The 71799-nt window shown below is 43.0% G+C and overlaps 1 protein-coding gene and 1 pseudogene across 5 annotated transcripts; one reads left to right on the top strand and one right to left on the bottom strand.

Annotated features, from left to right (window-relative positions):
- The first annotated feature begins 1615 nt into the window (after positions 1 to 1615).
- Positions 1616 to 41843, top strand: PDGFRA (platelet derived growth factor receptor alpha). Of its 5 annotated transcripts, XM_033105550.1 has the most exons (24): positions 1616 to 1797; positions 2711 to 2971; positions 11248 to 11308; positions 12732 to 13046; positions 14315 to 14575; positions 15633 to 15763; positions 17527 to 17698; positions 17791 to 17980; positions 20566 to 20681; positions 21637 to 21763; positions 22829 to 23022; positions 23746 to 23840; positions 24059 to 24191; positions 26029 to 26133; positions 26528 to 26638; positions 26894 to 27047; positions 27915 to 28081; positions 30220 to 30335; positions 30697 to 30819; positions 32148 to 32259; positions 33541 to 33640; positions 33753 to 33858; positions 35081 to 35322; positions 38752 to 41843. In XM_033105550.1, the coding sequence occupies exons 2-24, from the start codon at positions 2942 to 2944 to the stop codon at positions 38897 to 38899; spliced, it is 3309 nt and encodes a 1102-aa protein (XP_032961441.1). In that variant the 5' UTR covers positions 1616 to 1797; positions 2711 to 2941; the 3' UTR covers positions 38900 to 41843. The 5 variants fall into 5 exon arrangements, with proteins under 5 accessions (XP_032961441.1, XP_032961442.1, XP_032961444.1 ...); XM_033105551.1 differs by lacking the exon at positions 2711 to 2971; XM_033105552.1 differs by lacking the exons at positions 1616 to 1797; positions 2711 to 2971 and adding an exon at positions 4454 to 4639.
- Positions 41844 to 42275: 432 nt separating this feature from the next.
- LOC117022478 (fatty acid-binding protein, brain-like) lies at positions 42276 to 42667 on the bottom strand (annotated as a pseudogene).
- Between the last annotated feature and the right edge of the window lie 29132 nt (positions 42668 to 71799).

Consider the following 71799-nt stretch of genomic DNA (forward strand, 5'->3'; position numbering starts at 1 on the left):
CTTGTCTTTATCAATCGCATGAAAGCCAGTACCCGCTTTTTCCTATTTTTCCGCACTCTGATATTTTTGGGGTCGTTGGTTCTCGTTCGTTATCTACAAACATTACGGTATCCTGTTAGCATTCCGAACAAGGGACTGTTCATATATTTGCCTTCAATGATTTCCTGAAAGAACATGTGGAAGTAATAGTGAGCAGTGCAGTCACCCAAACTGAAGATGCACGAGAGGCCGGCGCTCAGAGGGGCTGGGAAATAAGGCCCCTAGCTCAGCCGCAGGCGTCTTCCCGATCCTGACACCCCAGGAGCCCGTCCCAGTTAAGCACAGCAACCCTTGCAGTACTTCTCGGTGACCCTCCCCTGCCAGCTGTCCCGTGTCCACCCTCCTGATGAAGGAGAAAGGTGATGGCAGTCCGACGTTTCTGTCTCAACCTGGCCGCCCAGGCCATTCTGAAGAATGTGTGTGGTGGGTGGGTGCAAAGGATGACCACCTCCCCCCCTACACCCAACAAGAGAATTCAAAATTAGAGAAGGCGAAGAGATGAATGCGCTCCCCTCCCCCGCCCTCTCTCGAAAGCTCCACTCCGCCCAGGGCTGGTTCCTAGAGCGTCAGCGCCCCCTTTCCTTAGCGAGCAGGATCGTTCTCACCCCGCACTCTTGCCTGGTGCCTTGGGAATAGGGTTTGGGGCTCCGCTCTCAACCCCAGGGCATTGGAAGGGTCTGACCCACGCGGCGGGAAGGCGCTCGGATGATGGTCAAAATGCACCCTTCCCCTGAACGCGGAGGTGGAGGGCTTGTCATAGGTGATTCTCCAAACGCCCAAGCCTAAACCTTTTTGTGTACGTGATAGAAGCCAGGGCAACCTCGCCCAGATAACCCCGAAAACAAAGGCAAGACAAGATAAGTGGCTCCAAGGGAGTAAAGGTCGTTCTGTCCGAGAACGTTCCTAACGTCTAAATCGAGCAGACGCTCGATTCTTTGTACCCTTGTTCAAACCCATTTTCAAAAACAAAGCAAAACAAAAAGCCAGCATCATCATATCGGACTCAACAGTTTGTCTAATCCCATTAAAAGATTAGCAACTACCTGGCCCTTTCCCTAAAAGACCCGAGGTTCAAAACGACGCAACCGCTAGGAGACCTCTGCCGAGGGCCCTATATCTAGCTCGGCTTGGAATTTCTACAGAAGAGACACTTTTCGATTTCAGATTTATATTCTCTCTGGGCATTAAATGCAAGTTTACGTGTTCTTTTTCTTCCTTTCGAAGAGAATACTAAGCAATATAGCAGAGTAGGGAAATACCCCCAAATCAGGAGGCAAACTCATTCTAGAAATGATGGGCAGTTTGTATTTTCCTGAACCTCTCTCCCAGCTAAGCATCAACACCTCCCCCTTCCACCACCCCCACCCCATCTGGTCTACTTCTCCCCGCCCCCCTCCCCAGTTGTCGAAGTCTGGGGGTTGGGGCTGGACCCCCTGATTGCATAAGAGCGAAACGCGAAGGCGCAATCTGAAGGCTGGGAGATTTCAGAGCGCACAGTTCGAGGAAACTTTTATTTTGAAGAGGCCCGGGGGGGGGCTTCATTTCCTGACAGCTATTTACTTAGAGCAAATGATTAGTTTTAGAAGGATGGACTATAACATTGAATCAATTACAAAACGCGGTTTTTGAGCCCATTACAGTTGGAACTAGAGAGAGAGAGAAACAGAGGAGGGAACTACAGGGGAGGACTGGAGGCCGTGGACACAATTTTTACTGCATATGTAGGATTTTCATTGCGAATTGACATAGGAAGAGAAGGTAAGGGAGAAGGAAAAAAATGATTTTTGTTTCTAAGAGAAGTCCCTGTCAGGCCCTTTGGGTTAGAAGTGAAGTAGCTTCACTCAAACTTTGGGCGATGAGAAAACAAAACAAAACAAAATTGGAATTGAATTCCAGTCGTGTGTCCAGATAATAACTTATTTTGAATAAACTTCACTTGGAGGGAAGATAGCCATAGAGTTCGAAAGTCTAGGGATTAAAAAAAACCCCACATTTTCCAGATCTATTTTTAAAAGCAGTGTTTTTCTAACAACTCTATGGCCTCCCAAAGAAATTGTTTAGGCTTACATTTTTGAGGTTTCTTTTGGGGTTGGGGGTGGTACTAGTAGTGTATACTGGGACAAGCACCAAAGTAGTGCTGAGAGTGGGGGCAGAGGTGTTTGCCTTCTTTTTGGCAGTGGGTCCTGGAAGGCGACAGGTTTTTAATGAGTATTTTCATTTCTCGCTCGCGGTTTGGCGGGACAACGCTGCAAGCCGGTGGCGTGGAGTGCGGCTGGAGCATCGGGGGAGGAGAGTGAGAAGAGCGCCGAGTGGGGCGCAGGAGGGGTTGCAGGGAGGGGAGGAGTGAAGGGTTCGGCTGGAGGAGGCCGGACCTTGGGTGCCCACTGGGTGCACACAGCGCCGGCTCTGGGCGCGTAATTACTGGACGGCTCCGCGCCGGGTGCGAGCCGGGGCCAGACTCAGGTCTACCGTGGCGGCTCCAAGGCGAGCAGAGGGGGCGCGGGTTTGGGGAGCTCCCCAGCGGTTTGTGGGATTAGTGAAGTGCGAGGGAGAACGGGCGCCAGTCCCGCAGTGCGCTCGGGTTGCGCGCCCTAGCGCGGGGGCGACGGCGGCGCGGGCGGGCGGGCAGGCCGTCTGGAGTAATGACAAACACATTTGGCCCCGAGTGAAGAAGTCGTCGTCGCCTCGCATTCCAGCAACCCGGATTTGAGGAATTTAGAACTGCGCTCCAAGGGGCCCTCATTGTGCGCTATACTCCCCACCCCCACCCGTAGCTGTGCGCCCCCTTCCTCCGTGGACTGGTTCTTGCAAAGCCCGGGGCTCTGCTGCCCAGTCCCGGCGCTGAAAGGAAAGAAGGAAGGTCGCCAGGAAAAGCGCTGAACTTCTTGTGGGGAAGTGAGGGATGACTCGGAACGGAGAAACTTGGTTCCAGGTAAGACAAGCGGGAGGCCAACCACTCTCACTGCCTCCTTCCGGGCCCCTGAGCCCAAGACCTCCCTTGCATGCCCCTTTACGACCTGGGATGCGTGGCACTCGCCCCCTGCACTAGTCCTGCGCTGCTTCATCCTCTCCAGTGACTCCAGTCTCTATTCCGCTCCCTGCGCCGGCCTCTCTGCCCCCTGCAGAGCGGTCTCCTAGAGCCCCTCCTTCCTCCGAGGTCTATCTCCAAGGAAATCGGCTTTTACCCGTGAGATTAACTTCTCCCCGGAGCGCAAAAGGAGCGGGCGGCGCCCACTTGGCGCGGAAACAACTGGGATCAGCGGTTCTTTTAGGAAAGGGTGGTCGCGGCCAGCTCAGAGCGAGAGGGAACGCGGCCAGATCTGAGTACGGCTGCCGGAGGGGGCCAGGAATCCCGGCAACCTGGCCAGGTGTGCAGGAGCTGCCAGTGGCCTGGCCAAACGTCTTGGCCGAGAAGGAAGTGCTGGGCTGTCTATCCCCTGTCCGTTTCTCCCGCAGCCAGAGCGCGGGTCCCGTACTTTGCTCTCCTACCCTGCTAAGACCTCAGGATGTACAGAAAGTGCCTGGAAGAACGTGCTACTCGTCTGCGTGAGAGGCAAACAAGGGTTGGAGACAGAGGGTGGATGGCCATTATCAGGTCCCGTTTGCCCCGCGACTGGCTGAGCTGCCTGGAAAAGCCCGGGGCTGGGCGGTGTGGGAAATGGTTTTTTGGCTCTGCAGCCGAATTGCTCAACCTTTGGACCGTCTCGCCTCGCCATACTCGCTCCCAACCAGAGCTAGGCAGCTTTTTAGAACAGGGAGAGGCATCCAGGGCAAACAGGCAAGACAGTCGCCCAGCTCCGCGCACTAACACCTCAGAGCCCAGTGGGCCCAGGGCTGCTGGAGCGGAGGAAGTGGGCGCCCCGGGCCGGCGCACCTCCTCTGCTGCCGCGCTGGCTGTGGTTTTTTACAACAACCCCCCACCCCGCCATCTGACCCACCCGCATTCTGGTGCTGCTGCTGCATCCCTTCCCTCTTTCTCTCTCCCCTCGCTCCCCCACCCCCTGGCTTCCTCTTTTCCTCGGTCCTCACGATAAAGGGGGCCCTTCCTCTGCTCCCCGATAGGCGAGGGCACGACCAGTCTCACTTTGACGCCCTCTCTGCTTCGGGGCTGTTGCGTAGTCTTGCTTTTGGTTTGGCTCAATGTAGCTGGACTCCAGGGTTGGAGTCCTAAGAGCGGGGTTGCGGGGGAGACAGAAGGAGGTGAGGCTGAGACCCGTAGCTGACTCCCGGCCCTTGCACAAGCCTTAGACCGAGGAGGACCCGAAAGAGAGCCCCGGCTCCCCGCTTTCCGCCCCAGGTCCACTTTCCTCCCAGGGCGCGGGCTGGGGAGGGGTGAGGGGGAGGGGCATCAGGCAGGGCTTTCCAGCTGCAAAAGTGTCTGGCGCCGAGGCAGGCCCATTTTGTGCCTCCTGGGGACGGGCCGTGGGCGGCGCGCAGCGCTGGGACGCGTCCTGGGGACGTGGTGGCCAGCGCTTTTCCCGCAAACCCCAGCGGGTGGGACTCCCTCTGGCCTCCGTGGAGCCGCGACAAGGTTACACGCCGCTGATGGAAACGTGACAATTCTGGGCAAAGAGCTAAAATACTACTCGGTGACCGAAAGGTGCGGCTCTCAGCATCCCTCGCATGCGTTTTCGCGTGGTCCGCTTGCCGCATCAGCCGTCGGGGGGTGACCAGGGGAGGTCTTGCGGGCTTGACCCCCCAAGCGGGATGCAGGGTCCGGCGCAAATTGTTTATGCCCACTGCGCTCTAGTCTGGGCTCAGCCGGTGCTAATCTTTTGCTGAAGTGGCTCCGCGGCATTTCCTTTGGTTAAAACTGAACAGTGAGCCAGGGATCGTTAAAAAAGTAGAAAGGAGGGGATAAACAAGACCTCAGACTTGGGGCACTTCCTTCCCTTCCTACTGTAGTCCCCCTTCCCCGAGAAAGGGGAGCAAGAAGCACAGGCGGGCACGAGTGCGCGCTGGGCAGCATCGGGAAAAGGCAAGTGTTGGGCTAGGGGGGTTGCTGGGAAGGTCCGGCTTTTAAAAGACGAGGGGGCGCAGTCTCAGCTCGCCCCGGTCTTCTCCGTGAGCAGCTGCCCGCGGCCGTGTCGCTTTCAGGCCCATAGGAGGCGCTGGCACGCGACTGTAATCCTAAACCCCCGGTCCCTCTCCCTCCACCCCGCCCATTCCCTCTCCCTCCACCCGGTCCGGCCCCCTCTCGGGTCTCAATCGAAAACAATGCAAACGCCAAGCTTCGTGACTGCGGCTCAGCGGCCGCTGCAGCTCTGAAGCCAGGAGCGCGGCGGGCCGGGGCACAGAATCCCTGAGCTCGAGGTCGTCGCCACCACCCCGAACCGCGGAGGGTGTAGAGGCGGTGGGAAGGGAAGCGGCCTGTTCAGTGTGTGTGTGGGTTTGGTGGGGCAGGGAGCTGGACTGTGTCAGTGCGGAAACACCCCGGCGAAAGTGGCACAGCAGTGGTCTCGGCTGCGCTGTCGGGGACCCGGAATTTGAACGGTCGACAGGAGAGGGAGCAAGCCAGCGGGTAAGATTCGCGGGGCTGCTGCGCCCTCTAGTGGATCCCCGGAGGCGGTCCGGCTTTACGCCGGCCTCCGGCGGTCCGAGCTGCGGCCGCCGCGTCGGAGCGCCCAGCTGAGACCCAAAGGAGCCCAGAAAGACTAATCGGGTCACCTCTCCCCTTTCTGGAGGACTCGAATAGACGCTTCGCAGGCACTGGGTGGGTCCGGCAGGCGCTGGGTGGGTGGGAGGGCGTAGAGGTCCCTGGGTTTGAGGATGAAGGTGGGGCGTCATAATAATTAAATGTGGGAAAAGCGGAGGTTACAGGGTCCTGGGCGCTCTTGGGGGTGTAGTAGCCGACTTTTGTTTTCCATTTCCTCGCTAGTTCTCCTGCCGCGCAAGCGGCCTGTGGCTGTTTGTTTTACGACCCCGCGTTTTTGTGCAACGGGAACAGTCGTTTCCAATAAGCCTGCGATTCTCGGTTGCGCGGCCGTCGCGGCCCCACCGGGCGGGTTTACGAGGGGTGACAACGGCGTGCGAATAGATTGGGCAGCGCAGGGCTGGCAATGGCGTCGCGACCCCCACCCAGCGCGGCCCAGGTGGTCTCCCTCCCCCAGTGGGCGGAAACTCCGAGGTAAAGAAAGCATTGGCTAAACAAAACCCTGAACCTCCCAGCCTCCTCTCGAGTGGCTTTTCCTGCTGAACTTTAGCGGCCTGGGATGGCAGAGTCGTTTTCCTGGCTCCCGAGGCCCAGCTGCCCCCGCTCGCAGTGATGATGGTGATGATGTCTGCCCAGCGAATTCTGGGGCCCCGCGGAGAGTTAACACATTTTCAACAGCAGTTTCCATATTCTTGCTTCTATGCTGCGGGCTTTGAACTGAGGTCACCACGAAACCTAACAGTACAACCCAAAAAAGGAAGAGATTGGAAGTTAAGATTTGGGACATTTTAGCCCAGAAGTTGCAGAGGTGTCGGGCGTCCCCACGAACCCCTTGACCCAAGTCCTTGACCAACACTGCCATCTGCTGGTCACACTTAAGAACTGCAGTGACCCTCTGAGGGAATGGGCTTCGAGGAGATTATGAGCAAGTCTTGGCGTCAGGAAGATGCATTTTTGGCTGGGTAGGACCAAGTGAAAAATGATGACTGCTTTTCTTTTCTTATTATAAAGCTGCAAGAGTCACTGGGTGGACAGCATTTATCTTGTGGACCTTTACCTAGTTTTCTGCCTTAGTTGTTAATCTTTGACGCTTATGTCATGAGCAAAGTGCTGACCTACCACATCTGATTATCAGCAGAATCTGTGTTTCCCTTTATTAGTGAAGCCCTTGTGTCGGGGGCTTGGTGATCTCAAGCTCTAGTGTACTACTACAAGCTGCTGCAACTAAGATAATGCCATTAAGGGCCACACCAATGTGGGGACAATCAAAAGGAAGTGTCATGTTAGTCTCCTGTGGTTAGTGCAGGGAGAGCAGAAAGGTTTATGAGCTCAAACTGTCCCATAAAATGCTCCCATGTAAAAATACTCCAGCCCGCACCCATCACTGGAATGTTTAATGGAGCTCAGGGAGATCAAAACAACAAAACAGGCTCTGGTGGACTATATAGATCCATGTCAACACACCCTCTGTGAAGTTGTCACCAGTGTAGACTGGTGGATTGCCTGGGCTGAAGTGATGAGACTGAGTAGAACATTTTGTGGGGGGGGGGACAGGATATGGAATTTTCACAGTTAGAATTAACTTAGGAGAGCTGAAATTAACTAAACCTCGGAAATCTGACTCTTGAAGTCGTCAGTGGCTTTTGGGACTGTGAGAGAGTCTCCTGTGGCCTTTAATCATGCCAGGGTGGGGTGAAATTCAATATTCGGTGGCTCTGCAGTGGGTGCATTGTGCAGTTGGTGACCGGGAAGCTAGCTCTGTGGCTTTATGAGAATAATGCTTACTTCTGAAAATAGGGCCCTTGCATTGCTTGCTCTCTGTTTACTCTCTAGCTTAGCATGTTGTCTTTGGTTATAGGCTCACACTCAATGGCTGTGCACTTCTGTTTGCGGAGACAAGATGGCAACTCGTTAAAAGAGAAAGAAGCATGATTGCAAACAGACTTGTTTCTCTGTTTATGGGACTGTGTATTGGTGCAACTGAAAGTAGTCTTGATAGCTGCACCAGGCCTGGGCTGACTCTGAGTTCAGAGCAGCTTCTCCACCAGGCAGCTGGTGCAGGGCAAGTCACATGTGCTCTGGGGCCTGACTTCCTCAGGAAGGAGAAGTTGAAGCAGCCGCTCTGATGTCCCCCTTATCTAAAACATTTGAGGAGTGTGCAGAAAAAGAGTTAAAATGGAAATCAATAGCTGTCGTTTTTAAAGCACTTTCAATTAAAGTATACAATTTAATCTTTACAATAATGTAGTAAACGTATGTATTTTTACATAGCAAGTCAGGTGTGATTAGTCCTGGTTTATAGAAGAGAGTGAGGTTCAGAGATGAACTAAGTGTCAGATAGGGGATCAGAGCCTAGTCCAATGGGATTTCCGTCATATCTTCTGAGAGAAGAAATGAGAAGGACAGGAGAATGGGCAGGGGTGAGGGGGTGGGGTGGGGGTGGAAGTGTAGGGAGGATCGCGGGCCACTTACCTGAAATTGAATGTGGCAGAGATCTCTTTTCTTGTTTGTTTCTCTAACTCGTTGTAAAAGTTTTGGAGTTGTGATTATAGAGGATTGAGACTGAAGTCCAACACATAATTGGCATAGAGAAATGATTCTGATATTTTTAAAAGAGCTTTGGTTGAAATTTATTGTTCCTCCATGCATAGTAATTTGTTCTTGCTGATTCATGAGGTGCCATGTTTCTCTGAAATTGTAATGTCAGTTACTTATATTTACACATCTGATTTTTGGACGAGCTTCAGGAGATGGGCTACTGGTTAAGGGTGAGTGCTTATTCCTAGAGTAGAAAAGCGCCGGAAAGAGCAAGACTCCGAGAGAGTGTCACTACAGGAACAGACAGGGAAGCCTCCATCCTCCCCAGTCGGTTGTTTTCTATCACCTACTGGTAGGGCAAACACTCTGCAATTACTCACGAGTAAATTTTCTGAGTTATGGATTAGTAATGACATGAAACTTCACAAATCTGCCTGGATTTCTAGCCAGAGGACAACTCTGATCAGAGAAGGGAGTTTGAAATCTTAAGCAACAACGTGTTGGTTCTCAGTGTTCACATCATTATGGCTCGCTCCCGAGGCATTGCCCACTTTGTATGTTAGTAAGTGTTCTACCTGGCCGAGGGCCCACCATATCTGGACACACAGAAGGAAATCTGGTGGGGCCTGACCAGGGCAAACTATTGCTCAGAGCCTGCCCTGTAAAAAATCAGCAAGCCTCTCTCTTAAGCTGGGGAATGCTTTAAAGATGCATCGTTGGCAAGCTCTGCTAAAGGAATACAGGATATAAATGTGATAAAACCCAAGACAGCAAGCTGGCTCTGGAGGGCTCCTTTGAAGTTCGCTAAGTGGATTATCAGTGGGAGGCTGATATTTATATGTACAAACACACGAGCCCTTACTGCTAATTGAGGTAAATCAGGCTGGCCATCATGGCTGTGGGGCCCGCTGTGCCCGTCATCGCAGCAGCGCACATGCCAGGATCCTGAGAAGCCATCAGCCAGCCAGCATTGTGCAAATTGCATTTGGGTTCAGAGTACTGCAATTGTGTTTCTCTCACTGTGGTGAGCAGACAGGAGAAGCAGGGCCCCAATTCGCATTAGGAGATATTTGGGGTTGGGGTGGGGGGCAGGAGGAGACATACAAGGCTGAAACAGCGACCTTCTCTTAAGAGAGACCCATGTGGTGGATTGGAGAGAGCACAGTTTTTGCATCACACAGACTGTGTTAGATTGCTGGATTTGTCACCAAACCATGCTGAGTCTCAATTGCCACTTCTTAAAATCGAATATGTCACAGGATTATTATTAACAAACACAGCACACACACGAAAACTTTGGTTTAGCCAATATTGGTTTCTCATTCCTGCCTTGGAGAAAACAATGATTATTTTTTTCTGTCCAACTCACCCCCGTCTCCATTTCTAGCATTTCATCTTTTTTCCTTCTCCATTTTCCTGGTAGAATTCAATGAAGCAGAAGTCTGATTTCTGCAAGTAGATCATCTTGCCACGTTAAAGCAAAAATGCATGATCAGGCACCACCAAAGACTACTAGGCTATTATCTATTGGATCCTGTCCAAACAAACAAAAAACAAAAAAACCCTCCACAACAAATCCCAAACAAACAACTAGAGGTAAACAAACATACATTGAAGTTTTTCTTTTTTGTTTTGTTTTTTAGACAGTTTATTCAGGAATCGTGTACACACAGTTCCCAAAGTCAGTGATGAAACAAATTCAGTCCCATGATGTCATTCCATTGCATGAGTTGGGTTTCAAGCCACTCAGGGATCCACTGTGTCCCAGATCCCTTCAGTAGAAACTTGGGTGCTCAGTGGCCCCAACACCTGCCAGCCCATTTAGAGTTCTTCTTTTATTGCTTTCAGGAAGACCACTTTATCAGTGACTTCATGTGGGAGGTGCAGGGGGAGATAAAGTGAGTGGGGGTATACATGAAAAGAAAGATCAAGAAAAGGGGTCTTTTCAGAGAGTTGACCAGAATAGACTCTTCGGTGCTTTTATCTCAGGGCAACATAACATGGGCCCCTCTTTAATTTTTCTGTTCCTTAATTTTCCCCTTCCTTCCTTCCTTCCTGCCTGCCTGTCTGCCTTCCTTTCCACTGCTTTCCCTGCTTGTGTCTTATGGACACTCAATTTCAATCTCTTTCTCCACTTCTCTTACATTCCCCAGATTTTGTTGCAGGAAATCAGAGTCCAGAACTTGGTTTTTGCAGGTACTACTATTACCTTAACATGAAAATGAATCATCAGTCTCCGTTGAATTTTATCCTATGGTCTATTACATCCCTTGAGACAACAGAAATTTGGTCATTCTTCTCCCTCCCATTTCCTCTCCCTTCACTTTCTTTACTGCCCCTTCCTCCATACCTGTGCCTAGGGCTTTCCAGCCTTGCTTATCTGGACTGTGAGTGATGCAGGTTGTAGGAGAATGCAGGCTGGGTTTGAGCCTAGTACGGCTTCTGGCCTTCGTATCACAAAGTGACATTATCCTCTAAGTGACATTGGTTAGTGGGATTTTCAAAAACCCTAGGTCTGAATGGCTCTTAAAGAATGAGGTTATTTGTTCCAGCCAAGCATCTTTTCCAAAGGTTTTAGAGGATATGACCTTCATGTACTTTCTGTAGTGAAACAAAGCAAGTGACAACCCATTCTGAGTGAAAACAGCTCAAGTTTGGAAGTTGAGTAAATACATATGTTTATGTCTTTGTTTTTCATGTTCTTAATTGAAATGGTTTAAAAGGAACAATTCTCCTGTACTCTTGGACACATTCCAAGACAATAAAGCGAGACATTTTGGAATTTGAAAACTGCATGTAATCAAAAAGGGTTTCAGCTTCAGATAGCTTGGAGTCCTGTTAGGTTATTTGATTCTTTTTAGGCAACTTGTTGTTTTAACTGTGAATCTTCAACTGGGACGTTTTTGACTAAAATGATGCTATTGACTTTTTCCATAGCTCAAAGCATGAAGAAAACTAGGGCCATGGGTTATTTCTAATGGCTAACACTGTTTCTGTTTGACTTTGGACTTTTACAGTTTTCCAGAGCTATGGGGACTTCCCGTCTGGCACTCCTGGTCTTAGGCTGTCTCCTTGCAGGTATGGATCCCAGTGTTCTCTAAGTTCATTATCCTGGGGGTGAAGAGAAGTCGAAAATTATAGACATTATCTGGAGTGACCACAAACCGACAGTTCCCTTTGCACTAATTCCATTTCAAAAAGAATGTTCTCCAGGGGCAATTTCAGTATACGTCAAACATAGCATTGAAACGTTGTTAGGAGTAATAGTCTAAATTACCCACTACCTTCTTCCTTTTCCTAGACATGGGTTTCCAATAGGGGTGGATAAGAGAATCAAGGATGTTTCAAAAAAAGGAAAATTCTTGCCCAGAAAATCATATCTATCTTAAGTGGAAGATGCTTAAATTGCTGGAAACTCTTAGAGCTACCTTTTCTCTTGGAATCTATTTGAATATTTGACTCTTGGGAATCTTACTAACTCTTTTCCACCAGGAGAATGCCATTGGAGCCATTTGTTGAAATATTTATTGGACTTTTCTTAGTTATCATCCAGATGTTTATGCATTGCAGGTGTTCACCATGAAACTGATGTTTTTCTAGTCTGGGAATGAACTTAGGCCTATTAGTGTCTTTAGGTCTTATCTATCTGGATACGGTGGAATTGAGCAAGATTGGTGATTTAGTAGTTCTAGACTCCACTAATTATACAGCATCTACAGGATGATAGGTGATCCTGAGATGCTCACAACTTCATCTTAACAAGCTGCAGGAATCATAGTGGCCACACATTGCAGATGGCTGGGATCCCAACACTGGACTCCAAGGCAGATGAGAGGCCATTAATTATCAATTAATTGAGTCATAATATATCTGCTATCGGTTGTATAGACAGGGGATGCCAGACTGAAATTTTAGGTTCTAAGATAAACTTTTCACTTTTGGGCTTTCCTTGTTCTTATTTTTGAATGAAAATCCACATCATCCTGCTTTGGTTTCTGGAAGTCATTAGAGAGAAGGCATGTCAGAGTGTTGTAAGAAACAGGAGATGTGTAATTCTGGAGCACAAATCTGCTTTGTGCTTGGTTCAGTCAGTCTCCCTGCCCCGTCCTCCTCGCCTTTTTTACTGAGGGAAACCTCTGCAGGGAATGTGGGCAATAAAGAACCCATATGTGCTTAAGCCTATGCCATCTTGGGATAGTTTATGGTCCCCCATAAGAGTCTGAAATATGGAATTGGAATCAGACGTCCTCTATCCATCTGAGTGTTTGGGGGGTGAGTCAGGGGGGCTTGGTGTGGCTGTTGAATCCTTTGGAGCATTTGCTGCTCTCAGCAGATGCGGCGGCTGTTACAATGGGGGGCTTTTCTCGGGCATCCAGGCCAACGGATTTTTGTGTAGAGATGGCCATTGTGCATATAAGCAGCTACTGTTGCTTCTCTCGGTTCTCTGGGTGAGACCGTCCCTTCTGGCTGCATCCTATTCAGAGCCTGTTTCCTTTTACAGGGCCGAGCCTAATCCTCTGCCAGCTTTCATTACCCTCCATCCTCCCAAACGAAAATGAAAAGGTTGTGCAGCTGAATTCATCCTTTTCTCTGAGATGCTTTGGGGAGAGTGAAGTGAGCTGGCAGTACCCCATGCCTGACGAGAACCTCAATGTGGAAATCAGAAATGAGGAGAACAACAGTGGCTTTTTTGTGACGGTGCTGGAAGTGGTCAATGCCTCGGCGGCCCACACGGGACTGTACACTTGCTATTACAATCACACGCAGACAGAAGAAAACGAGATTGAAGGCAGGCGTATTTACATCTACGTGCCAGGTGAGCTGAGAGGGTCCCCTGGACCAACATGGTTGCTGTCGTAACTCTCCTGTGTACTGTATTAGAGATTTTAAAACACAGAAAAGTAATACATGTTTATTGGAGAAAATTAGAGAGCTTGAGAACACACGAAATTAAGTCAAGATCATTTGTAATGTCATTATCAAGAAATATTCACTGTTAATATTTTGGAACTGTATTGTTTTGAAAATCGTTTGTATTGCGGCATATCCTTTCTTGGTGTTATGCAAGAAAACCTGAAACGCACTCATTTCTATTCAGTTCAGTTAAGTCCTACAAATATGTACGGTGCATTTTCTGTGTGTCAGGCATTGTGCTAAGTGTTGGGGACACAAATTACTTAGGTAGGCCTCATTGCTTATCGTTCAATAGTTTACAGACAACTAGGCTATTTTTCAATTCAATAAAACATATCTACTCTTGATGAATTGGAAGGGATTTTTTTTTTTCTTTTCAATTAAAAATCAGGGGCACATCCCATAGTGATGATGTTATCTTTTGTCCTCTGAGAAGCAGATGCCAAGATAGGAGTAAGATGGGATTATTCATGTGAGGGTTTTATTCGGGGAGAGGCCGATGAGAGAAAATGGGGAGGGATCTAGCAGAGGCTGGGAGAGCTGTCTGACTGCATGCCAAGTGGGACCTTGAGTGAAGGAGAGAAGGAAGGGAGGTGGGGTAGGTGAGACCTACATGTCTAAGGAACTTCCGGGAGTGCTCCAGCCTAAAGAACCCCAGTGCAACACAGTTATTGGCTGGTAAAGGGGCCCTGGGGGGAGTGGCCCTGCATGGCCCCTGCAGTTGGAGGAATGTCGGGCTTTCTTAGAGAAGCCACCCTGCTTGATTAGGCTTAGCCATGAGCTGATCACCAGGGATAGGAGTTTTCAAAAGCATTGCCTAATTTAAACATTATGAATATTTTTCTCTTGTTTTGAACCAATTTGGTTATTTTATTGTCCATTTTTTGGTTTTAGTAGTTGTTTAATTTTTGATTTTAATTCCTGGCTACTATTTATATGTATCATCAGTATTTTTTATTAGGGCATAGGCCATTCGGCATTGTTCATACTTTAAAATCACCTTCTAGCTATTACGATGACTAATGCCAATGGTGTGACAGCTTCTGGACATATGTGTGAAGGTAAAATTCATTCCTAATAAGATTAATGCCAATGGGATAATTTTTTTGCTTATATGTGTAAAGGTGAAATAAATGCCTAATCAGCCTGCCTTTCTGTTTTAATCCACAGACCCAGATGTAGCTTTCGTACCTCTAGGAATGACAGATTACTTAGTCATCGTGGAAGATGATGATTCTGCCATCATACCTTGTCGCACGACTGATCCCGATACTCCGGTGACCTTACTGAGCAGTGACGGGGTGGTATTTGCCTCCTATGACAGCAGACAGGGCTTTAACGGAACCTTCACTGTTGGGCCCTATATCTGTGAGGCCACTGTCAGAGGGAAGAAGTTCCAGACCATTCCATTTAATGTTTATGCCTTAAAAGGTACATAGACCTTCTCCCTCCTTTAAATAAGAGTTACAGGCAAAATAATCAGATGCATATAGGATTTAAAAAAAAAAAATCATAGTCCCTGGTGATGGATGGAGGTCCTGAATTCTGATTTGGGGATTTAGGACCCCACCTTTCCCATACAATGTTAGGCTGACCTCTGTGGCTATAATAATAGGAAGCTTAGCCTTATGGGAGGTAAAAGCTTTCTTACCCCTGTAAGATTTTGTTTCATCAGATCAAAATACTGTAAGGAATTCTTTGATTGTATAAGCCTCTTACTGTTTTACTCACATTCCTGACTACAGAGGCCCTAAAAACAAACACATATTGGCGGGGGGTGGGGTGGGGAGAGGGGTTGGACGCCTAGATTAATTTTAGTAACCAAAAGAAACGTGATTTTGAATTTTGAGAAAAGCTTGTAGTTGCCGACTTCATCCCTTTGATGTGAGTAATTAATGAGGGTGGGAAAGTATAATACATGTTCTGGTCAACAATCTATTGAACAGTTACTTGTAGGTATGGCAGCAGCAAGAGTATGCCATTTCATTCTTATCAAGGGCTTGTTTTGTGCCAGGCACTGTGCTAGGTTCTGAGAAAGTGCTGAGAATAAAATTGGGGAGCAGAGTGGGAAAGAAGAGGAGAATGAATGATGGGATAGGAGCTTAGTGCCTAGAGGAGTACTGGTCAGTAAAGGATCGTTGATTAAATGAATAAATACATCAGTAAAGATGATTGCAAAAGACGATTTGCGATTAACCCAAATGTTCAGAAATGTGACATTCTGTTTAATTGGAATTTATTTTTGCTGTTGTTATTATTCTGTGTGTGTGTGTGTATGTGTGTGCTATTTTGTTTTATAACTACATGCCAAATTATGTATGCCAACTCAAAGTCAAGGCTTCTGAAATTTTCAAAATTTTGTCTTGATCAAAGTGGTTTTCCAATTATTTTTCAAGGTTTTCTTCAAAAAAAAACCAAACCGATAATTAGGATCCTAATTATACTATGGATATTTAGGTCCTTGTGTTTGTTCTTTTTTTTCAAATAGCCACCTCAGAACTTGATCTAGAAATGGAAGCTCCTCAAACTGTATATAAGTCCGGGGAAACAATTGCGGTCACCTGTGCCGTGTTTAACAACGAGGTGGTTGATCTTCAGTGGACTTATCCTGGAGAAGTGGTAGGTACTCTCGAGGCTGCTGGTGGCAGGAAGTAGAGCACAGCAGGGCTCAAAGATCTGTCTCTCGGTTTCTCTGGACCTCAGCTTCCCCTCTCTACAGTGAGCACATTTGGCTGGATGACTTTATGGCTCTCTTTGAGCAGTGGGAGAGTTTTGAGATGACAATAGCTGGACCAGGACGTTCAGTGTGTATCAAGATTGTACACTGAGCCTTCTTGTTCGTAAGGAGAAAGAAATAGAAAGGTTCTATAACCAAAAAAATTAGAAAAGCAAAAAAATGAATGGATTTTAAAATTTGCTAATTGCTGAGACACTTATTGCTTCTTATGTTTTTGGCTCCCGGGCCTTTGGGTCTTGAGGCATTTGATAATGTTGATTGTCTGCCCCCCTTCCATTTCTGCTTTGTTGTCTGCCACCTGGGACACTGTTCTGTCTCCCACCTGCCTGGTCTTTTCCTTGCATGTCTTACCTTCAGTGAAGAGGCATCACTTGAATCATTCAGCAAAGATGTAGTGATGTTTGTTAAATCCCAAGCAGCCTGCTGGAAGCAGCCCATCCACAGAAGGAGGAAGAAGGGAGGAGTGGAGATGGAAGTGGGGAAGGGGGACCACTGTGCCATCTCTGGTCACTGGGGACTGACATGTAGTTTCACTTATTTTAATGCATTGTGGTAAGTGTGTAAGAGAACTGAGTGTAAAAGGCTGTGATAGTACAATGAAGAAATGATTAATAGTGCTTAACAGCCTCGGGAAGAACAAAAAACATATATATATACACATATGTATACATAAAAACATATATATGTATACACACATACGTATATACACATATGTATATATACATACATATACCAAAAAACATATATATGTGTGTGTATATATATATATTCCCCCTCCTTCACTCCTGATACACAAATTCCTGCTTTCTGCTCTTTGGCATTTGATAGTTTTGCTGCTGCTCTTCCTTTCTCTCTGGGGCATCTGATTAGAAGTTGGGCATTTTCACTTATTGCCTTATAAGCCTCATTCATAGTCCAGTATGTGAATATTTTCCCTGAAATATAAAACTATTTGCTTTTTCTGTTGATACTTATTTGCCTTTAATCCTTAAAACATAAAAGTTTTTTTTCATTTATTAGAGATAGACATTTCCCCCCCAAAACCAAAGTAGATGCTAATTTGACCCCCCAAAATACAAGTATGTAATAAATTTTTTTTGTCCAATAGTAAAAGTAATACAGATTTACTGTTGAAACTTTATAAAATATAGAGAGACAGGAAAAGCCACTTCGCAGAGCATCACTGTTAATATTTTAGGGCGATAAATCCTTTAAATACTTTGTATATATAGATAAGTGTTTAATAATTAATAAGTACTTTTAATAATTTAAAAAGTATTTTGTTATATCCTTTTTCCTTGGGCAATATAGCACAAACACCTTACCATACCATGTCATTAACTATCTTTTTAGAATGTGATTTTCTAAGGAGCTAGCTTAAAAAAATTTTTTTTATCAGATTCTATTTTTTAGAGTCGTTTCAGTTCGCAGCAAAATTGAGTGAAAGGTACAGAGATTTCCCATACTCCCCCTGCCCCAACGTATGCACAGCCTACCCCAATATCACCATCCCTGCAGGGTGGTACATTTGTCACAGTTGATGAACTTACACTGTCACCTCATTGTCACCCACAGTCCGTAGTTTACATGAGTTCACTCCTAGGAGCTCGCTTTTAAAGGTGCTTTTCCTCCTCTTCTGCTCTAGAAAGGCAAAGGCATCACGATGCTGGAGGAAATCAAGGTCCCGTCCATCAAATTGGTGTACACTCTGATGGTCCCTGAGGCCACGGTGAAAGACAGCGGAGATTATGAATGTGCTGCTCGCCAGGCCACCAAGGAGGTCAAAGAGATGAAGAAAGTCACCATTTCTGTCCACGGTACATTCTACTTTCTAAAATGTCAGTCGTCCGTGCTGCTCGGGACCCACGGTGCGGTAATCATTATTTAATGGAAACTCTTCCCTGTACAGAGAAAGGGTTCATTGAAATCAAACCCAACTTCAACCAGTTGGAAGCTGTCAACCTACATGAAGTGAAACATTTCGTGGTGGACGTGCAGGCCTACCCCCCTCCCAGGATCTCCTGGCTGAAAGACAACCTGACTCTGATTGAAAACCTCACTGAGATTACAACTGACATAGAAAAGATTCAGGAAATAAGGTAAAGAAACAGTCTTCCCAAGCATGCCTGTTCTTTTTCTGTGTGTCTCTAGATCGACTGATGTTTGTGCATGTCCTACAATCCAAACCAGGGATCAATCCAGAAAATTTAGCAATCTGAGTGAGGAGATACTTAAAATCAAGTACCTTGTGATAACATTACAATGTGTTCATAGTATTTGGTAAGTATTTAATGATAAAATAAGAAGAAGGTAGAACTAAAAAACTCTGCCTCCAATAAAAGATAGGTTCCTGGATCCAGTGAGGGGTGGAAGAAAGAAAATAAAATTGGACCCACTTGGATAGAATATATTCCTTGATGTTCATCATTCATATTGCAAGTAGACAGGTATGGTGACTTTGGTTGTAAGACAATTATCACATAAGCTGACGTGAAGCAAATCATCATTGACTAAATTTGAAACACATTTGCCCCAGTGAGGTCTGCACAGGAAATCAGAGTAGAGTTGGGTTAGGAGAAAACGTACAATAAAGAGTTTGGGTAGCTGTCCTCTGATGAGAATGGGAGACTGTTCTCATGTCTTAACTGTTGGTGGAGTTTTGGGTAAGTCACCCCTCAGCCTGTTTCCTCATCTATAATGCAGGATAAATAATACCTGTGTCCTTCAAGACAAGGAATTGAATCAGGTGATATTTGAGGTCTTTTGCAGTTTTAAGCTCTGATTAGAATCCAGGAGCAGAAGGTACATCTTGAAGGGCCCAGCTAATTCAGCTCTACACCCTTCTCAGAAACCATCCCAGAGAGGCAAAAGTCAGTCCTCTACTTCAAGCCACCAGGGAAGAGGAGACGGAACCTCTTTTGTCAGTTCACTTAACCTCAAGATTTGCTCTCTTCTTTCTGAACTTAAATTCCACATGTAATTGAGAAGCAGCATCTGAGAAAATGAACTTTTACGACCTCTGTGGATAGCAATGGAAAAAGAAGTGGAATACTGAATCTGGAAGGCTTTCTCATGAAGCGAAATGAAAGTGCAAGAAGAATGGGAAGTGCTGAGTTTTCCACTAGGCTGTGGCCAGGAGGAATAGGGAAATCCTGGCACAGTCAACACTTCAAACACTGGCACTAGCACTATCTGCAAGCGATAATCAATCCAAGACAAAGCTCCCCAGCTGAGTGGTTCAGGAAAGCTTCCTGTTAAAGTGGGTCGAGAGTTCCTTCAGCACATATTCTTCTAGTTCCCATTAAGGGCCAGGGAGCACACGGATGCACAGGATGGATGGGGTTTCTGGCTTTCTGGAGTTCGGAAGTAGTGGATCCACCAGCTTTCTTGGCTGACCAAGTGTAGAAAATGAAGGACAGAAGATCGTTTGGTAATCAGCAGTGAGATGTGCCTACGGGTGCTCTCTGTCTAAGGAAATCCAGTGCTGGAGCGTGTCCAGTATGGTGCAGCAGAGGGCAAACCAGCCCCGCATGCTCTCATCACAGGTCCTAGTGACTGGCGACTGGAGCTAGAAGACTCTACATTTGCAGGTTCTTTGGAGCCTATGAAATGCTTTCACACATACAATTTTACTTAAATTAATTGTCTAAATAACTCGATGCTAGTCATATAATCATTCTTTGCTACATGTAAGGCAATTGAGGCATGGAGAATTTCAGTAATGCCCAAGGTCTGCTCACTCCATGGCCAGTGCTTTTCTCCACTCGAGTTGCTTAATTTTTTTTTTTTATTATAAAGAAGGACATTTTATTATAAAACTCCTCTGATTTTTTTTTATTATAAAGAAGGACAATCAAATGGGCAAATACTATATTGATGCACATACACACAAATACACACACACACACACAAACACACAGGGCCAAATGTCATTTATAATATGTGCAAGAAATCTTTGGAGGAAACTTCCCTTTAATAAAATATGAAGAAATATATTTTTTTAATTTATTTTTTTTGAATAGGTGATAGAATCTTATGCTTTAAAAACATTCAAACACAACGAAGGTGCATTGTAAGAAGCCTTATTCCATTCCTGTCCCCATCTGCCTAGTAATCCTGTCCTCCCGACCCACGGGGAAACATTGTTATTAGTTTCATTAGGTTCTTATGAAACCTTCCAGCATTTTTTAAAACAAATACAAGTAAGAATGTTATATCCGGGCGACCTCTCCATATCAATATGTGGAGAGTGCCTCATTCTTCCAACGGTGTTCCATTGTTCAGCTGAACTACCTAAAGGATAGATATTTAGGGGAAGCAAGTCATTTTTCAAAAGGTAAAAATCAAATTTTTTTGGTTTTGTTTTAAAAAAGCAAAGTTGGTGAGATGCATTTATTCCCATTCAGAAGTCAGGCCTTATCAGAGCTTATTCCTCTTGGAGCCACACGAGCTGTTGCTCATCTCAAAATGTCTGGCCTTCTGCTTATGAAATAAGTGCCTACAACTCAGACCTTCAATATGTAGAAAGTGTGTGGAAAATTCCAGAAAAGGAATGACCCGGATAAGAAAAAAAGATGTTTTTATTTTTTACAAAAATAAAATTTAAATTGAAGGCAGTAATTGCTGAAGCGATTGGCATTTTATTTGGCTGCTACTTGCTGAAACAAAGTCCTTTTCTTTTAAGGTATCGAAGCAAACTAAAGCTGATCCGGGCTAAGGAAGAAGACAGTGGCCATTACACTATTGTAGTTCAAAATGAAGACGACGTGAAGAGCTATACTTTTGAACTCTTAACTCAAGGTATGTAAGGGCAGTCTAAAGACAATGCTTGCCTCAGTGAGTGAGTGTCTCCTGAGGAGAGCCTGGTCCTTTTCTCCCAGGTTGTGGAGGGGAAAGCATCACTTACAGGAGAAGCAGGGACTGCAGATGTTACATGTCAGGGATAGCCTTTGTTGGACTTGAGAATTCACACAATTCTGGGAGGTTTCTCTGCTCTGGAACAGTCTGACTGGGAATTCCTAAGCTCCAACAGCTTCCTTATCACCCATTTCTCATTCTGGCACCTACAGTTCTGGGAAGAGTGAAATGATGCTTTTTGGTCCAGATGACCTTAGATGGTTCCAGAGAGTTTTGGCCTTTTTGCTTAGCCTCCTTGTAGATGTACCGTGGCCCTTACCCAAAAAGAGTGCCCAAGTCTATTTCTATTCTGATTCAGCACGTCGTCACTGAGTACCTATCCTGTGCCAGGTATTGTGTTAGGTGGGCTCATTTGAACCTCACAATAAATCTATGATACTAGCATTAGCATATTTCAAGTGTTTGATCACAGATTTAAAAAAAATTTTTTTAAACCTAATAATAGCCCACAGATGCACTTTGGTAAATTCTGCTTTAGATTATACTTGAGCTGAATCCATTAGTTGAATCCCAAGCTATATTAATTTTAAGAGCCTCTTTGCCTTTCAAGCCAAATAACCACAGGAGCTTTTTGCTTTCCTCACTCCAGATTTAAAACACCACAGGGCATAAATCCCAAGACCCCGAAACTGTGAAAATGCTCTTAACCAAGTGGGTCTGTGGCAAACGGGGACGTTATTTTGTATACAACTGATTCCAGCCTCCACTTGGGCAATTACTTGATTTGTACATTCGAATGCCCTGTGGGCAAGTTCTAAACTCATAGTATTCACTTTGTAGTTCCCAGAAGTTCCGGCTCACAAACCATTCAATTCTGATTTCTTTCCACTTCTTGCAGTTCCCTCATCTATTCTGGACTTGGTCGACGACCACCATGGCTCTACAGGGGGACAGACTGTGAGATGCACAGCTGAAGGGACGCCTCTTCCTGATATTGAGTGGATGATTTGCAAGGATATTAAGAAGTATGGAAACCAAGTGTTTCTTTTTCATTTGTGGTCAGAATTTTTCTTTCTTGACACAAAGGGCTGCCAATGCATGTTATTTCTTTTGCTGGCCCTTTAGATTCTTATTCGGCCTAAGTCTCATAAACTACCAGTTAGGGTCCTGAGCATGGACCTTGTGTGTTCATGAATAGCTGGGAGGAGGAGGTCAGTGGCTTTCGTCAGATTCTCAAAGGGTTTGTAATCTGAAAAGAAGATGAGTTTAAAGAAGTACGGCTATAAGGGGATTTTTACTACCTTAGCCCACATTTTCACCTCACATTTCTTACATGGCGAACTTTATCTGGTGGCTAGACCGGCATGTGAGCATAAATAAAAATACTGCCCCTGTGATTGCTACCTATTTTATTCGCCTATCTGCCTTTTGGTGGGAGTTAATTCACCAGTTCCTCCTTCCTGTCCCATTACTCAACCTTTTCAAATGGGCACAGGAGCGGCACGTTCACACTTTTACCCAGGGCTAGGGGCCGTGTTCAGAAACCTTGACTGCTTCTCCTGGAGGCTGCGACTCCTGGACCTGCCTGCTCCTAGGGTTAAGGGGCCAGATTTGGATCTTGACTGGAGCTAAATCTAGGTTCCATAAATCAGGTATGGGACCACTCCCACCCCGGTGACACCTTAGGGATGGAGTCACATGACACAGTGTGGATGGAGAGAAAGGAGGCTGCCAGGCCCTTTTGAAGGGATACAAAATATGGATAGGTGAACATTCTCAAAGTTGAACTGTTCAATTTGCTGCTGAGTTCAAGGCTTGGGGTTGGCAGTTACATTTGATTGACTTTGTTTGTTTCTGTCTTGCTGTCATGAAAAGTTAACTTTCAATTATGCACATGTAGGTTATTTTCTATTGGGTGTGTACAACATGTGTGAATGTTAATATGCTCATAAAATAAGAAAATCAACCTGTGGCACCTCCAAATTGAAGACCAGGTCAGAACGGCTTGCGTCTTAGATTATTCTCACTGCTCCATTCACGTCCAATACTCCCGATAATTGGCTCCATATTTATGTCCTTTCTCTCTCCAGATGTAACAATGAGACTTCATGGACGGTTTTGGCCAACAACATCTCAAATATCATCACAGAGGTCCACCCCCGAGACAGGAGTACGGTGGAGGGCCGGGTGACGTTCGCCAAAGTAGAGGAGACCATTGCGGTTCGATGTCTGGCTAAGAATCTCCTTGGAGCTGAGAACCGAGAGCTGAAGCTGGTGGCTCCCAGTGAGTTGTTCAGACAACTCTAACTCATCAGCCAAACCTGTCTCCCTCAGGTGGAACTTTATATCCCTAATAGGGTCCTATGGGAACGAAGGTCCCAAGGCAGAAATTCTGCTCTGAAGGCTTCTACGGCGCCTTCTCAGGGCATCTGTATGGGAATCCTTTCTTTCAGATTCAAATACAAAACTGCACCTTGCAGAGGCCCCTCTGCATTTTGCTTGTCTAACAGTGTAACTCCCCAGTCTCTTTGAGTGTGGGGATGGAGCGGGGAAGAAGAATCTTCTGCTTTGTTACTCCTTACAATAGTTGAGACAGGTTGAATTCTTTAGAGAAAAATTAATGAAGCTAAAGGCAATGTAAACAAAATGCATCCTTTCAAAATACATTGAACTTAAATTTCTGAACTTAAAGTAGTGTCAGTCTCATTTGTCAGTCTTTATATTCCAACTCACATTCTGTCCAGAAGATTAATGTTGGAGCACCTTTAGAGAAAGTATTGCATTCCCCTGGTTGAGTTTTGTTCCTTTCTCTTCTAAAGGAAGAGTGGGAGTAATCTCATGTGTGTAGATAATTGAGAGATGCTATTGCCCATCCCTAAAATGATCCAGGCCCCTCCTGCTTCTCCACCAGCAGTGAGATTTCTGGCCCAGACACAGGCACACTGCTCTCCTGCTCTTCTGCACGTTCATGCAAATTCTCCATCACGGCTCTCTGTTTCTCCTCCAGCTCTGCGTTCTGAACTCACAGTGGCGGCTGCCGTCCTGGTGCTATTGGTGATTGTGATCATCTCACTGATTGTCCTGGTTGTCATTTGGAAACAGGTAGGTATTTTTCTCAAAGAACTCAAAATCTTCGACACCAATAAGAACAAGAAGAATAGCAACCTAGTTCAGTGCTTGGCCCAGAGAAATTGCTTAGTAACTATGTGTTGAGTGAACATGTTGTATCCCACTATGTCTGGTCACTTTGCTGCTCCAGTTCAGCTTTGATACATTTGGACTCTGGTAATTCACCAGTTACCTGTCCTGGTCATTTATAGAAACCGAGGTATGAAATTCGCTGGAGGGTCATCGAGTCAATCAGCCCTGATGGACATGAATATATTTATGTGGACCCGATGCAGCTGCCTTATGACTCGAGATGGGAGTTTCCAAGAGATGGACTAGTGTTGGGTAAGCACCTACTGGAGTGATCTCCCAAGACACCCTTCTGATTTATACAAACTTGACTCTTTACAGGCCCGTGGAGGAATGAGGGATTTGAGTTTGTGCTTAATAAGAGCTAGGCAATAGAAATTGGCTTTCACATTTTTTTTTTTTGTCTTGAAAATGAGTTAATTGGATCAGTGCAATGATTTTTTTTTTAAATCGCAGTTTATAGAAAATTATGGTTAAAGAAAATTTTATAAAAGGAGAAGAGAATATGAGGAGACCTGCCAAAGATGCCCATCGAAATGGCTTTGCTTTGGAAATGACACAAATTGAAAATGAGATGATTTTCTGTGACTAGAAAGGAGCAGATGAGAAATGAATGAGGATAACCACACAATATATTTTGATCCTGTATATTCTGAGGATGTATTAGGTACTTCTTCAGAATATATATATTTAGAATATAGAATACAAAAATAGAGGTACATTTTTAAAGCAAAACATGTAGATAATCAAAGCCAGTTTATCACAAACTTTTCAAATACTGCAATCTTGGGCTGAGACAAAATACATGAAGCTTTAATCCAGGGGATTTTTTTTAAAGTTCTTTTTTTTTTTAAATTTTATTAGGGAATATTGGGGAACAGTGTGTTTTTCCATGGCCCCTCAGCTCCAAGTCCTTCAATCTAGCTGTGGAGGGTGCAGCTCAGCTCCAAGTCCAGTCGCTGTTTTCAGTCTTAGTTGCAGGAGGCACAGCCCACCATACCATGTGGGGATTGAACCGGCAACCTCGTTGTTGAGAGTTCGTGCTCTAACCAACTGAGCCATCTGGCCACCCCCCAGGGGAATTTTAAAAAATCACATTCTGAATTAATGAAAACAGGACAAAGAAATGAAAGTTAGACCTAGAGGTGGTGTCACCATGAATTTTCTAATGATGTATAATTTGAAGGATGCCAAAGGTAGTTTTTAATTATCCACTTGTCTGATTCCAAAATACAAGTTTAGGTCTTCTTAGAGAGTCACTTAACCTGAAATCAAAGATACACCCTAGGTGCTCCCAATTTAAAATACTTATACCTGGGAACTAAGCTTCTTTATTACATATTTCCATCCCCTGTTTTACAAAAAGGGACAAGGAGCTGAGGGAAGTTAAAAAGTATTAAAATACGGGGCAAAGGGCAACATCCCTAATATGGCAAGGAGCATACTTAAAATACTGAGAAGCAGGTGAGCAGTCCCTTTCAGACTATGAGCTCTTTAAGAGTGGGGATGACAGCTTGCAATACTTTTTATATCTCCCAACATGCAGCAAAGTGTTGTGTTCCCTGGGCAGCTTTAGTCTGTGTGGTTCCTGGTCTTCCTGACAGACAGCCAAGGGATCAGCCTGAAGTTTACTTCATCATTCATTGGAGTCAGGGACATTTTGAATACTGAAGTGTTTCCAGTGGATGAGGACTTACTGATGCAAAAGATGCCTCTGTTTGCATATGGATAACAGAAGGGCAAAGAACCAGGGGGTTTGGGCGAGAGCCACAGAAAGCAAGTGCCATGAGTCCATGGTCTGGCCCAGCATGCAAGCTGGTAGAGAGAGCGCTCCCACCCTGGAGGGTTGCACCCTCCTTTTCTCCCGTCTGTGTTTTCCTTTCCCTTGCAAATGTTATTTGACAAAAGCAATTATACTAATTTCCTTCCCTGTGGGCTCAGTTCTGGCTTTGACATGACTTGGAGGACTCATTATGCTGACTCCGACAGGAGAAACACCACCCAGCTGTGTACCCACCAGCGCTGGCGGTGGTAAATAAAGCTGATGAGATGCCTGATGTCTGTGAGTGTTAATGGTTCTGGTTGCCTACAGGTCGTATCCTGGGATCTGGTGCGTTCGGGAAAGTCGTTGAAGGAACTGCCTATGGATTAAGCCGGTCCCAACCTGTCATGAAAGTAGCAGTGAAGATGCTTAAACGTAAGTGGTGTCCCTTCCTGGGGATTTTTGAACATGGAGATAGTAAATGAATTGCTCAACATCACAGAGTCAGTAAACGCCAAATTTAGGACTAAATCTTGGTTCTTTCAATTCCAGGTTTTATGTGTATTCAGACACTTTTGTCAATTAGATTTATTTAGATTGTTTTTGTTTCCTGTATGTTGGAAAATCAAGAGTTGTTATTTGTAGTGACTTGTTTTGAACCCTAAAGATTAAGGATTTGTTATTAGGGTCTAGATCAAGTTACTGTCTTTTTCTCTTGTAGCTTTTAGTAAATACAATAATATCCAATCATAGGATCAGCCATGTTTTTGGCTTTTTCAGGGAAGTGGGTAGCTCAGTTGGACTGATATGGGATTTATTTCTTCAACAGCCACAGCCAGATCCAGTGAAAAACAAGCTCTCATGTCTGAACTGAAGATAATGACTCACCTGGGACCGCATTTAAACATTGTAAACTTACTGGGAGCCTGTACCAAGTCAGGTAGGGTTACTGACCTGGGAGGCAGGGTTTTCATAGAACACCGTCCCTTGTAAAAACTGTCATACCGGGTTTTTTAATTCCCTACTCTGTACCTCCTAATGTGCCAGTAAATATAAGTCCCTTGAATGGGATTGACTGGATTCCATTGAAATGATGAAAGCTCATTGTTTTTGAGCAATGTCTCTTGCCAGTGCAAACATGGCTTCTCTGCTCTTCATTTTCATACTCATCTTCTAACCTCTTCTCTGCCCACAGGTCCCATTTACATCATCACTGAGTACTGCTTCTATGGGGATTTGGTCAACTATTTGCATAAGAATAGGGACAGCTTCTTAAGCCGCCACCCAGAGAAGCCAAAGAAAGAGCTGGACATCTTTGGATTGAACCCCACTGATGAAAGCACACGGAGGTGAGTGCAGAGAGAGATGTTGCTGTGAGTCATTGTCTTACGAGCCTCACCAATGGAGGGAACCTATGTCCTGATAGAGGCCATGTCTGTAGATTCCATGCCAGGAGGAGGCAAGACTTAGATACCAGCTACCCTGCCCTCTCATCCCATGACATGGTGCTGATTGATACATGATAGCTGCAGGTGTTTTGGACCAGGATACCACGGGGGGAGCCTTGCTGATAGGTTTGAATGACACAAGAGTTGGAATTGTTCTGGGAGCCATTTTCCTGTTTATATGTGGTCCACTTAAGACCTATCAAATACAGCACTGGCCAGGGATGCCTCAGTCCTTGATCTTAAGAGAAACTGTCTCAGGATCTGCAAGCTTGAGATACTGGTCCTTGCTGAACCCAGGCCTATAAGTCAAGCCAAAGATAGTGATCCCCACTGCAGAAGCCTACAGTGGCTGTAAAGATCCCTGCAGATACAAAGTTCTGTAACATCAGAAAGTACAATGAGTTCACTTCATGTTGAATTACTCGAGGACACCAAATTGTTGCTACATTTAGTGGGTAGTAGGAATTGTCTGTCTAAGCCACGTGGTCACATAGCACAGGTTTGTGAACTTGTGAATGGGGACAGAATAAAGACAGGCACACACAGAGATGATCTGTGTACCTGCGTGATGATTGATTAATGCTCAGCTCCCCGACTAGACCACCCCATGGGAAGGGTACAGATTGGTTTTGCTTTTAGTCACCCAACACCCCCGGGCCCACCCCACTACCTTGCGCACTGTAGGTACCTGCTCTCCAGTGACTGAATGTCGAATTGATCACTCCAGAAGGGGCACCGGGGATAAGGTCTCTTTTTCTGTTTTTACAGTTATGTTATTTTATCTTTTGAAAACAATGGGGACTACATGGACATGAAGCAAGCTGATACCACACAGTATGTCCCCATGCTGGAAAGGAAAGAGGTTTCTAAATATTCAGACATCCAGAGATCGCTGTATGATCGCCCAGCCTCGTATAAGAAGAAATCTATGTTAGGTAAAACTGTCTATGCTCACTCTTTGGGTGTTGTGATCTTGCAGTGGTGTAACGCGATACTTAAAAACATTCAGAAGAAGGTGAGCAGGCACGGTAAGGAGAGCTGCCAGGCCACACAGTACCTAAATGCAGACCTGTACAATCCGGTCTGTGCATGTTTTCATAGCTTTGTGGCCTGTGAATTGAAAAGAAGAAAAAGAATACAGACAGACCTAATGTAATGAATGTTTCAGACTTTAAGCGTAATCATTTTTAAAGAATTGATCTTTCTTTTTGGTGTTAACATGTCTTTTTTTTTAAATGATAATTATTTAAATGATAATTTTTAAAATTATCGTTTGTGGTGATAATTGATGTTTTTTCTCAATGCCATGGCAAAATTAAAAGTTGGCAATCTTATATGGAGTCCTAATATTAGTTTTTAAAATGTAATTATATAAGTCCGATATCTGTGAGTTCAGTAGCCCTTGCTTTTAGCTTTGCTAATATCCAATTTGTGATAGAAACTGGGAAGTGGACAATGTGAGGTTATATTTTCTGACAAGGGTGTTGGGTGTTTCAAATGAATGTTGTTTGAAGGAAGGTCTGTCTGTTTTCAAAGGAGATGTGCATGTGGCAGGGCTGAACTGATGTATAAACTCCAGGGAGCCCAGCCTATGCTTATACCAGATGGACCACCCCACATCTGCTGGCGGGTGGCCCCTCCAGGGTTCTCATCTAATCACCGGCTTGGAGTGGGGAGGAAGCTGCTAGATGGGTCTGACGTTGACTTGCCCTGTGATCCTGTATTATTGGGTCTGAGCCCTCCCATTGGTTGATGCAAAAAAGTGTTGAGCTGCTATGGAAATGGTTTTGAAAATCACTAATGTGCTCTGAATGCTTTCAGAGTTCTTAAGTGAAAGGTACAATCCATTATACAAAGAATGTGCTCATTTTGCAAAGCTCAGTACACAATAATATTTTCCATTGCTGCAGTTCCAAGATCCATTCATTTCCCGTTGCCAAATGGGTAAGCTTCCAAGCTCTTTTTAAAGATTAGCCAGTGAGGGTTGTCGGAATCAGTGCTTCCTCTTCCCTCTCGTATTGTTAAAAATAGTTTACATTGCTTCCCAGGCTGGACCTGGCTCCAGATGTCAAGGGAACCTGATTCATGCTCAGCCCAGGCCCTGTTGGCAGGCAGACTGCAGCTTTCTGGCCTGCTCTGAGCTGGCTGGAAAAATGTGAATGGCTGCAACTACTCTTCACTTGCCTGAAAAATTTCAAAAAGAACTGAGAACTGCTGGCCTAGATTGCCTCCTTCCTCGAAAACCCTGGGACCCTTCCAAGATGGGGCTAACCAGGGAAAGTGGACAAGTTACAAACAAAGGGAACTAAATGCAAAGTCATGGGCACTGATCTTTAAAATTACTACCTCTAGTCTGAGTGGTGGTTGCTTTTATTCACCAAATAAGCCAAGTACTATGAAGGTGGCTTTAAAAAGAAAAATAAAAGCAATTCCTAGAAGCCACGTTTTCAAAGGGTCCGCATGTGTATTCATCATGGAAGATTTTAGTGTGTATGTGTGTTTTAATGGTGGCTGAGGTGATTTGCTAACTAAGGTTGAAAAAAATTTGGGAGGAAAACGACAAAATATGTGAGAATCCATTAGATTGGTTCTGATGATGATATATATATATATATTTTAACGAGATATGCATTTCTGTTAATATATTTCTTTTTAAAAATAGAGCCTTTGCATAGTATTTATTTTTTTACCTTTTAATTTTTACTTAGTTTTTGTTTTACAACATACAGTTATATTATTTTAGTCATTAGCCTTAAATATGTAACATGTGTATTTTTAACCAAGTCTGACTTTATTCATATCTTTTAGTCTAGTCCTGAATAAGGCAAGTTGTTAACGGATTTTCACTTCTATCTGAAAAACTCATTCCTAAATTCCAAGGTATTTTGTCTAGAACTTGTATAGTTTAGATAACCACCTGTGATGTCTAGAAACTCTATCAGAAAACATTTTAGATATGTTTTTTTGGACAAGCCTCTGCAGCCTGACAAGCAGCCCCACTCTGGGGGAGTGGCACAGTGGGTGACACTTCACACTGTCACCAGAACCAACACATTTAATTCCTTCTCTGCAGATTCGGAAGTCAAAAACCTCCTGTCGGATGATAACTCGGAAGGCCTTACTTTGTTGGATTTGTTGAGCTTTACCTATCAAGTTGCCCGAGGAATGGAGTTTTTGGCTTCAAAAAATGTAAGTGTGTTCAAGAAACAGAGACCTCTTTAGACCTAGGCTACATGTCTCAGTGAGGTGAGCATGGAAGATAGATCTTGGAGAGGCCAGTAGCAATGGCTGCTTCTCGCTTCCTCTTCCCCAAAGCAGAGTGGGAGTCCGACACCATCAGGTATCTACTTTTCCCTAGAGCTTTCTCACTTTTAAGAGTAGTTGGGATGAAAGCCTGGGGAAGGTGAGCTCTTTATGCCAAGATGGCTTCCCTGAGGTGTGCCAGGTAGCTCCACGTTTCACCATGAAGTAAGTGTCCAGTCTTGTAGGGGTGATGCTGTCTAGCAGCAGATGGATTGACCTTGACATTGTTTCTTCCCTTTCTGCACAGTGTGTCCACCGGGACCTGGCTGCCCGCAATGTCCTCCTGGCACAAGGGAAAATTGTGAAGATCTGTGACTTTGGCCTGGCCAGAGACATCATGCATGATTCAAACTACGTGTCAAAAGGCAGCGTATGTGCTCTCCCCGCTCATTTGGCATGCTCACCGTCCCTCACTGAATCTCTGAAATCAGGTGTTCCTTCTAGACATTCATGTGCCTGTATTTTCAACATGGAGTCCATGACACTCATGAACAGGCTCCAGAGGGTCAATATGAAAAGCACAGGCTCTGCAGTAGATTCTTGGGTGTGAACACCCACTCCTAGTGTGAGATTTGGGGCAAGTTACTTGACCATTCTGTATCTCAGCTTACCTGTAGCAGGGTAGTAATGATAGTACCTAACTTTTGCATTGCTGTAAGGGATTAAATCAGTGAATTCACGTAAAATGTTTAGCAGTGCCTGGCACATATAAGCATCCAGCAAGTGTTAGCTGTTAGTGTGTGAATTGTGCACGCGTGTGTACATACATTTCCAAGGAGAGCATCTCTTTTATCAAAATTTCAAGTGGTGTCTATGATGCCTAAAATGTTAAAACCATTTGATTCACATATCTTTGAGGCATAGTTTTCTTAAAGATAGTCGTTCTATCTTACACTTGAACCTTTTTCCCCACCCCTTCTACCTCTAAGTAGATGGAGTAGCTAGGGATACATCTGCCACCTATGGATACACTTTCCAGTCACGCCACTGCACTGGCTGTGGGATGCTATATCCACCTAGAGAAGGACCCTGGGCTGCGTCCATGTCTATGTTTCACGTACTCTGTGGTGATGACCTGTAGCTTTAGGGACCTTGAATAAATCAATGGACATGGTGGAGCCGATTTCTCAGCTGTTCGTAGAGGTTATGAATCTCTGTTATCTCCCCAGCAATCTCAGAGGGCTGCAAGATGCTCTGTGACTGTTGGATTTATCTGCCTCAGTTTAGTATTTCCGCTGAAGGTTGCACAACCTCACAAAAGAGGCTGCAAAATTATCATTATGTCAGGACTCTTTGGAGTAGGAAATGACAATTTATTTCTTAAAGTTCAAAAATGTAATTGGCTTTCAAATCACTGGTTCTGTTCTTAATTATGTTCCTAGGAACACCTGACAATTGGGGACAGGTCCATTCAGGGTTCACACTTTTTGGGTAAAAACCCAGGATTAAATATTTTTGGTTCTTATTTCTTGGGAAGACGTAAGAGGCAATGACCATCCATCATTCCCCAAATATTTATTGAGCACCCACTAGGTGCCTGGCACTCTTCTGAGTGCCGAGAGTACAGCAGTGAATGACACACACAAGAGACACTATTAGTACAAGTTATTATTAGCCCCAAAGAACCCCTTTCTATTTCTGCTGCTGTGGGTTATCAGTGCGTACTCTGGCTTTAATTTCCTGCCTCCTTCCCTGCAGACCTTCCTCCCCGTGAAGTGGATGGCTCCCGAGAGCATCTTCGACAACCTCTACACCACACTGAGTGACGTCTGGTCTTACGGCATTCTGCTCTGGGAGATCTTTTCCCTTGGTACGGGCCTGACACCTCTGCTTGTTTGGGTTGTTCTGGAACAACACCGGAAGGAAAATGCTGTGTTTTTCCAAGCTCCAGGCTGTAGTTAGTGTTAAGATACCTGGTGTGAGTCAAGCACACTGCAGCTGATTTACATCATACTTGGTGCATGTACGATGTCTGCTGGGTGCCCGTTCAGAATGAGACAGATCTTGCAGAGCTCCACTCTCACCCCTGGCCTTGGCCCTCACCCCTGGCCTTTGCCTCTCCTTTGCCTATGACAGAGTGACTTCTCTTACTGGAAGTACTCCTGATGACATCCACTCACCAGCTGCTTTTTCACCTTGGACTTTGGGTTATGCAGGTGCACCAGTGGAGAGTTGCCACTTCTCGCCTCATGGTGATAGGTGCTCAGGTGAAAGGTAGTGTGGCAAGGAAGAGGGTGTGACTCCCCTTCCTGGTCATCACTCCGGAGGAGAGAAACATCCTAGTCAGTCAGTCACCAGGTACTGAACGAGACAGGTGCCCCATGCTGCCGAGTGAGGGCCCTAAGAGAGGAGTGGTTCATGACCCGATCTCCATGGGGAGAGAAGACTCACCACTTAGTGATAAACTGTGTAGTCCTGATTTAAAATTGAAATGGAAAAGTTCAGAGAAAGGAGACAGGAGTCCTGGAGTGGTCTTAGAAGGCTTTAGCAAGGAAATTAAACTTGACCTGGCCTTGGCCATAAACATGTGAAGTGTTTCATGAATTTACTGTTATCTTAACATGATAGTAAAGGGTGTCTCTCCTGCTTGCTCTCCTTTTTCCATCCCGATTCTTTTCCTTGAATATCCTTTGGATCATCCTAGTGTGTGGCTTAACCGAGTCTCATAGTCCATTAAAAGCAGAGAATGATCTAGACATTTCAAACCCCAACTTTGACTTTTGTTTTAACTATTTGAACATTTCTGGTGAAAATTACTGTTTTGGCCTCAATGATTTAGAATTTCTCTTGCTTTTCTGTTTTGCTTTGTGCATATAGATCCAGTAGTCAGAAACATTGAAAAATACTTTTTTGTGCTTTTTCTAGAGATGTGGAATTTTTGTGCTTGGGGTGTCTGGACTTGACCAACCTGGAAGTCCTAGTTAAATTTAAGATTTGAGCAGGGAGATGGTAACACTTAATTTCCTTGAAAGAATCAGCACTTCATGGTGGGGGTCCCCAAACATTTCTTAAAGGTGCTGTATCACCCCAAGTCTTTCAACTATGTATTACACACTTGCTAATCCTGGTTGCTTTCCTTTTTTGCTCTCAGGTGGCACACCCTACCCTGGTATGATGGTGGATTCTACTTTCTACAATAAGATCAAGAGTGGCTACCGGATGGCCAAGCCTGACCACGCTACCAGTGAAGTGTGAGCCTTTCCCCATCCCGTGGCCTTGTGTTCGTGCCCCGTGTGTCTGAGGGCGGTGAGGGGTGCCCTGCCACTCCTCCCCGTGCCCACTCTGAGTTCTCTGCTCCTCCAGCTATGAGATCATGGTGAAGTGCTGGAACAGTGAGCCGGAGAAGAGACCCTCCTTTTACCATCTGAGTGAGATTGTGGAGAACCTGCTGCCTGGACAATATAAAAAGGTTTGTTTGCGCCTCTTAAGAGAAGACACTGGGAAGGTTGTTATGTGAGCGGGCAGCACTGTTCAATACTGTTTTAAAGGAACATTTCAAAGGAGGAAAAAGGTTGTGTGATCCGGTAGCCAGGCTTCATGGAGTGCTCCCCAGGCCCTGGGAGCAATGGTGGATGATAACCCTTCCTTTCCCTGAGGGCTCTCTTTCATCTTCAGCATACGACACCTGTAAGCACTTTATTCTCCAGATGTTTGGGTGTCTGCAGCTACTGTGCAGTTAGAAGTCTCAGGGCATCCACAGCCATTAAATTGCTAATTTGAATGCACTTAAATCCATGCAAAATTTGCTTTTACCAGCTGACTGGAAGGAATAATCTCAGCTGTTATCTGTGGCTCCAGCTGGCTTTTTTTTTTTGTAGAATAGGAAGCATTGTTCAGAGGAACAAATGTAATTTCATGGAACCAAACAGGGTATGTTAATGAATGACAGGACTTTCTGCTGAGATGCTGAGAAGGAAATCCAGATGTATAATAAACTCAATTTCTTAAATTCGGATTAGTCACCAAGTAGACTTTTCATACTTACTGCTTCTTTTCCTTCTCCTCAAGGAGGAGCAGTGTTAGGAGGCTGCACGCTGAACTGGAAGTTAAATACTTTTGTCTATTGCTTATCTCACTGTCCATGACAACTTCCATAAGTGAGGTAGTGAGGAGACCAGAGGAAATTAACCGCGGGTCGGTCAAAGATACTCAGGTTGGTGGAGATGTGTTGGTAGGGAGAGGAGAGACTGCCATGGGTGTCTCAAATGGGTCTGTTTAGACCAAAGGTCCCTAACTGTTGAGTTAGATTTCTCCAAGTTTAAGGATCAGGAAGGCTTCAGGTGTGGTGCTGCCAGTAGAAGTCTTGGTCACCTCTTCTTATCAGGACCTGTCCAAGCTCTGGAGAAACGAGGCAATGAAGCGTCCATGCTAGTCCCAGAGAAGGAGGTGTTTGTGCGGGAGGGGCAGTCATTGCTACTGATTCGGAGAAGGGGCTCTCGGTACCTTATGACCTTAGGAGATCTGTGCCATCGGAGGCCCTTCTGTCATGTCCCACATGTCTGGGACAGTCTACATCTGACTCTCCTTCATTTGTCTAAATCCCACATCTGTCAGGTAGTTTGAGTGTTTGTATTCTTTTTTGCAGTTCGGGCAATAATATTCGATTAACTGTCTGAAATGCATGTTTGTAGAGTTATGAGAAGATTCACCTGGACTTCCTGAAGAGCGACCATCCCGCCGTGGCACGCATGCGCGTGGATGCTGACAACACCTACATTGGCGTCACCTACAAAAACGAGGAAGACAAGCTGAAGGATTGGGAGGGTGGCCTCGATGAGCAGAGGCTGAGCGCAGACAGCGGCTACATCATCCCTCTCCCGGACATCGACCCTGTGCCTGAGGAGGAAGACCTGGGCAAGAGGAACAGACACAGGTAGACACGCGCACACCTCCGCGCCCCACAGAGCACCCCTGCCCCTCCCCCAGCACACTTGAAGGAGAGGAGCCATTGCCTGGATGAGGAGTCTGGGTGTGTGTGTGTGTGTGTGTGTGTGTGTGTGTGTGAATCTGTTCTAGGGCAGTGAGGGGCCCGAATCCCCAAGGGGTCTGTTTAGTTTTGTAAATGCTTCCCAGATGGTCCTAATATGTGCCCTCTGGGGTTGGGGGAGGTAGGGCAGGGAAGGACGGGCTTCCCTTCTGGAGAATCTTTGACCTAAGTCCTTAGGTAATTTGATCAAACTGACACAGCAACTGAGATTATTGAGATACTGTAAACCTCTCTTGCTGTTTTCTTAGTCATCCAACTGAAGAGGCTGGACTGGGCTCTGTGATGCCACATCAGTGGTCCTTAACTCTAACTGCAAGCTGGAATCCCCTGGGGAGATTTGAAACATACTGCTATACAAGCCGCACCCAGACCAACAAATTAGAATCTCTAGGAGTGGGGCCCAAGCGTGCTCTGACTGATTTGTTCTTTCTTTTTAACTTTGTATGATGGGAGATTTCTAACATGCACAATTCACATAGTACAGTGAACTGTAAAGTATCCATGAGTCAGCTTCAACGTTTATAAACTCACGTCCAGTCTGCAGGCATAGCCGTATCTACCCGTCCTCCTCTGCCCCCTCGGGATTATTTTGAAGCAGATCCTACAAATTATACCATTTCATCCATAAATATTCCAGTATGTATCTCTAAAAGATAAGTGCTCTATTAAAAAAAAAAAACTAGTTATTTAAAATAACTGTAGTACCGTTATCTCACCCCCAAATGTGACAATAAATCATTAAGAGCATCAGGTATCTAGTCAGTGTTCCAATTTCCTTGATCCTCTCACAAATACTCTTTTCCAAGACCCACATAAGAGGCACACAGTGCATTTGGTTGGTATGTCTCTATACGTTTGTCCTGTCTCTTTTTGCCCTATTGCATGCTCTTTGTGAAGAAACCAGGGCATTTGCCTGTAGAGTTTTCACATTCAAAATTTTGCTGATTGCATCCTGTAGTGTGTTTTATCATGTGCTTCTGTCTCCTGTATTTGCTGTAAACTGGTAGTTTGTCTTGTGAATTATCTGACTCAGGTTAGATTTTTGGCAAGCATGCTTCAAAGATGGTGCTGTGTACTTCTGTCAGGAACTACTTTCTGTCCCGTTGTCTCTCTTTCTGTGACACTAGCAGGCATAGGTGATCGTTATCTAGATCTGTTAACTTACAACTAAGATGAGGTGAATGCACAGCCAGGACTAGAAGCATTGGTTCACACAGGCCAGATGGGATGCCCCGATCTGCTGTCTTTGCATCGGCAGGAGAAGGTGATAGTGGCCCCTGGTTCAAGGTCCAACAGCTGCTATGAGTCTCTCTCTTTTTTCCCCATTTCATTCAGGATATTGTTTTCCCTTCTTCCTCAGTCATTCAGTTGACGACATGTAATTATTTAGGCAGAAATACATGACATTATTTTGGAGGCGTATGATTGTGACCACTCTCAGCCAATTGTGGTATGAGGTATAGACCACCCTTGTTGATTTGTGTGTACCAGGTAATTTGGAAAGTTTTTGTTTTTCGAATGTCCTATGAGATTTGGAGATGGGGCAAAGTGGCCTATCTGACTTACCTTTCTAATTATCCTTTGCTCAGGACAATCTTAGAAATGTGTTTATGTTTCTTTTCTTTCTTTTTTTTTATTGGGGAAGAGGAACAGGACTTTATTGGGGAACAGTGTGTACTTCAGGACTTTTTTCCAAGTCAAGTTGTTGTCCTTTCAGTCTTAGTTGTGGAGGGCGCAGCTCAGCTCCAGGTCTGGTTGCCGTTACTAGTTGCAGGGGGCGCAGCCCACCATCCCTTGCGGGAGTCAAACCGCAACCTTGTGGTTGAGAGGATGCGCTCCAACCAACTGATCCATCTGGGAGGCAGCTCAGCTCAAGGTGCCGTGTTCAATCTTAGTTGCAGGGGGCGGAGCCCACCATCCCTTGCGGGACTCGAGGAGTTGAACTGTCAACCTTGTGGTTGAGAGTCCACTGGCCCATGTGGGAATTGAACCTGTAGCCTTCGGAGTTAGGAGCACGGAACTCCAACCGCCTGAGCCACCGGGCTGGCCTGTGTTTATGTTTCTTTAACAAACAGTATTTGTTCAAGTTTTGGGGATTTATGTTAGAATTTCATGGGGCTGGGGGAAAGCAGAGCAGCATGCTCCAACACAGATATGTCATCTATCTGGTTACTTTGTGTTTGTGGGCTCTGAATAATAAGTTCAATTATAAAAAGGATTCTGCTTCTAAATAAAGTTAGAAAGTCACATTGGGATAAACAGCATCAGAAAGGTGCCTAGAACTTTTCTAGGGGTACAGGAGGCTGCACTGCAGAATTGGACACATATTCCACAGAATTCTTCCATCATTCTAGTTGATAGGTAGTTGTTGTGTCAGATAAATAGAACTTCTACTAGGGTGATACATTTGGTCTTCGAATCACACAAATGACTACATGAGGCCGGGTGAGACTGTGGCCCTGACGGGCGCTGAGCAACCTGTGTGTCTTAGTCAGCTCAGGCTGCCATGACACCACACCACACACCGGGGGCCTTAAACAGCAGAAATGTACTGTCTCATAGTTCTGGAGGCTGGACATTTAAGATCAAGGTGTTCACAGGTTGGTTTCTCCTGAGGCCTCTCCTTGGCTTGCAGATGGCCACCTTCTCACTGTGTCCTCACGTGGCCTCTTTCTACGTGCAAGGACTCCTGCTGTCTCACCCTCTTCTTATAAGGAGACTAGTCCTATTGGATCAAGGCCCCACTATCATGACCACATTTAACCTTCATTACCTTTTTTAAAGGTCGTATCCCAAATATACTCATCTCATGGTTGCAAATTCAACATATGAACTGGGGGGAGGCCTGCAATTTAGCCCTGTCTTCCTCATGCCCTCTCTCCTCCCAGAGCCAAGCATCCTGAGCTTGAGGAGAGGATTTGCAGGACTACAATGCCAACTCCTGACTGCTAGACCCAGAGAATACCAGCTCTAGGATCCCCTCTCAATTTTACGGGCTAACTGGAGAAGGGACAATAGAAATGGTTGCAGCTTGTTAGCAACTTTGGTGAAAGTTGGGCAGAAGAGAAGGAACACTGAAGTGTGGAGATGACCTATGGCTCTTGCTTTTCCATGTGGCCCCCTGCAGTGTGATGGGTGATGAGTAGCTATCTGGCTTGGTGGCAGAATCTTGCCCAAATGGGTAACCTGAGTTGGAATGTCAAGGATCTTGCAGGAAGACCTCCTTTGCTTTTGGGGAGGACACCCTAGAAACACCACCATGGTCTAGTTGGTCTGTACCTGGCCGTGACTTGTCCTATTTTTTTCCTCCTCCAGCTCACAGACCTCTGAAGAGAGTGCCATTGAGACAGGTTCCAGCAGTTCTACCTTCATCAAGAGAGAGGACGAGACCATTGAGGACATCGACATGATGGATGACATTGGCATAGACTCCTCAGATCTGGTGGAGGACAGCTTCCTGTGACTGGCAGACGCGAGGGGTACCTTCCACTCCTGGAGCCACCTTGAATCCTTCTAAGAAAACCACTTCATTGCAATGCAAAGTTTGAGAGGAGGACGTGGGTGATGTGTAAAGAGAAGTTCCCAGCCAAGGGCCACAGGGAGCTTTCGAAATATGAGTGAATGGGATATTTTGAAACGAACTTTTCCAGCATTGCCTCTTGCAGTGCTTCAGTAGCATCTCAGTGTGTGAAGTTTGGAGGTAGATGGACAAGGAGATAATGGGCCATGAAAGATGAACTTTGTGTTTCAAGGGCATTGGTGAGATTCCACCGTACACAATTTTTGTTGCAACAAGATTCCAGCATTGTAATTATGTAAATAACTCTAACCACGGATGTGTTTAGATTTGTATTAACTATCTTCTCTGGACCTCTGAAGAGACCGACCACTTAACCCACCCATGTACTTCCTGCCTGAAACCTGGTATCAGCTGCTGTGGAACTTTCTTATGAAGTACATGCAAAACCACTTTTGAACCTTAAAAGGTGTTGGTACTATAGCATTTTACTTTTTTTAATGTTAAAGAGATAAAGGCTAATGATTAACCAACCTTAATAGATTTGGGTCATTTAGAAGCCCAACAACTCATTTTTATATTGTTACCTATGTTTATAATAATACTACTGTTATCAATAATGTTAAATGTGTAATATGTAACACGTTTTCCCTACAGAGAAAGCACAATTTAAAAAAAAATCCTTACTAAGTAGGTGACAAGTTTGACAGTTTTTGACATGTATATTAAATAACATATGTTTCTCTATAAAATATGGTAATAGCTTTAGTGGATTAAATTTAGTTGAGCATAGAGAACAACGTAAAAGTAGTGTCATCCAGGAAGTCAGAGTTTTTAATTGTGTACTGAATAGGTTCCCTAATCCATTGTACTAAAAACAATTAACTGCCCTCGGAAGTAATGGGATTCGAAACAAGCAAAACCCCTAAGTCCTAAATGTTCTCAGTTGTATAAAAGTATAAACTTATGTCTAACATGACTTCTCATGCTATTACATAGTGGAAACTATAATCATCAGCAAAAAGATGGGATTTGCAGAGGTTTCTTCATGCTCGGTGGTAACTTCGGTAGATCTCAACTTTGGTGCATCCCCACATATATATTTTTAAAATTCTATGACCCCTAAAAGAGCCAGAAGAATGCCCTGAACATGAACCCTCTTCCTTTATCTCTTACCCCAAAGAGAAATAGTTTGAAACTCTGAGCCCATAAAGGCATTTTTTAGTGAAGGTTGTGTGTGCCTTATCCTATCCTGGATCCTTGCTTCCCAAATGGAACTGGCAACCATATTCTAGGATCCCATCCCAGAGATTCTGAATTATTAAGTCAGGGGGAGCAGAAACTTATTTTTTTATAAACACCCTGGCTGTTCTGATCAGTCAGGTTTGTGAAACACTGGCTTAGGTTTCAGGAAACTGCCATGGGAAAAAAATAATTTGAATTTAGGAACTGGGGTAGAAGTCAACCATGCAGGAAGCCTACTATTAAAATCTTTGGCTTTGGGTCAGTGACATTTAATGCCGTATAACTAGCAATTGCTACCCTTAATTTAACTTCCCAGTCTTAACTGAGGCTGAGCAAGCTAAATCTTGGTTTGGCAGGTCTTCCAAAGGCAGACACTGCTTCCCACTGAACTCCCTCCCTCTGGCCCCCCAAAATGCACGTACAAAAATGATGCAATTCAGTGTGCCAGGTCTCTATAACCAGGTCAGTGTTTTGGTGAAAAAAATTTAAAAGTTTCACTGATATTTTGGGGTTCGATGGGAAGACAAATGGTCACATCTATCCAAACTGTCAAACTGGTTGGTGTGGGTTCATTGGCATTCTTTGCGGTACCGTTTAATCGCTGACACCATATGAATGAAACATGGGCTGTGATTCCTGCAATCACTGTATGGGCTCCTGGCAGGTGATGCTTTGGCAGATGTAGAAGCAATTAGAAGGTACTTGACTACCTACTGGTGCAATCTCGATGCAAGCTCCAACTTTCTTATCCACCTTTCCATAGTATGAAGACTGAGCCAGATCGGCCAATTAAAAAAGAAAACCTGACTAAGTTCTGTAGAGCCAGTTAGACTTGAAATACATTTGTGTTTCTAGAATCACAGCTCCAGCACTCTGTTTATCACTCACTTTCCCTTGTACAGCCTTCTTTTGTTGGTACTTTACGTTCTGATGTTCCTTGGAGTCTGGCGCGACATCATGAGGCTGGATGAAAATTCGCAGACCAGCGGGTTCCAGTCCTAATAAGCACTCCCACCGGAGTTTGTGTGCAACTGCATTTTGTTCAAAACAGTTTTTTCAGTGTATCACAGATTTGTTTCCTTTCTGGCCTCCTGCAAAAATCCCTACATGAAAATGTGCCAGTTCTTCCTGCTTTCTGTTTTTCTGAAGACAATCAAAGCTGGCTTGAGAAACACAATTTGTGACTTTTTAAATGATCAATGATGTCCTTAAAATGTGGTCTGCCAATTTGTAACAAAATGGTCCTATTTTTGTGAAGAGGGACGTAAGATAAAATGATGTTATACATCAATATGTATATATGTATTTCTATATAGACGTGGAGAATACTGCCAAAACATTTATGACAAGCTGTATCACTGCCTTTGTTTATATTTTTTTAACTGTGATATTCCCCACAGGCACATTAACTGTTGCACTTTTGAATGTCCAAAATTTATATTTTAGAAATAATAAAGAGAAAAATACGTAAGTGGTCCCAAAACAGTGGTGTGGTGAATGTGTGAGACAACTAACTTCGTAGGAAGGGTCTATCGATGCAAAATGTATTACAAATACCCCTGTTCATGTTTTTGTTTTTAAACGTGTAAATGAAGATCTTTATATTTCAATAAATGAGATATATATATATATAATTTAAAGTTATGCTGAAGTTCCAGCAGTTTTGTCTTTAGTTTAATCATGTGAATTAAAGCCATCCTGTTCAATTTATTTTCTTAGCAGCATTCCAGTAGGACTCTGTAGTATGGTTTTATTCCCCCGTGGGTATAAGATTTTTGTTCCAATTTGATTTACATTCCAATGGAAATTATAAAATGTATTCACTTCTTCATTTTAAAAATGTAGCTTAAAATTTTGATGCAAACTATAAAACATGATGTTTGCAGATCAAAATTGGTCTCGTTGCTTAAGGTAACACAAAAAAAGCTTGTTTTCAAAACAAGCTTTAAAATCACCATTTTCCACACCAAGGATAACATTCTAATTAGCGATCAGCCGTCCTGTAATAGCAGGAGAGCACTGAGACTTGAGAAAACAAAAACCGTAGAGCTTCTCCAGCTCCGTATCGGGAACCTTTCTATGCCTTCTCATCGTGGCGAACAGCAACCACATCACCAAAAGTGAGTCATAACCATTTTGCCATCCTTAATTGCTCTTAGGAAATTTGTTTCTTTGCCATCCCGTTTCGTGAATGAGTTTGTCTCCATTCAGGCTGACACCAGACTTACAGTGTCTGTCATCAGCAGTCGTTTCATCAAACTCTTCTCCCAGATGGAAACTAATCTCTGTGTTCTTGAATGTGTTTTGAGTCCTGCTCACCACTTTGTCCCCCTCCTGACTGATGATCACTGTTGGTTTAGTCACATGTCCCACCCGCCTAGTGGCAAAGCCCACACCGAGAGCCTTTATGTCCTCATCAAAGTTCTGACTGTCCATCAGCTTCCAGGTAGCGCAGAGAGCTTCCACCATCCTTGCCCTTTCCCGTTCGTTTCTAAAACAAATGAAATAGGCAGGAGCGAGGACCTTTGGATCCTATTGCCACTGCAATTCAGAAGACCCCTTTGCACCTCATAGCAGCCCCTGCCTTCTTATTTGGAAAAGCTGTGGTATGGTTTTGATGAAACCAATAGAAAATTTAAGATTTAAACATTATTTGAATGGGTTAGTTCTTAGACCCAGCATTTGACTTAACGATGACTGGCAGTTGGCTCATTGTTGAGCCTATCTTTTTTTTTTTTTCCATCAGCAAAAGTGATTTATTTGGTTAAAAGAAAGAATTGCAATTTGTATGTGCAGCCATGGGAAGCCACATGCAAGTCCCTGAGAGCAAGAAGAAGGAAGTTCTTGTCAGAGGGAAAAAGAGGAAGTTACAGGAATGGGGCTGTAATAACCACAGAGCTCTTCTAACCTTGGAGTTCTCCCTGTAGGGCTTTCACCACTGCCAGGGTGTGAGGGCTCCGCCCACAGGCTCTCCTGACTCCTCTCTTGGTTAAGGTCTCTCAAAAATTTTGACACAGGGTATCATTGTCAGTCAGAGTTTATATATTTTCCCATATGATTACAATATACTCTCTGATCTGCTGTTTACCTCTCTTGTCTCACATTTCACCATTCTCCATCCACACCATTACTGACTTCCAATCCAGACTGAATTATTTTTAATTCATTAAATCCATGCTCTTGTCTTCCTAACTCCTGACCCCTGATATGCGCTCCACAGTAGCCAATGTGATCTTTTTAAAAATCAAATGCAATCATATCACTGCTCTGCTTAATCCTCATTGAAATTGTATTGCAATTATGTTTGAACCGAAATCTGTAATCTGACCCTTGGAGCCCTGCATGGTTGGATTCCTGCTCATCTTTTCACCTTGTCTTGTACCATGACTGCAGAGCTCCCTCTTCCATTCACACTGATTTTTTTTTGACATTCAATATTATTTTGTATTAATTTCAGGTGTACAACATAGTGATTAGACATTTGTATAATTTAAGAAGTGATTCCCCTGACTAATCTAGTACCCACATGGCACTGTACATAGTTATTACCATATTATTGACTATATTCCCTATGCTTTACTTTACATCCCCATGACTATTTTGTACCAATCTGTACTTCTTAAATAACTTCACCTTTTTCACCCTGTCTCCCAACCCCCTCCAATCTATCACCCCAACAAATCTAGTACCCATCTGACATCATGCAGAATTATTACAACATGATTGGCTATATTTTTTATGCTATACCCTACATCCCCATGACTACTTTTTAACAACCAATTTGTACTTTTTAATCCTTTTCCCTTTTTTCACCAACACCCCAACCCGTCTCCCATCTGGCAACCATCAAAATATTCTCTGTATCTCTGAGTTTGTCTCTGTTCTGTTTGTTAATTTTGTTCTTAAGATTCTGCATATAAGCACAATCACATTGCATCTGTCTTTCTCTGTCTGACACACTCCACTCAGCACAACACCCTCCAGGTCCATCCATGCTACCACAGATGACAAGAACCCATTCCCTTCCCTGGCTGAGCAATATTCCATTGTATATATGTATCACCTCCTCTTGATCCATTCTTCCATCAATGGATATCCGGCTGCCTCCACATCTTGGCCATTGTAAACAATGCTGCAATGAACATATGGATGCACATGTCCTCTCAAAGTAGTGTTTTGGGTTTCTTTGGATAATACCCTGAAGTGGGATTATTGGGTCCTTCTTCGTCTTTTGTTATATAGCCTTTGTTTTAAAGTCTATTTTGTCTGGTATAAGTATTGCTACCCCAGTTTTTTTTTTGTTTCCATTTTCATGAAATATCTTTTTCCATTCCTTTACTTTCAGTCTGTGTGTGTCTTTCAATCTGAAATGAGTCTCCTTTAGGCAGCATATGTAAGGGTTTTGTTTTCTTATCCATTCAGCCCTCCTATGTCTTTTGATTGATATATTTAATCCAATTACATTGAAAGTAATTGTTGATAGATATGTAGCTACTGCAATTTCATTCTTAATTTTGATTTTTTTTCATCTTAAAGAAGTCCCTCTGACATTCCTTGTAATACTGGTTTGGTGGTGATGAACTCCTTTAGCTTTTTCTTGTCTGGGAAAGTCTTTATCTGACCTTTGATTATAAATGATAGCTTTGCTGGGTAGAGTAATTGTGGTTATAGATCCTTGCATTTCATCACTTTGAGTATTTCCTGCCAATTCCTTCTGGCCTGCAAAGTTTCTGTTGAGAAATCAGCTGATAATCTTATGGGAGCTCCCTTGTAAGTAATTAACTGCTTTTCTCTTGCTGCTTTTAAGATTCTCTCTTTGTCTGTAACCATTGTCATTTTAATTATAATGTGTCTTGGTTTGGTTTCATCCTATTTCGGACTCTGTGCTTCCCGGACTTGTATGTCTATTTCCTTCGCCAGATTAGGAAAGTTTTCAGTCATTATTTCTTCAAATAGGTTCTCAATCCCTTGCTTTCTCTTTTCATCTTCTGGTACCCCTATGATGGAATGTTGTTATGCTTGATGTCCCAGAGGTTGCTTAAACTATCCTCATTTTTTTTGGATTCTTTTTTTCCTGCTGTTCCAACTGGGTGTTTTCTGCTATCTTGTCTTCCAAATTATTGATTCAATCCTCCGCTTCATCTTGTCTGCTGGTGATATTTTCTAGTGCATTCTTCATTTCATGTGTTGTATTCTTCACTTCTGACTGGTTGTTTTTTATGGTTTCTATGCCCTTTTTAATGCTTGCTATCTTTTTGTTGAAGTTCTCACTAAGTTCCTTGAGCATTCTCATAACCATTGTTTTGAACTCTGTGTCTGGTAGGTTGCTTGCCTCCATTTTGTTTAGTTCTTTTTCTGGAGTTTTCTCCTGTTCTTTCATTTGGGATGTATATCTTTGTTTCCTAATTTTGGATGCCACTCTGTTTTGTTTCTATGTATTAGGTAGATCTGCTATGTCCATCAACCTTGGCTGGGTGGCCTTATGGAGTAGGTGCCCTGTGGGGTCCAGTGGCGTAGTCTCCCTGGTCACCTGCACTGGGTGTTTCAGGAGTGTCCCTTTGTGTGAGTTGTGTGCACCCTCCTGTTATAGTTGAGCCTTGTTTGCCATTGTCATGTCAGTGGGTGATATTGACCCTCAGGCTGACTGGCTGTGGGTTTTGGCCACATCCACAGCTTATAGGCTGCTGTGTGGGGGTTTACCCCACTGAGTGGTATTCACCCCAATGGGCTCTGGTGCCTGTTGAGATCACCGTTGGGGTGTGCCACTTATGGGGCTATTTGGGCAGTGCTCTGTTATGGTCTGAAGCCAACCTCCAAGTACATTGGTTCTGGGGCCTCTTGCGAGGGCCTCCAGTGCCAGCCCAAGTTACCTAATGCCTGTGTTCGGCTGGAGACTACCTGGTAAGTGATGCACAGTTGTTCACTGACTGTGCTAACCCTGGAGGCATGTGGGAGAGGTCGTGCTGTGAACCAAGGATGTCTGTCACAGTACCAGGCCTAGGGTAGCTCCACAAAATGCCAGGACACCCCGAGGCCTGCCACCACCTGACAGCTCCCTTAAGGTTCAGCCACTGATAAAGCTTTTGTGTGGTACATGAGTTAGGTGAAAAAGGGTCTCAGGGAGTCACTAGAGTGGGAAGAACTGTGGTCACCCGGTTAACGTAAATTCTGGTTCAGTGCCAGTACTGAGCCTGAAACTACTCAGTAAAATCTCAGAGCATGTGAGGCGAGTTATCACCCACCTGGGGTCTGGTCTGTTAGACTCTGATAGTTTTCCAATAAAGAGTGCAATGCAGGTGGGGCTGGCTGCTCTTAGAGAAAGTGCCTCCATCGTTGGGGAATTTGGGTGAGGCAGGGTCCCAGTGAGTCAGCAGGATGAAGCAGGGGAGCTCACCAGGCCAATCAGATTCAGATTTGGCCATGTTGGGGCGGGCTTAACACAGAAAAAATGGCGGCCGCCTGCCGGTTGCACGGCTGCACAGGAGGAGGACCTCCTCGCTGGGAAATGGCGACTGTCCTCCAGCTCTCAACCTGAAGCAATACAAATCAATCTGCCCCTCGTATGTCTCCAACACCCTCTGAGTTACTGTGCCTCCGCTGGAGCCCAAGGTGAGTGCCTGCGAGCGAGTGAGTCTGTGTGCGCGCCGTTTAAGAGGACGCCTGGGTTTCCCACCACCTTCTATTGGTCAGAATCCCCACTGTTTTTCACAGCCAGATGTTGTGGAGACTCCTCTTCCTGCACCAGTACTCCAGGTTGAGGAGACTGGTTTGCAGCTGGGGTCCCTCACTCCTCTGAGAGAAACCTCCATGCCTGAGATATCCCTCCTGGTTCTCAACATCCACATGGAGGTTTGAGGCTAACCTGTTGCACGTTTCCACCCTTCCTACCAGTCTCGACGTGGCTTCTTCTTTTAATTTTAGTTAAAGGACTTCTTTTCAGCTAGACTTCAGATGGTTCTCCAGGTTGATTGTTCTATAATTTAGTTGTAATTTTAATGTGTTCACAGAAGGACGCAGGCACAGTGTTTATTCCGCCATCTTGGATCTCTCTATCTTTGTTATAATAGTATGTTTTTCTCCTCTACACAGGAGTGCAGGACTGCATTTACACTGGACAACATTCAAACATTATAGAAGTGCATAAAGCACAAGGTTAAAGTCTTTTTCTGACCATATATTCTTCCCTATCCCTGTTTTGTTTCCTAGAGGCACAACTGCATCATTCAGTCTGTGTTCTTTTATCCTTTCAGTCCCCTTCCTTTGCATCTGCTTATATACATAGACAGGCATACCTTGGAGATATTGTAGGCTCGGTTCCAAACCACTGCAATAAAGCGAGTATCACAATAAAGGGAGTGGTACTTTTTGTTGGTGGAAGGTCTTACCCTCAATTTGTGAAAAACGCAACATCTGTGAAGCATAATGAAGCAAAGTGCAATAATACAAGGTATGCCCGTATACACATCTCTATATTTGCTTTATAGTTTATCCAAATGGGATTGTACTTTATGTAATACTTTGTAAGGTGCTTTTCTCTTTTTCTTTTCTTTTTTAAAATAGACTTTATTTTTTAGAGCAGTTTTAGGTTCACAGCAAAATTGAGAGGAAGGTACAGAGATATCCCATATACCTCCTGCCCCCATGCATGCACAGCCTCCCCCATGATCACCATACATCACAGAGTGGTACATTTGTTTCAGCTGATGAACTTACATTGACACATCATTATCACCAGAGTCCACAGTGCTTTTTTTAATGCTATGTTTTAGAGATCTCTGTAAGAAGTATATATAGATAGACCTCTCTCATTTATCAGCCACATAGTACCCCTTTATGTAAATGTACCATAACTTATGCCCTCACGTTCCTGTAGATGCATTTAGAGTTTCCAATGCTTTGCTATTAAGATGACTTCATAAACACCCCGGCACACAGTGTAGTGTTTTATTAGGATAGATTCCTAGAAATAAAATCATTAGGCCAAAGGGTGTGCAGAAATAAATTGGTGTTGTCCCAAGTCTTCAGATATGATTACATTCTTGAATGTCTGCACGTGAATCACTTGCTTTGCAGATTCTCTGCAGTTTTCTAGGCTTTCCTCTGCCTCACACTGCTCACTGTGTTGTGACACATGAGAGTATGTGGGTTTCTGTATTCTGAAGCATGCCGAATCAAATGACTTTAGAAATTAAAAAAAAAAAAAATGATACAACTTACCTTCTTTTCAACACCTGGAGAATGGAAGTTTGTTATATTGTTAATAATCAGAATGTAGCACCCCATTCCAACCTAACTCCTTGTTACCCAAGTTCAAGTAGCCTGCAGATTAAAATACACCTCCTTGGAGTTACAGCTCAGTGGGGGTTGGGTATTGGCACAGCCTCTGTTCCAGCCCCAGGAAGGAGACAGACCGTCAGGAACAATAATCCTGCTGATTGAAGAATAGCTGCCTAATCTAGCGTCAAATCTGTGCTCCAAGCCTGTGGAGAGATCTTTTTGTTCTCCTTTTTAATGTATAATTTTATCTCTTAATATAATGCAGAAAATTCTGCCTCCTTTATCTCATCATGAAAATAAAAAATGAGTTTTTACCAATGGAGGGTTTTAAAACCTTTTTGAAGATCCTTTTCACATTTACTTATTTTGAGCCTGCAATAGTGCTTTGAGGCAGGGAAGACATTTTATAGATGAGGAAACCAAGTGACTTCTAAAAAGCATGTGAGTGAGTAATGAGAGAAGTGGAATCAGAAATCCCAAAAATATGAATTGTGGTGCTGTTTATACTACAACAAACCATGGAAAAGCAAGAGATAGTGGGAAATCTCAGTGTTCAGAAGTAGGTTGCTTTGTTTCTTGAGATATTTCAAAAGATAAGTGATGGACTAGTTGGCTTTAGAACTATTTTACTCATTTGTAATGAGAAAAATTTCTTTTCAGGCTATACTACAACACTTCTAATAATGGACATTATGATCTTAATAGCTATGTGCTTAATAAAATACAGTTCAGGAAAATAGCTTAGACTATCTGAATCCATCAAAAACTAGGCAATTTTCCCTGGGATAACAGAGTGATAGGAATGCTTCATTATCTCTGACTCCAAATACATATAAGGATTAAACCCAACCACATTGTTCCAGCAAAATTAATATACCATGTTTTTATAACAGACACAATTTTTTCATCCTCACAATTAAAATATATATGAAAATATGTATGTGACCTTAATTAGCAGATTCTTTTTCACCCAGTTACATAAATAGCACCCGTGTCCTAAAAAACAATGAATGCATCCTCCAAAATATATGCATACATGAGTGTTTCCATCACTCACATTTTAGTCTACATATAAAGCGATGGAGACATCAAGGACACATGGTCTCACATGGCAGAGGGAGCATATTTGCTCGCTGTTTCTGGTTTATAGGCTAATTGGAATTTTGAAAAGATTTGCCACATTATCATGGCAGATGGTATTTTGCTTTATCATTATTCATGGGTATTAATGACTTCCCTCTGGAGCATGTGTATCCTGTCTATTTTGAATTTCATTACATTTCATGCTGACTGCTCCAAACAGAATTGGATCCAGTATTTTCTGTGGGGTAGTTGAGCTGCAGATCGTTTGGTTGGTCAAATTTGGAGACTGGATTAGGAATTAATAACTCTTTGAAATGAAGAAAACCTTTCCTTCTCTGTCCAGAGTATTCCATTGCATTTCTCCTTTTCTTTAGCTCTCTCTCCACAGGGTTACAAGTAATATTTGGTGACCAAAGACAATTGCAGAGTGGGTGTGTCTTTCATTAGCCTGAGATTATTAGACATCCTTTCTTTCTCCCTTGAAAGGTTGGAGTTTGGTTTCCTAAGTGGAGAAAATGCAGGAGAAAGTGATGCAATGATCTTGCCTCGGAAAATAATTATTTAATTAATTCCTTCAACAAATATTTATTAGAGAACAGCCTCTTCTTTGTTTACTTGATCTGTAGAATGCATATGCCTAAATGAGGCAGCTGACAGAGTTGATTCCAATCAGCTAATTACCTGAGGGGAACATTATGTCACAAAGCAGAACAGCACAGAGCAGAAAATTGTGGTAGGTGGAGGCTACAGTCTTTACTTGGGAGTAACAAAAGGCCAGAGAAGTGGGACATAGAGTACAACTAACTGGAGCCTTTTGATAAAACTAAAGCTTTTTTGTAACCTGAGGACAAAAAGTATTATTGAAACATTTGAGAACGGAGGAGCTAAAGCCAGGGTAGCCTGACCTGGTGGCCTAGCTTACTGCGGTCCCTGTCCTTGCTGGATTCCAGAAACTTCCTTGGCCCCCCTTCATGTCCATTCTCTTTGACTTTTACCCTTCTATTCTTCACTGTTAGTGAGCTACACACTGTTTTAGGCCCTGGGATTCAAAAATTAATACACAGACAAGATGTTTACATTATGGAAGTTAGAGATAGTCTATCTCTAGAGCAGAGGACAAATTTGGTCGATGGCCAGTATAAATAAAGACAATGTCCCCTTCTGGGACTAAGGTTGGTCAGGTTTGTTTGTAGCCTATTATAAAAGATAGCGGTTCCCTAAGCTTAGGGTTCTTCAGCTGTGACACAAACCTATTGCATGTGTAGCAACCACCCATGCCACTTTGCAGTGCTTGGGGGACAAGGAGAATTGACATAAACATAAAGCTCATGCTTTTACTGAACCATAAGTAGTAAAGTCCTTTGTTTTTGACCCCAGAGTCTTGTGTCTTCTGACAGGATCTATGAACCTATGGCAGGCGAACTCATTACCTTACAAGTAGGAAAACATCTCAGACCCTTCAGAGTTCTTGACATTAACTCAATATAGTCCAGTCAAATACAATCTTTCTTATTTCCTTACTTCTTCCTTAAATGATACTCCCCTTCACCCTGGAGGGATCATTGGCAACAAAGCGAGTAGGAAAGTAGTGGAATAAGGGGAAAATAGAGAAAAAAGTGCCCATATTCATCTCTTTACTACTGCAGCCTTTTCTTCTTCAATAGATCAAAGGTGGGGAAATAGAAATTTAAACTTCACGTGAAGTTTCAGAGTTTGTAGTTACTATATTGGAGGAAATAGTGGACATTTTATTATTTAAGAAAACAAGGAATGTCAATGGGTGTATTCTAAATTTCACCCAAAGGGATAGGAAGAATGAACTCTACAGAATAGGTAAGTAGAATAGGTAAGTAGGGGAGATTATGGGACAATAATTAATTAAGATTATTTTGTATTGTATACATGTTCAACCTACCATTATATCTCAACTGTATAAAAATAGGAAGAAAAAATGGTAATTTCCCACTCCTAGCAAGAATGATGTAAGTGTTTTGGTGCTGCCACTTAACTCCTATCATAACTCCTTTTGTTCCCAGCATGAAATTAGTGATGGTAGAGTCTCAGGGATGTGGATAGTGAGGTAACATTATTATCACTGGGTAAGTTTGTGACACTCCAGTTATGATTTTGAAACAAAGATCCTTCCAAATTGAAACATAATGTGACATTTTGACATGCTTTTTGAAAAGACATTTATTTAGTCATCATTCGACAACTATTTCCCAATTATTATGTTAAGTTCTAAGGATACTAATATCACTAATATTCGTCGAACATTGTGGTAAATTGAATTACACTTCAGAACTCTTCTCCCTCACTTTCATAGGAGAAATAAACATTCTCACTTCATTTACATTGTACTTGGCTATGTCTCTCTTCAGCTAAGGGATATTAACAAAACATGATACAGTAGGTACTTGAAATTTGTTTGTGTTGAAGGACTTATGCTCTTGATATCTTAACAATATCAAGTCTTCCAATCCATGAACATGGTATATCTGTCTATTTACTTAAGTCTTCTTTATTTTAGCTCAGTAATAGTTTATAGATTTTAGAGTTAATTTTGTTAATTTCTAAGTATTTCACTTTTTGATGCTATTGTAAATCACATTTTTTCATTTATATTTGTTGCTAGTATATAAAAATGCAATTGACCTTATATACTGCAACCCTGTAGATTCCTCAGGATTATTTTTTTCACATAGACAATGATGTTATCTGTACATAAAGGCAATACTACTTCTTCCTTCCCAATCTGGATGCCTTTATTTCTTCTAATTACTTTACTGCATTGACTATGATTTCCAGTACAAAGTTGAATAGAAATGATGACAGTCACATCCTTGCTTTGTTCCTGATCTTAGTTGGAAAGTATTCAGTCTTTCACCATTAAGGATGATATTAGCTCTAGGTTTTTTATGGATACCGTTTATCAGGTTAAGTTTCCTTCTATTCCTAGTTTGGTAAGAACTTTTAATTGGAATGGATGTAGGTTTTGTAAAAAGCTTTTTCTGCATCTATTAAGATTATCATATAATTTTTCTTTTCTTATTTGTTTTTACCCCCCTTCTTCCACCTCCTCCCACCCCTCTGGTTCAAGCTGTTGTTTCTCAGTTTAGTTGTGTAGGATACAGCTCCCTGGCCCATGCTGGTGGTATTATAAGCCTTGTGCTCCCCCCGCTGAGGCAAAGCAGCTCATGGCAGCCTCCAGTTGCTCATGGCAGCCCAGCTCCAGGGAAAGCTGCTGTTCACAATCTTAGCTGTAGAAGGCGCAGATCACTGGCCCATGTGGGGTTCAAACTGGTGACCTCGACATTGGGAGCATGGTGTTCCAACCACCTGAGCCACCGGGCCAGCCCTTCTTATTTGTTAATATGGTGAATTATATTGACTTATTTCCAAAAGCTAAGTAATCTTGCATTTCTGCGTTAAAATCTTCTTAGTTATTATTTATTATCCTTTATTATATATTGCTGGATTAAATTAATAATTTTTCTTAAGGATTTTGAAATCTATGTTCATGATGAATATTGAGCTATAGTTAGTTATTCTTGTCATGTCTTTGCCTTTTGGTATCAAGGCAATAATGGCCTCATAGAATTAGTTGGTTGATGTTTCCTCCTCTTCTATTTTCTGGAAGAGTTTGGGTAGAATGAGCATTATTTCTTCCTTAAATATTTGATATAATTCACCTGATTGAAGCCACCTGGCCTGGAAATTTCTTAGTTGGAAGGTTATATATTATGAATTCAACTTCCTTAATAAATGTAGGGCTATTCAAGTTATCTGTTTATTCTTGAGTAAGTTCAGTAATTTGTGTTTTTGAAGGAATTTGTCCATATAAGTTATGAATTTATTAGCATAAAGTTATTGACTTCATTAGCATAAAGTTGTTGATAACATTCTTTATTGTTTAATATTGTAAGATCTATAGTGTTGTCTCATCATTCATTCATGCTATTGATAATTTCTGTGTTCTCTTTTATTGATGATTTTGACTACAGGTCTATCAATTTTAGTGATAGTTTCATAGGATTGGCTTCTGGTTTCATTGTTTTTCTACTCTATTTTTTCTCCTATTTCTATTTCATTGATTTTTACTCTTGTTTTTATTCTTTTATTCTGCTTACTTTAGGTTTTATTTTTTTTCTAATTTCTTAAGGTAGAAGCTTAGATAATTTATTTGAGACGTTAATACTAATATCCTCTAATATAAGGATTTAATGCTATAAGTTTCCCTCTCAGCATTATTTTAGCTGCATTCTACACATGTAGATAAAATGCCCTATGATATATAATTCAAAGTATTATCAGAGTGCAGAGAAAATAGTTAGGGGGTATTGGAGAGAAGTATTGAGCTGGGCTTTGAAGGATTATTTTTTTCCATCCAGAGAAGAAGATAGGAACATTCTAAGCCAAAAGAACAATAATCCAGGATTCATGAATTGATCTTTCTCTTACAAAGTGTGCTAATGAATACTTAATAACTACAGTCTACAGATAGAACATCTTTTTGAAAGCCAGTCATTCCCATAAACCAAAAGTGATGATGGGTTGTTTGGCTCTTGAGGTCATTCTCTTAGCTGATACTATTTCAAAAGAGAATGACATTGGTTCAATAGAGAGTCAAAAAAGGACTGTTGTGTGAAATTCTGGGATATTGATCAGAATAATGACAAAATGAGGTTCAAATGGAAGCAACAAGGCAGTGGCCTGGTTATAACTCTTAGATATGGGTACAAAGTCATTAAGATACATTCATTTATCAAAGAGATATTACCTTGGAAGCTCCAACTTCTCATTTACTTCTAGAGCTATGAGATCTTTATCTCTGTGTAATTTCTTACTCTCTGCAGTAGACATTATGGGTTCTTACTCTCTGCAGTAGATATTATAGGTTGGCTTATTTAGCATCCTCTCTCAATATCATTTTATTGCTTTTTTTCTAATACAAATGTTGAAAAGCAAAATCCTCAAATACTCTTGCATCTAGAATTTGGGCATTTTTTTCCATCCAGAGAAGAAGATAGGAACATTCTAAGACAAAAGAACAATAATCCAGGATTCATAAATTGATCTTTCTCTTATAAAGTGTGCTAATGAATACTTAATAACTACAGTCTACAGATAGAACATCTTTTTGAAAGCCAGTCATTCCCATAAACCAAAAGTGATGGTGGGTTGTTTGGCTCTTGAGGTCATTCTCTTAGCTGATACTATTTCAAAAGAGAATGACATGTGACATGATTCTGGCCAATAAGATGTAGATGCAGTTTCTGGGGAGGACTTACCTACTGCATTAAAAAGGCAAAGCTTTGAGAAACAGCTTTTACCTTTCTCATTTTGTCCATTCCATTTCTTCCTACCTGGAACTTGAAGAAAGACACTGCCCGAAGTAGCAGTAGCCATCCTTTAACTAGGAAATTTAAAAACCACACACTAAAAGTGGGAGTTCAGCACCATACACACAAAGATAGGAACCATTCACACAAAATCAGGCTACTGATGACATTCTTGCATAGGTGCATTGGCCCTTACCTGTCTACCTCCACATTCTTTTTTGCACGGAAAAAAAAATACGTGTCTAACTGACTGTTTTCATGGTTTTTTTTGGTCACTTGCAACAAATGCATTAATAAATGATGCAACCTTTTTGCAACCAACTAAAAAGTTGTATAGGAATGTCTGTAATTCCCATTTTTCATATTCTTTCTTCACTGAGCTTCTAAGACATCAACCTCTCTTGGTTTTTCTCCTGCACTACTAGTTACTTTTTCTCAGTCTTTTTGCTCATCCTTCTCTTCTCCTGGCTTCTATTTATGTTGGAGTGTCCCAAGGCTGTCTTTGAACCTCATTTTTTTTTTTTTTTTTTTTTTGTTCTCATCTGACCTCATGGTTTCAAACACTGTCTGTATGCTGGCAACTCCTAAAGGTGTATTTCCAACCCAGTCTTCTCTCCTGAACTACCGATTCATGTGTCTAGCTGCCTACTCAGCCTCTTCATCTGGATGTCAAATAGTGATCTCTTAACTTCAAAACTTGACTCCTACTTCTTCCCTCAAGCTTTATCCACCCTCAGTCACCCTCATCTCAGCTAATGGCAACTTGAATCTTCCAGTTGCTTGTGCCCCAAATTTTGGAGTCATCCTTGACAATTCTTTCTCTTTTTCACATTGCACCTAACATGTCAGACTTTGGTTCTACTTTAAACATAACCAAAATGTATTCAGAAACTGACCGTTCCTTCCTGCCTCCATTGCCACTACCCTGGGCCAAACCACCATCACCTTTCGCCTGGATTACTGCAGTATCTTCCTAAAATGTCTACATTGCTTTGTTTTTTTCCCCCTTGCACCACAGACTATTTTCAATACAGCAGCAAGAGTAATCTTTATAAAATGAAGTCAAATCGTGGTCACCCCTTTGCCCAAAACCCTGCAGTGTCTCTCCATTTTACTTAGAGTATAACATCAAGTGTTTAAAATTGCTGTCAAGGCCCTTCAAGCCTCTGTCACATCTTCTTCTCTATTCTCCCTTTTGCTTCCTTCCTTCCAACCTCGCTGCCCTCATTGCTGTTTCTGGAGTACAACAAGGACACACTCAAGTTACGGCCTTTGAACTGGCTGTGCCCTTTGCCTAGAATGCTCTTCCCTAGCTATGTTTGGATAATCTCTTACTTCCTTTATGTATCTGCTCAGTTTCACCTTTTCCATGCGGCCGACCTTGACTGCTCTATTTAATATTGATATCAGTACCATCCACACCCCACCCCCACATTGGACCCCACCTCCAGCACTTCCTTCCTACTTGCCCTGCTCTACTTTCTCTTTTTTCCCCACTTATGACTGTCTAGCTTACTGTATAGTTTATCGATGTGCCCATTGTTTTCTGTCTCCTCTACTAGAACCTATGCTATAAGATGACAGGGTTTGCATTTGTTTTCTTTACTGACATATCCCTGGAGCCTAGAACAGTGCCTGGTCCAGAGTAAGTGTTCAGTAACTATTTGTTGCAGGATTAAATGAATCACCCATCCGTAGAGGGAGGAGTTATGTGGGCTTCAGGGAAGCAGACTAACTAAGAAAGCAACATTTAAATCTCTGGTAACTCCCGAGGCTAGACGCAATGTTGACCCTAAGCTCCTGCCCATGTGTGTCAATCCAAAACGACTGCAACATAGTGGCTTTGCTCTTCTCTAGTGATGAAAGGAACAACTATCCTAATAGTGAATTTACAAGAGGTTTTTAGGAGGGGCATGTCTGAAAAGTGCTGAAAGTGTTCAAATAAAGCTCCCGAATCTAGAAAAAATCAAACACTCTGTTGATTGTACTAATTTGCCATCATAACATCTCTTTTAGACTTATGAGAAAATTGTACTCCTTATTTAAATAAAACCCAGAGTTTTGCTAGTTAACTGTCCAAGACTGGAGTGAGGCAAAAGGTAGAAGAGCCAGAGGCAGAGGAATATCTGATCCTGAGCACTATTGGAATTAAGCACATGGGTGGTCTTGGGTGGTGACTATTTTTGTAAGAAATACACATGTGTATTTAGAGAACTTGAGGTGAATTTCTCAGAAATACTGACTTTTACCTCACTAAGAGTGAGCTTTTGTTCCACTTCTGGAATGAATAAGCAAACATTGTTTAGTCTCAATTCCTCTTCAAATTCAGGACTCTGGTTAGGTTTTGATTGGGGCTGTTTGGCAAAGCACCCAGTCCATCCATCCAGGCGTGCTTCAGCGTGGAGTACAGCTTACAATAGTCTGCATTATGATTATGCTACAGCTGGGCGCTAGCCACTTGATAGAGTTCCTCTATGTTAATGACACTGGAGTGGAAATTACCCCTGGAGCTGTATGTAGGTTGGGGACCAGGAGGCACTCGCAGAGTTGGCAATCCTGAGCACCTCCTTAAATTTTGCTCCCGAGGCCTCTCACTTGCCTCACCCTGATTGTGGTCCTGCTGTAATCATCTCTTCTCATTCTGAACCAAGTAGAGTTAGCACTCACGCTCCAGGAAATCTGGAATTCCCTTATGCCGAGTTCCTTTAAATAGAGTCACCATCTTGATTCTGATCCTCTCTGACTGGTTTTGGACAAGGCTTTTCTTGTTAGCATCCTGAGACTATGGAGGACTCTGTAGAAACTCTGTTATTTCTTGGAAATACCATTTTGCTGCTGGAAAAGGCCATTTTTCTTCTATTCTCCCTCCCTCCCCAGATTGTCTGCCTTTCCTTCCCAAAACATCATTTATTCCATTTTTGTTGCCAAGTCATTGTGTTTAGAACAATAATAATTAAGAATCTGGTGGGAAGTTTTTATCAACTAGCGATTGGGCTTAAACCAAGGCTTAATGGTCAAGTTCTGTTTAATTGAACTCTTGGAAAGTTCTAACTAGAATGATCATAAATACAGCCTTTTTCTAATACATTAGGAGATTCCTTTGTACGGATTTGTTTTTCCTGTTTCAAGTGCAGACCTTTATATATGATATTGCCTTAGGCGAACGCCAACCTACGCGGCTCCTCATAGCTCTGTCTCTGCTGCTTCCATCAGATCACATGAATTTACTTGGGCTACGATAACAACGGGGATGATGCTCCACAATATGATTCATTGACTGTATTTAAAAAAACAAGCCGGAAGTTGCCTTTGTTGGGAAAAGGCACTAGAGATTAGAGTCTTCAGGGCTAATGATAAAAATGAACATGCTTATAATGTGCAAAGACTGTTATCACATATTTTAAATAAGCTTTATGATAACCCCATAAAGTAACTCTTATTCTTATTCTTATATTTTAGATGAGCAAAAGAAAGTTAAAAGAAAGCAGTAACATATCTAAAATTATAAAGGGGGAGGTGCGATTTGTGCCCAGGTCTTAATTTATAAAGGGGACTGAGTGACAACATGAAGAGGTTAATGCCATTGAAAGAAGATTTTTTATCACTTACATTTCCTGAGGGGGTGGGACGCACCAGGGCCACATGAGGAAGCTCCAGACTCAGTCAGGAGGCAGCAGGGAAAGCATAGGTATAGCCTTATATAGGGGTTTCTGTCAGAAAGGCAAGGCAGGGTAACGGTAGTAGCTTGGGACTGGCTAGTTTGAATAATTCCAGCAGGCTTTGGGGCTTTAGGGCTGGCCCTAGGTGCCTGGTATCTGGCCCTGGGTTGATTTAGACAGAGGAAGCATTGACTTGATGTGTGACAGTTAGATAAAGGAGGTGGTAGGGAGTATGGGCTTGGGATTGGTGGGAGAATCTGTACCATGTTTCCCTGCAAATAAGACCTCGCCGGACCATCAGCTCTAATGTGTCTTTTGGAGCAAAAATTAATATAAGACCCGGTCTTATTTTAATATAAAACCAGGTATAATATAATATAATATAATATAATATAATATAATATAATATAATATAATAATATAGTGTAATGTAATATAATATATACCGGGTCTTATATAATATAAGACTGGGTCTTATATTAATTTTTGCTCCAAAAGACGCATTAGAGCTGATGGTCCGGCGAGGTCTTATTTTCGGGGAAACACGGTAATATGACTTTTGTGCACCTGAGAAAGCTGGATTGCTGGGAGATGTAAACAACTTTGGGCATAGGTTGGCCCTATGATTACTGGGTGTCAAATAATAAATACAGTCTAAGAAAATACAGTTAGAACCAAGTGGCATCAGGGCAGGAGCCTGACTCCAGATGCAAAACTCTTTCCCTGAAACAATGTAAACCTCCTCATCAAATTCTCCCTCTTCCAGTCTCCATACTCTAAGCCTTCCTAGTTATGTGGGCTTCGGGGAAGCAGATTAATTAAGAAATAACATCAGTTATTGACACTACCAACCTCTTGGCTGCTTAGTTGGGAACCTGACCCATTTGTTTCATCCTTTAATTCTACTTCCAAATATCTCTCCCATTTACCCCCTTTTTTTCTTTATGCCTAAACCTTTGCCTTGAGTCAGAGGGTCTTAACTTGACTTCTCAGTCTCCTAATCCATCATTCTCCCCTACACCACACCCAACCCAGCTTCATTCTGTCTCCAGAATGGTGTTTTGTAAATGACAGATTTACATCTTTTATGCCTCCTTATCTCCTTCATATTTCTCAGCAGAATATAGGCCTTTCATGATTTGACCCTTGCTTATCTCCTAGCTGTCTGTCCTAGAAAGCTATCATAACTGTCCTTCTATTTCCCTGAGCCACAGTCGTAGGGCTGGTACATAGTAGGATCCTGTTAGATGTTTGGGGAATGAAGAGCGATAGAGAGAGGCAGAGAGGGAGAGAGGGAAGGAGGGAGGAAACGGGGGGGGGGGTAGAGAGAGAGAGGGAGAGAGAGACAGAGAGAGAAAGAGACAAAGAGAGAGACAGAGAGAGAGAGATTCTTAACCAAATTGATTATCTTAAAGAATTGAATTTCACTGGTGTGCAGGAACTGGATTCATTGCTGGTTTTATTTTGGTTACTGTTATTTTTTTCTTGGAAGGTCTATAAGATTCTTGTGCCTAGGACAGGGACTCTAATGCATTCAAGATACCAGTTTCTTCCAGTTCAAATCACTTACAGGTAAGAGCGGGGCTTGGACTGCAGATTGTTTCAGGTACCACAAGGGGTTGCTAGAGAGCAACAGAAACTCTAAAGAAAAAGAAACTTCTTTAAAATTACTCCTTTTGGCCACATCCTCATTTTCCTAGTCTCGTTAGGAAGTAAGATGTTTTCTTCCATTTGGGATTATATTTACTTAGTGGATATGGCTCTGCTGTGGGTTACGCATATTTACCTGCTTGTAATAATTTTCTTTATGCGACTCCCTCAAAGTGCTTCATCTGTCCCCTCTGATGTTTTGAGAGAGCCTACTAATATGCTTCCCTATTCCTTAACTTCTTGAATGTGATGTAAATCAATGTGACTTTCAGAGGAAAGAATAAGGTGGGTCCATGTATCCACCAGGGAACCAGCTAGCACGTCAAGCATGTTTGTGTCAAACGCTAAAAGATGCCTCTTATGGGTGAACAAATTGTAAAAAGTGCCACTGTTTCCAGGCTTACCTGGCCTGCTCCTAGGGTAGTCTTTGGGAGCTACGTTCAGCCTGGATTTCAGTTCTCGTTCATGCCCTTGGTCAGGCAACCTGAAGACAGAATTCTAGAATTAGTAAACAGAAGGGAACTGAGACTAACATGAAGTTTATATGTGTATTTAATTATTTTCAGGACATTTTGTGAGAGACTGTATAAAATGGACGTGCACCCCATGTAACTAAGACACTTGTGCTTTCTAAATTGTCTGAAATAGTCTAAACTTTGCAATTATTCAATTACAGTTGTTAGATCTTAATCACAATGAGTACTATTTTTATATTTCTTTTCAGTATGTAGAATTAACATTGCCTTGTGATTCAGAGATGCTCAATTGCTAATAGATTCCCAAGAGGCGGTATTTAAGATGATGTACTTTGGCTGCTGCACTACCAGTTTAAGACATTGCAAGAAACATGGAAATTTTCCCTGATCATGCACGAAAGAGTACGCATTTTGCTCCTTCATGCATCAGCCTAACCTGCTTTATCCTTTCCTGTACAGTCTCTTTCTTGAATTCACATACTTGTCTGATTACTGAATGATCTATCAGTTAGATTATGTTTGACTGCATAAATCACAAAATCTAAATATGAGTAACTTATATGACATATTTTTTATTTTACATCAAAGTAGCCTGCAAGTCACCTAGGCTGGTATAGTAGCTCCACAGTCATCAGAGACTCAGAAACTGTCTTTCTGTCCATTCCCATACCTTTTATGTGTGGCTTCTATCTTCAAGATTACCTCATGTTCTAATACGGCCACTGGTGCCCCAGCCATCAGGCCCAAATTCCAGAGAGAAAATAAAGGAAGGTAAAAGAGCAAAAGAGTACATGGCCCTTTGCTGAGTCAGCCCTCTAAGGAGGGCTTTTTCAGAAGTCTCATTCAACAAGTTTCATTTGTATTCCATTAGCCAGCCTTATCTGAAAAGGATGCTGGGAAATGTAGTTTTCCAGTACACTGAGACTCTTGATAATACAGGAGTCTGTTATTAAGACAGAAGGGAGAATGGATATGGATAACTAGCAGCCTCTACCACATATGATAATTCAACTGTCTGACGCCCAGGAGAATACAGAGATTGAAAAACAAAATGCAAGAGGAGCTACCACACAGAGTTGCTGCACTGTCTTCATACAGTCACTGAATGCTTATCCACTCAGTGACTGCAATGTAGAGTCCCTTAGCCTTTCTTATCAAACTCATCTAGCTTCGTTTTTCATCTATATGCTCTCTATTTCCAGTGCTATCCTCTCTTCTGGGATTCAGACTCACATAGCCAATTACTGACTTGATAGCTGCTCCTGGGGACACATAGGACCCTCAAATTCAAGAGTTCCCAAATGAGGCCAGACCCTCTCTTCCTCTAGTGTCCATGCACCAGCTGCGTAAGCCTCAGACCTGGAAGTCATCCCTGACTCTTTCTCCTGGCTCCTTACACTCTCCAAGTTCTGCTTTCTAAGTCACGTCTGACTCCTCCCCCGATTCCATCTCTACGACTACCACCAAGGTCAAGCCTGCATCACCTCTTACCTGGACAGCCGCCACAGACTCTTGACTGGTCTAACCTTTCCCATCCTTCCCTCCTTTCAATCTGTGCTCCACATAGCAGCCAGAGAGATTATTGCTTTTTAAAAAACACAAACCCATGGCATTCCATAGCTTCCTACCAATCAATGGCTGCTCACTGCCCGAGGGGAACAATCTAGCTCAATAGCAAGGACTGCGTGATCTGGCCCCTGCCCGCATCACTTTGCATCACTCTCCCCTTCGTTCTAGCCCAGCCTTTATGGGCTTGCTAAATAGCTAAGTTCTTCTCCGTCTCAGGCCTTGGCACGTGCACTTCTTGCTGCCTGGAATGATCTTTCTTTGGCTCCCCACCTCTTTGATTAGTGAATTGCCATGAGTTCTTGAAGATGTCAGGTTCATGCACCCCAAACCATGCCACATTGCTGTTGGCTCCCATAGCTCTCTGTACTTGTCTTTGAAGCATTCATCAGCTTTCAAATATTTGCTCAATGATAATTTCCTTGAAGGTAAGACCCGTCTGTCTTGTTTCCTTCTGTATCCCCCACGCTGGCACAGAGCTAAGTACGTATTCGTTCAGTGACACAAGCCTTCATTCACTCATTAATTCAAAAGCATTTGTAGACATCCCTGTCCTCATTTATGGTTCAGTGGTAGGGAAAGACTTAGTAATATAACTACGCAAATAGTTACTTCATAAGAGTTCTCATCAAAGCTGTAAGTAAAAAGATACGGTGTGATGAATGTATGTGAAAGAGGGAGCTGACCTTGTCTTGGAGGGATGAGGAGAAGAATGGAAAGTGAGTTTTCTATCAAGGACACGAAGAGGAATGTTTTTGCCATCTGCACTCTAACTGTCCTCTGTACGCTTACTCCTGGCCTAACACTGGATCAACAAATATAAACCCAGTGTGAGACAAGTTCAGTTGAAACCTTTTTAAACCCATTAGTTACTATTATTCTATCTTCTTGCAGCTTCTGATTTAAGAAAAACAATCTAGAAACTTGTCTGCCACCAATTCTTTTGCCTCTCCCTCCATCATTTTTCTGCTCATGTTTTCTACCCCCAGATTCGCTTTGCTGAATCTTAGGCTGGTTCTGTTCTGGTTGGGACCTGTGTAGAGCAAGGCTCCATATATCAAGCTAAATCTATCCCCTGTTCACCATCCTCTGGGCTCCCAAATTGGGTCCACATGGAGGAGTGAGGTTGTGACCTTGCGAGCTTGCAGCGTACGATGGCCTCAGGATAATGAACGAGGGACTTGGAGATGGCAAGGGAGCTAGAAGAGGGTCCTCGGGGACTAATCTTAAAGCTCTCTTTTCTTGTTAGCATAAATAAAAATAGCAGTTTCTAAAAATGCTTTGATTTAAGTTGATATAAAATTGAAGAAATACATACATCACAAAACCATAAGAACACCAGGAGGGCTTGAGAGCAGCTCTGATGAAGATGATGGGGTGATGAACCACCACCTCTCTCCTCCCCACCGGCTAGCCTTTGACATCAGCTATTGCATACAATCTCCTGGCATCCTAGCGTGCATCGAGCATTTGCTGGCAGCCAAGCGCTGCTCTGTCTTAGAGAGTCTGTTAGCAACCATGAAGTTCCCAGTTGGAATTTAGAAGTCAGAGACTCCATTTTGTGGGCCTTAATCTTTGGACACTCGGGCTTTTTGAGGGAAAACCTCCACCTCCCTTATCCACTAGGTAAGAATTTCATGGGAAATCTTCGGGCAGGGGTCCTGGGGGAGCCCATCCAGACCCACGGTAATCCCCAAGCAAGGAAGACCTTTGAGAATTCTTTACTTCTTGTCCAAAGCAGCAAGTTGGCCACAAGGGGGAAGCATCACACAGAGCTAGTTCTCTGGCCAGACCTGCTCTTTGTTCTGGCTTTTCCATTGTCGTCCACAAAAGGAAGCTAGGTAAGACCCAGTACGCGCGACTGTCGTTCAGCTGTGACCATGCCCGCCTGTGGTTTAATGCGCCCTTGCAGCCAAGGGACACTCAGTGAATAGTAATTCACATTGATGCATGTTCAGGATTTAATTTACTAATGAAATTACGCAAATCACTAAAAAAGATAAGCATAGGTGTCAAATTCTTAGATTCAGAAGAGTCATCATATGCTGAAAACTGGGAATCAGAAAATCTGGTTCCAATGTTGGTCCTGAAATGCCGTCACTAGTTGCGTGCTTCTAGGCAAGTCTCTTTGCCTCATCTTTCGTATGGTCCCCGTAATCTCTGCTGTCTGTATGAGGGGGCTGGTCTGAGCATGAAGGCAGACAATATGGGCGAAAGTGCTTAGAAAAATGGTAAAGCAGGATTAGAGATTTACTAGCACTGCAACTGAGGTGAGCAGAGAAAATGCAACTTGTAATTTCTCTATCCTGATCTTTCTGAGGTGGGCGGTGTGTGTGAGTGTGAGTGTGAGTGTGTGTGTGTGTGTGTGTGTGTGTGTGTGGTGTATGACTCAATTTGGTGCAACTCAGTTTAAATCCGTGCTCAGTTTAATGAGTGAAACCATCATCTCTTCAGGCTAGGGTGTCAACGGTCTTGGTTAGCTAAGACTTTCCTAGTTTTAAAACTGAAGGTCACGTGCCCAGTCTCTCACGTCCCTCAGTCTGTTTGGGGCCATTGCTCAGTTTTTCCAATTCCCCCTGCTCCCGGGTCTTCTCCACGAAAGCACTGGTGTAACGGGGGAAAGGTGCGCTCACCTGACTTTGCAGTAAAGGTGAGCCCTGGTCTTTGGATCCCTGTGGAATTCTCTGGATCCTGTCTACCTTTTTTGAGGATAGCCTTGGAGACGGGGCAAGGAAAACTGGGCGGGTTTGGAAACTGCTGGGCCTCCCCTCTGGGGCCCACTGCTGAAATCCCTGCCCTAGTTTGAGGCCTTTGATCTCAGAGTCTCTACCTTGTCCATCCCCTTAGCTTTGCCTTCAGGCGAGGCCACCAGCCCTTCCTTTTGCCCCTGCAGGATATCTTCTAGGCTTGGACACTTCTGAGTCACCTGCTCACCATGAGAATGGTGAGGAAACGGCAGTGCTGCCTTGGGGTCATTTGATTTTCCACCGCTACACACCATCACCACTTCCCTTGTCATATCAGAAGTGGCAGCATCAGGCATGGGCTTTTCCCAGATGTTTGACACTTTCCCACAGGATGCCAGGGGAAGTGTGCACGAGCCCAGATGTTTTCTGTCTTCTTCATTCATATCTGGGTGTTTATGACTGCCCGTGCTAGGCAGACCGCACGATTCCCAGCCCTTGGTGTGCTTACACCTTCTCCTGGTAGTCAATAAAACATGAATCTAGATGTTGCTGTGAAGGGAGTTTGCAGATCAGTTGACCTGAAGCGAAGGAGATTACCCAGGTGAGCCAGACCTAATCACCTGAGCCTTTTAATCAGGCTTGGGGGTCAGAGACAGAGAAGTCAGTACGATCAGAGTGTCAGACGACCCATGGAGAGGGACACTTGGCAAGGAGCTGAGGACAGACTTCAGCTGCTGAGAGTCATCCCTGGGTGACAGCTAGCAAGACAATTTCCTCTAATTGCAAGGAAACCAATTCTGCCAACAACGGAAATGAGCTTTGAAGCAGATCTTTCCTTAGTTGATCCTCCAGGTAGACATACAGCCAGCCTTGACTTCTGCCTCATGAGACCCTGAGCCAAGGACCAAAATATATGGGACTCCTGACCCCTGGAAACTGTAAGATAATAAATTTGTGTTGTTTTAAGCCACTAAGTTTGTGGTAATTTGTTACATGGCATAGAAAACAAATACAATGCCTTTCTTTAGGGTGAGGGCCCTAAGAAAGGGAGGGAAAGCAGCCTTATATCTTCTTACCTTCTCAACCCTTTTCTCCTTTCTCCTCTTTACAATTCTTCCAGTTGGAGGGGGCAGGCTTTTCTTCCCCTACAGCCAGCCCTGTGGCCTTACTGGGGGTGGGTAGGACTATCTTCTCTACAGTTCAGAGGAGATCTATGATTCAAAACCTCCAGAAATGAAATAAATGACTCCTGCTCTGGATGTTCTAGAACAATTTGGAACTGATGACAACCAAGGATTAATATGGTGGTTTTCCATCTCCTCCATATTATCCCCATTATATACTATAAAGATACAGATATTATATATGATTACAGTAAATGCTGAAAAGCTGGTGGTTTTTCTGAACAGTTTTGACTCCTTACTATTCTCTGAATAGGTCTTCAACCCTGTTCAAAGTGTCTGTTTCTTTATTTTCTCTTCCAAATTAATTTATTTCACAAATACCATGTCAACTTCCTGATACGTTTGGTACAATTTTGGCTTAAAGTGTCTGGTGGCAATGCAGATTTAGTACTGGCAAATCATCTACCCATATTTTTGAAGTTTGTGCCCATTATTAGGGGCCATTCAGTGATGTGTCGGGGTTTATTAGAAGTCACAAGATTAAAGCAGTGCTTTATACTGGAGGGTCACTTTTATTCAGAGGTTGAGAGAATAAGGTAAGTGTTTTGAATGTGTAATTTAAAACTTATTTGTAATATTTAAAAGAAACATTGATCAGTTTTGAAAGAGAATAGAACACGTGCATGAATCTTCAAGATAAAGACCAGTGGTTTCACAGAATTTATAGGCTTTTTTTAGGTTGTGAGGCAGAATTCAGGGGCCATGTGACCATTCTCTTCTACCACTGGCAACCCATTGGGAGATGGTTTTAAAAGACTGTTGACAAATTACTTGGAGTCAATGGAAAGGGGTGGGAAATAGGAGGAGAAGGAGTTACCTAGGAGTTTCCAGGAAGAATGAAGGATTGATGATGGTGGAGTCCACTGCCATGGAAGGAGCTCTGAAGACCCAGGGCTGGTTGGGTTGAAGCCATAGAATCATAAACCATTGCAATAGAAAGCTTTAGTTATTGACGGGTTTTAAAATGTGTAAATGGTACTATGGCAGGGTTTTTTTTTTTTCTTTTCCGTGTTGTTTTTTGTGGTGGGGACTATATTATTCTAGATATTCCAACCAAGGCACATTCCCTCAGGGAGGATCAGGATTTTTATAGTTGGAATGCAAAGAGAAATAAGGAGTCAAAGTTGAGGTTAGATTTCCATGGCCAAAATAGACTCTCAATGCTCATTTCAGCAATACTAGTTAGGAAAACCACACATTGAATTGCAAGAACGAGGCAGTTGAGAGAAAAATAACATTTTTCCAAATTCCAAAAGCTTTACTTTAAATATTCAGTACCAGCGCTTGGAAGACTGAGCATAAATGTTTTTCTATAAAGAGTTAGAAGAATGTAGGCTATGACAAATTCAATTTCCTGTCACACAGGAGGGTAATTTCAAAGTTTCTGAATTAGGTGAAGTAATTTGGGGGGAGAGGAAAGAAGAAAGCAAGACAAAGGAATGGACGCCTGGGAGAAGGTGAGCAATGGACACTCTCTAGGCAGGTTTTGGGGTGAGAGGACAAAGAAAGTTTCCACCCCATATCCTGTGGGGAGAGAGCTCATCAAATATCCATTGCCTATACAATGAAAGGATTAAATTCAGTGTTTAAATTCTGTGAGCTCTTTCAGGTCTGAAATCCTGTGATTCTAAATCTTCTTATGCAGATTGGGTGGATATTTAAAAAATCCAGACTATCAGCTTTGCTGGGATTTTCTGAGTTTCTTCTGATTGAATTTTCTATCATGAATTGAGGTGTGGGTTGTCAGCTTCAGAAGACAACCTCTGTGGACTTCTATGAGAACTTAGAGATTTTTGGATTTTCTTCTTTGCACTTGGAGAGTAATTAAAGGAAGCAAAACAGTGACCAGTGAGGAAAAAATCCCGGTGAGGAGGTCCACAGGAACTGTTGATCAACCCTTCATACTATACATTTATTTTTTAAAAAGGAGCTGAGACATACTTTACATACCGTATAATTCATCCATTAAAGTATACAATTCAATGGTTGTTAGCAGATTCACAATTATGTGTAGTCATCACAACAGTCAATTTTATTTTATTTATTTTGTTTTTTAAACTTTTTTTTATTAGTTTCAGGTGCACAAAACAATGTAATAGTTAGACATTTATCATTTATATCCCTCACACAGTGACAACCCCCCTCCCCCATCCACTACCCCTCTGACATCGCACACAGCCATTACATTTCCACTGTCTCTATTCCTAATGCTGTACTCCGCTTCTTGTAACTATATATATATATATATATGTATATATATATAATACATATATATATATATATATATATATAATGTAGTTGACATTCATTATTGTTCAGCTTCAGCTTCAGGTGTACAGTGCACAACAGTCAATTTTAGAATATTTTTGTCACCCCAAAGAAGCCCCTTATACCTTAGCTATCATTTTTCTTCCTCTCCAAAACCTTCATTCCTCAATCCTAGCAACCACTGATTTGCTTTCTGTCTCTATAGATTTCCTTGTTCTGAACATTTTATATTTATGGAATCATATAATATGCGGTCTCTTGTGACTGGCTTTTTTCACTTATTATAACATTTTCAAGGTTCGTCTATATCGTAGCATCTATCAGAACTTCATTCCTTTTTATGACCAAACAATATTCCATTGTATTGATATGCCACATCTTATTTATCTATTGGTCAGATGATGGACATTTGGATCGTTTCCATCCATACTTCATTTTGTGTGTCCTGTAGTGTGTGGGGTTCTACTACCAGGTACGTAACAACGATACCTAGTTCCCTTTCCTGAAAACATAGAAGGAATAAGAAAATCTGGTCTATCTTGGATTCAGGCAAATCAAGTTCTATATGGAAGGAGATGGTGCCAGAGAGAGAGGCCAGTGGCTTGAAGATATCCTTGTAGTGACAGATCAAGATGGTGTCCAACACAGAACTTCAGAGAGGTCCAGGGTCTCATTCTCTCAGAGGTGATCAGGCTCAAGACACCTGATTCATATTTACTCAACTTATTAGAGATGCTGTCCCAAACCACCAAATTGTCTGTTAAGTCAGGAAGCTAATTGATGAATTTACAGTGTCTCTAAACAGACCTGGAGTCAGGAGTTGGCTGGTTTATACATGATCTCCCTGTAGGAAAGTTTACATAACAAGTCAGATTATTATTGAAAGGTTGCCTTATGAGTAATACTACAAGTATAGGGGACTTTATAACTTTAAATTATAAAGTTATAATTGACATTTATAAAGAATTGACATTTAAGCCATAATAGTTGGACACACTTTGATATATGTCAGATAAACATTATTCTGGTCAGGACACCCTGTTTCTCAATACGTAGTTCTGGATAAACACCGACCAACTCTTGCTGTTTTCACATCTTCTCATTCCAGTTGACCACTGGCTTTCTATGTACACTGAGATTTTATATATAATTACTTAGAACACTAATATCCAAACTTTTTAAAAAAGTGTGCACCCCTATGATTAAAACTTTTTGAGTCCTAATTTCCTTGTTTATTTTTAAATTATATACATGTACCACTATCACTTTGTATATTAAAATGAGGATTTATTTCTCTAAATTAAATTGAATCTATATTGAATGTTAATATTTTTTCTTATACATCAAATTGTCTTCTCCTCCTCCTTTAAAGAATATTGTTTTAGAATTTTTTTTGCTTTTGCATTAAATCCATCCCAGATCTAAAGTTACAGTTAAATCATCTGATCTTTTATTTGGGTTTATTCCCGTTTGGGTTTACCGGCTGTGCAAACCGATCTTTTAAAGTAGGTTATTTAGATGAGATCAGAAGGGCTACTTGATCTGTTTTATATTGATTCTATTACTTTCAGTTTTAGCTAAGGTGGCATCTTCTGCTCATTTCCCAAAATTCCACGAGGCAGCCTACTGCAGCCTTCTAAGCACGAACTAAAATCTCACAGGGGAGCTAATGTTTTGCACTTAGGCTTCTCTGAGAAGAGAAATGGTGGGAGATGAGTGTCTGGGGGAGTCGTTCCTAGCAAGAATGTGGAATAATGGCACCAGGGTGGTAAAACTGGGGTTGGTAATAGAACTTGGGAATTGGTAAGAATTGTTGAGCAGCAATGATTAGCCTCTTGGAAGCAGGCGCTGTGCTCTGCCTGCCTAACTACGCTCCCTAATGTGTTGATCAGACTATAGACATGCTCAGAGGAACTGAAGTGAAGCTGGATCCCCAGAGCAGAGAACATGATGGTTCCTGAAAATTCGTTGGTTGTAATTGAGAGACACCAGTAAATTAGGATTTGAGTACCCTAGAGAGAGCACTTGGGGCTCAAAATAAAGGGGAGGCTGGGTTTCAGATGAAAAGGAACCTGCTTCTTGAGAGACCAGGCTTACTAAAAGAGAGGAGTCTGTCCTTGGACTATGTCAGTGATTCTTACCATTGGTTGCAAATTTGAATTACCTGAGTAGCTGTTATGATGCCTGAGTCTCAACCCCTAGAGGTTCTGATTTCATTTGTTTGGGCTGAGGCTTGGCCATTGATACTTTTTAAAAAAACTTTAGATGATACTAATGTATAGCCACTGTTGGGAACTCTTGTACTAGAGGGTAGAAGAATGGAGAGATCTAGGAAGTTATAGGAGGAAACTGAGAGGAAAGAGGAGTGACCTGCAATAGCCTAGGTTGAACTGCAGGGCCTTCCATGACCTCATTCACCAGGCTTCCATGGACACTGTACAGAGGATATTCAGAAAGAGAAGGAAATAGGGAAAGGCTGGGATTTCTATGTTACTGCAGGAAGGTGGCTGTGGATCTGGGTTGTAGAACCTTCTGTTTGGGGCTGCCATCAGTCTTCGTGGCAACTGTAGCTGTGACTCAGTAACTCCTTTGCAAGTATAGTGCAGGAAGCAGAGAAGGTGCTCCATACATGATGTCTCTTATTGGATCCTTTTCCTTCTCACTCTCCTCTGACCTCTCTACACAGAGTTTAACTATTTGTGTATCAATTAGTACTTCAGCCTACCATCTTACTTCCTTTCAATTCTGCCATTTTTCAGGCATGGGAAGGAAAGCAAGGGGATGGCTTCTTCTGACCTAGAAATGTGTGGGACAATCTGGTATATGGTCTTTGGGTAGGCATGACAGTGAATATTCTGAAGCTGCATTTTTCAAAGTGTGTTCCTTAGATGCTGATTTCTCAAGATGTTCTTCTCTGTGTCCAGGCAAGCTTGGGAAATGCAGTGCGCCCGGCGCCCTTGAGATTCACACTGTCCCTTAGAAGAGAAATACTCTGAGATCTCCTGCAGAAAAAAACCTGTTTGTTTTTCCATAACCTTTATGTCCCAACTCATCTGGCCATGGAATTGTTTTTTTCTGCTTAGCACATTAACATCTTGCCTTTTTCTCATGACACACTTTTGGGAAACTGCCCCAGAAACTGCAATCAGTGGCTTCATTCACAAAGGACAAAGAAGGCAGCTGCATCCTGCACACACGAAACGGGGCAAGAACCCTAGTTAGGCCCTGGCCTCTCACTGCAATTGTGCCCCTTTTCCACCCGCTCTGCCACCCCCCCCTTCCTGTTGTCATGGCAATGCCCTGGAGAGTTAGGACCAGGCCTTCTATTTCTTTGCTATACTCCTCCTCCCCACCCCTCCTTTGTGTCTAGAAGAGCACTGAACATGCAGTAGGTGATGGTTTGAAACAT

This window comes from Rhinolophus ferrumequinum, chromosome 5 (assembly GCF_004115265.2).
Source record: "Rhinolophus ferrumequinum isolate MPI-CBG mRhiFer1 chromosome 5, mRhiFer1_v1.p, whole genome shotgun sequence".
Lineage (NCBI taxonomy): Eukaryota > Metazoa > Chordata > Mammalia > Chiroptera > Rhinolophidae > Rhinolophus > Rhinolophus ferrumequinum.

Excerpts from the sequence above, each read along its gene's own strand:
- PDGFRA (XM_033105550.1), top strand. The coding sequence starts at position 2,942 with ATGACTCGGAACGGAGAAACTTGGTTCCAG. Across the intron at positions 15,764-17,526 it reads GGACTTATCCTGGAGAAGTG|AAAGGCAAAGGCATCACGAT; the intron begins GTAGGTACTCTC and ends CTTCTGCTCTAG. Across the intron at positions 30,336-30,696 it reads AGTTTTTGGCTTCAAAAAAT|TGTGTCCACCGGGACCTGGC; the intron begins GTAAGTGTGTTC and ends CTTTCTGCACAG.